Genomic DNA, 62,804 nt, shown 5'->3' with positions numbered 1-62,804 from the left:
ATTCCTGTTGTCAAAGTAACAAGTTAAGAGGAACGTGCTAAGCTAGTAAGCATTGATACACCGTTTCCCTGGCAACGGTTGGTTCGGGGGCAGCCTGAAGGCCACATGACAGCCTACTGTTCAAACTGGTTATAAAGTGTGGGCTATTTTTACATTTGGACTGTGTGTGTATGTGTGTCTCTGGATGTCTGTGTAATTTTGTGTAAATACTGACACTAACTTAGAAATATGAACCTTGTGTTACAGTCCATTATCACAAAAGAGAATGTTAAAAAGCAATATATGAAAACTGGTCTTTTTTCAGATTTATTCATTTGTCTGCCTACATTGTATTCCATTTGTGCTTTTACCTTTTCTTGTGATTATTGAAGTGCGAATGCTAAACTGCTTTCAGGTTTGTGCAACCAACACACCATCTGTTGACAAATTTATAAAATGATATACCTTTTGAAGAATGTATGAACACTACGTGATGTAACTTCTGAAATAATCACCAGTCACTAGTTATAGGTTTTCTTCACTAGATATAATGTCCATTTTGTAAAATGTGATCCTATTTTTAGGAAGTTATAAGTTAAAGCACAGATTCACTGTCACGGGCAATTGTCATTAGTGATGGCAGCAAAATGTCTAATGACAGCAGACTTTAGACGCTATTGCTATTTACACAAGTACGGACAAGCTACATTGGAATTATTCTTTCAGTGTCAGATTTTATTTAAACAGGACAGGTTTTATTGTCATTTAAGAATACATATAAGAATGCAAGTAATGACAGTGTAAACACACAGTGAGCTCTATAGATCTTTTTTGCTTCTCAAGTCAATATTGTATTTGATTAAATAATGTTTTACATCTTGCTAAGGGATTGAAGTTTGAAGTTATGACATTTGTGTTGAGTCTACCAACTATTGACATTTGTAAAAAAAAGTATTTTTTTCTCCTCAGGCTGGTAGTGAATAAGGTTGTAGTTTGACTCAAACCTCTGGAACTGAGCATTACCTCGGGGCTTTATTCAGAAGTTGTGGATTTGGAGTTTTGAAATTGATTAACTTCTCTGCAAACTGCAAACACATGCACGATAACCTCATAGTGCATGACATTTTAATGTATTTACTATGTACTGTACTATGTAACTGAATGGACCTGTACTAAAGAAAGTGCACTTGCTGAGAAAGTCTTTTTGTGGTTTGATTGACTGACTCTAGCTCTGGAGCTCTCACTAATGTTTTCAGTGTGACATACTGCTTATTTGCTGCCTGCTTTAGTCAGGCAATCACTGATAAGGCTGCAGAGCACTGCCTGTTTTGCCTTTCCTCGCTTCTCCCGTGGGATGTTAAGTGCAGGGAAATGAGCAGCCAGTGCTGTTGTGTTGATGTTCAGATGTGGAAAACATGAGGGAGCAATTTCTCCGTGATGCACTGAGAGATTAATGTTCTCCACATTCTGCTTTGTCTAACTTTGATGAATTAATGAGATGACACAATTCTAAAGAAATCATAATGAGGACGGCTGCAGGAACTTCTGATTGCAGATTGAAATCAGGCAAAACATGAATCAAGCTGTGTGGCTGTGTTTGGTAAAGGAATTTTGCCATATGTGGAAGAGGGTTCATTTATAACCAGTGACTGAGCTCACCTGTTTCCATTTAAACTGTTCACCTGTACAATGTTCCAAAGGGTGTTTCTTTCTGTAGCTCCTGTCCCGGCCTTCTTGGAACATACTGCCGATATGCAATTCCAAGAACATATATCTGTGATATCTGCAAATAATTAATAAAGTTCTTTCTTGAACATAAAACTTATCTTTGTTATGTGTTTGAGTAAATATAGCCTTTTAAGGTTTGGTAAATCATTGTATTGTATTCTTAATTGCATTAAAAAAACAATCCTTTATTCAAGTTCATCAACTGGAATTTAGGTAATTGGTAATAGCAAACTGTCTAAACAAAAAAGTCCACTCCAAACTGGGAGTTAAACGTAGAAGTGTATCTATTTCTTCAGACATGGTTTTTGTAATACCTAAAGGAACTAAAGACAGCACCAAAAACCCTGCGTATTTGTCAGTGTTGTAGGGACAGGGACAACCTGGAAAAACATGAACTTCCACAATACACAACGAGCATGCGGCAACATTTTTGACTAGTCAAAAAAATCATTGCATTAGATTTTAATCAATAATTATTTGTACTCATTTTACAACACAAAAATGACATGATGACAAATAACTCGCCACGAAAGTCAGATCACTTTGTTCTGTTTATATAATGGAGATCTGGAAAAAGCTACTGTTGGTTTGTACGATTTCTCTCAGATTTTTTTGCTTTGCTATGTCCAAATATTTATGAAATCTGTTACACTATAACAACAATTAGCTGAAATATAAAACTAACAGAAATGCACTCGTTTTCTATTTTAGGACCCTGAACAAATAGACTTTGTTTTAAATTGTTGAAATGTAAAAAAAAAAAAAAAGAAAAAATCTATGGGAAAAACTCAGATGGCTCCAATTATTCTGTCCAAGACAATTTTTTAAAATGTCAAAACAATCTTTAGAACAGGAACAACAGCGGGGACACAGAACGAGGATAGTAAAAAACAAAACAAAAAAACCCATAGAAGTCAAGCACAGCCTAATGAGAAAGGAAGTATAAAGTAAAGAAGGAAGGAAGACATTTCTCTCCACACTGAGAGGAAGCATTCCACTGCAAATTGTCAACTTAGCCGAAGAGAGTGTGAGAATTTGATCTGATAAAAAGCTCTTGACGTCACCAGCCTCAACAGATTCAGATGGATAACGACCATATCAACATCGTCAACGTTCTGATATGGTAATAGGGAAGTGGCCAAAATGAGCTTTCTTTGTTGAGGCTAACGCTGAGTGGCTCCTTTTTTGTGTTTACAGCATTTGATGCCAATCAAAACTCAGGCATCACTCCAAACATCCCGCTGCTGTTTCCTCATCTAACATGCAGTTAAATGTCAACACAAAGTCTAATCTTTCTCTGTGAGATGTAAACTCCTAAATGGCCCTAATGATGGGACACACACCGACATTTGATCAGTGAAATCATGAATGAGACAGAAAAACAACAGTTACTTAAAATGAGAAAACATAGAGTTGCCATTACAGTCAGTCAAGCCCAGTTGCTGTTAATGCTAATAGACATTTTTCAGATACTTTTCGAACTATTCTTAAAAATTGATAAAATCACACTAGAAGAGCATTAAGATTCACAACACTTTTCAATTAGTATTGTGAGGGGTTTCATCACGTACAGCACGGACATTTCTAAATTATTAATAAGATCAGATGTTTGTGCCAAATTCTACACACAGCCTGTCAGCAAGACAGAGCAATGGCATAGATGTGGAGAATCAGCTGTAAGTCAATCTTGTAATGTATAGTACATTAAGAAACCAAAGAAAACACACGGACAACATAATGAAACAGGTGACTATGACAGAAGAACTTTACAAGAACTTTCAACAGTCAATGGCAAAATAACAGTGTGCAAGAACTCATTGTTTTGGATGTACAACCTTTGTCAGTGGTTAAACTGCTTTTTTGTGGTAGTACACTTGTACTTGTACTAGTAACTTTGCTGCTAGTGCACAACAATCTAGGCTAAAAGTTAAAACAAAAACAAAAACAAAAAACAAAACTGAGAATTGCTGTCTCTGTGTTTTACTTTTTATAAAATAAAGTTAGTGATGTAATAATTAAGTCAAGCCTGACTCTTTCAGTCTTTGTCAGAGAGTGAGGCGTAGAGTACATTAATTCAACAAAGATGAATAAATAAATAAATTCAACAAGTTCATCTGTTGGTATTAGTTATATATAGCACTCAGGTATAGATGGTTTTCCAATAATCGTTATTACCCATGATGCATCGCGCTGTCTGTTATGTTGTGTGGCAAAAGACACAAATAGGTAGATGTTAATAATTGATAATGACAACAAAAGACAAGAATATTAAATCGCCGGACGTCTATCAGACGAAATTGTTGTATACAGATTCACTAGACACAATTACAAAGGCAAGATACTTGGACAAGTTGAAAATAATCGATGAAAAAGATCCATACAAAGTCAACAAAGCTGAGTGGAAGCAGGCGGACATTGAAAGTTGGCCAGACAATGTACATCAAATAACACAGCATGTTAATGTAAAAATCAGTGCCATGTACGGATGTATGTCTTTTGTGAACATCATTAGGATAACAGTTTACATGAAAAATCATGTTTTACTATTCATTAGATTACTTTTTTCCAAAATCACAAAAAAATCTGTATTTTTGTTATTCTTTTATTAAAATAAAAATAGTTCGACTGTACATGGACATAGAAAGTACTGATAATGATGTGGACTGTGGTCAGCTGAAGGCATGTGTCATGTGTGCAAAGTACATTTTGATATATTTTAATGTTAATGACATTGAACATATGAATTAAATAAAAGTATAAAGTAATTACCCAAAATAAAGTGTTTAGAACATACTTTGTAATGCCTTTTGCTTGGATCTGGGTTGAAATTATCACGGTTAATACGTAAAAGCCATAGCATCCTTCTTTCTGTCGAAATATCCTCCGTCAGCTTCCCCCGGTGACAGATCGCTTTATGTTAAAAAACGTCATCTTATGATCTCCATTCTGTATTTAATATCTATCTATACGCTCTGTTGCCACACAAGAACTATGGGTAGTAGCGTGACGTCATTGGAAAACTATCTACTCTCCCTTATATATGAAGGATATATAGTATATATATATCCTATATATATTATAAGAAGTAGCTTGTTGCTGAAAAGTAACAGGGTAGGTCAAAAGCAGACTGAAACAGCATTGCTAGGAAGCTTGTATTAGCATAGCTAGCTAGCATCATGCCACCAGTAAAAGTGATTATTTCTGAATATAATGTTAATTGAACTACTCATAAACAATGTGGGTGCACCAGTGCACTGCGGTTTAACAACTGTTTTGGGCATTTAAATTATAATAAAACAGCGCATTGGCCTTCTCTGTGCAAACTTCTTGCTGTGGCGCAATTTGTTAAGTAACATGCATTATTTATACAGTTGTAGTTTTGTTCCAGCAGGTGGCAATGAATCTATGCAAATTAAGTAGTCATTTTTATTCTTGAAGAAATGCATTGTATGCTCAATGAAATAATTATGAAATTGATTAATTTCATTTGATGAATACAATCTGATAATTAAAGAAGGAAACAAAACAAAAAATAAATTAACAAAAATAATTAGAGCCAGGGTTTAAAAGCATAAAAAGTTAGAAAAAGTAGTTGTCTTTTATAATAAAAAACACTGTACAATACTACAGTGTAAACAGATAGTAAACATATTTTCTCCTCATTAACGATCAACTACAGGTTTTTAATTATAAATAACACAATTAAAAAATAAAATAAAATTGCCTCATGGGCAAAATTCAATTAATGATAATAACTATCAAGGGGGCCTTGACCCAAGAGTTTGGAAACCGTATTTTAAAGGTCCAGTATTAGGAATATCTTCTTTTTTTTTAATCACATAATCATGTGAAATTATTCTTATGATTGAAATATATTAAATATTTTTAGGAACCACACACATCGTGCATGTGGCAGCAGATTTGCTGGTAACACAAGAATTTCCTAAGTTTGCGATCAATATAACATATATTATAATATATAATATAATATAATTTATACAATATATTAATAATAATAATTTAATTTTTTCTCAGCTATTCCAAATGAACACTGACCTGCAGCGTCCACCTCAGCTGTGTCAATTGTATGTAAAGGGGAAAGGGGAGCATAAATAAACAAGGGGATTGTGGGATAAGCACAGTGCTGAGAGGAAACATCCATCAGTATTCATACTGATGGACGCCTTGCTCCTGTTCCTGTCAGCTCTCTGGCTCAGCTGTTGTGTAATAGGTTGTTTTTGCGGCTTTCCTGAAAATGAAGAATGTCTTGTTTTAAAACATTCAAATATATGCATGCATGCATAAGCCTTCGAAAAACCACATAAGTGATGGTTGAAAAACGGCCCAGACACATTGCTGGAATAGTTTGCACTGGATTGGAAACGGTACTGTAGGAAACCCTGGAGTATAACAGGATTTTTCTTTTAAATGTTTTTTCCTGATCTCTCCAGAACAAAAAACAAAAAACAACAAACAAACAAACAAAAAAAAAAAAAAAGCAGCAGAAGAAATTTGAAGAAAAAAGAAATTGTCAAACCTAAGTTGCCTCTAGTACCTTCCAGTGGACTCACCACCTGCAGGAAGGTTTAGGTGGGTTGGTACGGTGCAATGTGATTTGGGTGGCGATTGCTGCCCCCGCGACCCAGTAACGGATAAGCGAATGAAAATGGATGGATGGATGGATGGATGGATGTTGCCTCTATACACCAGTGAGTGTTTGCCAGAAAAAGACTTTCTTTCTTTTACACTAAGACAAGTAAGTTTCAGAAATCATTACGTTCCTGTTAAATCTTTTTTTTTTTTTTTCGAATGCCTAGCAATTGTTGACTTTCCTCTGCCCAGCAGTTCAGGGTTTAGGGAGGTGTTTAATAAGAGTGAGTTTGATTTGGCAGATGGAGTAGATAAAAAAGGCAGGTGTTCCTGGTCTGGAGGCAAACCTTCAGCACTCAACTGAATAAAGCAGTCTTTGACAACTTGACCTGTGTGTCCTACATGACCAACCACAAGAGATCATCTACCTCATATTGAAGGTAGATGATCTTTACTCTCAAACTCATACACCAAACACCAGTTTGACCTCACTGGATCAGAACACTACATCTATGAAGAAAGGAAAACATGACGTTTCGAACATGACTAGATCTGTGACAAAGTTTCTGTGCCTTTGCCTTCAGATTTATTGAGCTGCTGCATATTCAGCTCACCTCTTGGTGGAAAGATCTAAGGACAGCTTTACATCAGGAGTCAAGTAGGAATAGAGCCAGTACTACTCACTATTATAATGGACTGCTTTGTTACTTCACAAAGGTGGTGAAATCAGAATGGCTTGTTTTCAGAAAAAAAAACCAACAGATTTTGTCATTTTATAAAAAAATCAACTTAGTGGTTGAAACTGGCACTTAAGGAGAAATCAGACACAAATACATTCAACAGAACTCAAAACAAGTCAAGTTTGCATAACTGAACCAAAACTCATGTTGAGGTTTCCAGGAATACTAAGGATACTGCTTCACAGAAACCCACTTCATGGTCTTTCTTAATGCTTCTAGTTTGTCTCTTAAGTTATGGAATGTGTATGTTTGACATTAATGTCCAAGGCAATAGAGGAAAAAAAAGTAAACTTTTTTTTCTACTTTAACTTGATGTTTTCATAAAGTTGCATTTGGCAGTGAGCCACTTAAAAATATCAAAAAAATCAACCAAGGCAGTGTTTGGATTCTAATGTTATGTCTTACATTCCACTTTTAAAACTCTTGGCAGATTTGAATGATCTTTTGTGAAACTTGAAAACATCAGTGGACATTCATCGGACTACTTACTATGTTGTGGTATTATTAAACAAATTCTTTCATCTTCAAAGGTTAACTGTGCATGTTTTTATTCTGTACATCCAAATCCACTATGAAATATTATCCTTTTTTCTTCTTGGGTCCCACACCCCCCAAAAATATGTCTTTTACTTTTAAATCCAATTTTACTTGCAGACAGTTAACCCACCTAAAAACATAATCTCCTTGGCAGGGCCTAGTTGTTAGTGGTGTGTAATTGCAGTTGGCTTCAATAATGGTGCTTTTATAAAATCAGAGGACCATTAAAAGCCAGACTACGATCTACGGAGAGGAACTTATTAATTCCTGGACCACCTGGAACACATTTCTCATTTTCACTCTCCACATGGCCATGTGATGCCAGCACTGTCTGTTCTCCTTCTCCTGGCTTTGGTTTATGTCTGTTTGGCAGTGACACAGTTTGCCAGGATGAAACTTGGACTAGAGACCAAAAAAAAAAAAGAGTGAATGCGCTGGGCTGGGAGAACATACAGTATTCATAGTACTCTGATGTTTAGTCGGTAGCAAGTGGAACTGTGGTTCTGATAAAACATTTCATGCCTTGTCCAAGAGGTTTTTCCGGTTCTGTCAGGAGTCGTAAGAACTGACGAAGCCTCTTGGACGAGAATGGAAATGTTTTCAACAAAACCAGTGAAGTGCACAGTAAATGAGCATATTTGCAGACATTCACGAGACGATTGTCAAGGACAGACGATGGAAATTAGTGCAGAAAGGCAGACTAGTGCTTCAGTGTGTCCTGGAGAGAATCAGGCAACACCCAGGTTATCTGGGTGGTTTGCAGAAGTGTAAACAAGTCCATGTAAAAAGCTTTCAGATGATTCTCTGATCTCATCCTGTGTTCTGATAGATTACCGGATTAGATTAGAGACTGTTAAAATAGTATACAGTGGGTACGGAAAGTATTCAGACCCCCTTAGACTTTTCACTATTATATTGCAGCCATTTGCTAAAATCATTTAAGTTCATTGTGTTTCCTCATTCAGACCCTTTGCTGTGACACACATATATTTAAGGTGCTGTCCATTTCTTCTGATCCTCCTTGAGATTCTACTCCTTCATTGGAGTCCAGCTGTGTTTGATTATACTGGTTGGACTTGGTTAGGAAAGGCACACACCTGTCTATATAAGACCTTACAGCTCACAGTGCATGTCAGAGCAAATGAGAATCATGAGGTCGAAGGAACAGAATTGTGGCAAGGCACAGATCTGGCCAGGATTACATAAAAATTCTGCAGGATGGGCCTCCATAATCCTTAAATGAAAGAAGTTTGGGACGACCAGAACTCTTCCTAGACCTGGTCGTCCAGCCAAACTGAGCAATCCTGGGAGAAGAGCCTTGGTGAGAGAGGTAAAGAAGAACCCAAAGATCACTGTGGCTGAGCTCCAGAGATGCAGTGGGGAGATGGGAGAAAGTTCCACAAAGTCAACCATCACTGCAGCCCTCCACCAGTCGGGGCTTTATGGCAGAGTGGCCCGACGGAAGCCTCTCCTCAGTGCAAGACATATGAAAGCCCGCATAGAGTTTGCCAAAAAACACATGAAGGACTCCCAGACTATGAGAAATAGGATTCTCTGGTCTGATGAGACAAAGATTGAACTTTTTGGCCTTAATTCTAAGCGGTATGTGTGGAGAAAACCAGGCACTGCTCACCACCTGCCCAATACAATCCCAACAGTGAAACATGGTGGTGTCAGCATCATGCTATGGGGGTGTTTTTCAGCTGCAGGGACAGGACGACTGGTTGCAATTGAAGGAAAGATGAATGTGGTCAAGTACAGAGATATCCTGGAAGAAAACCTCTTCCAGAGTGCTCAGGACCTCAGACTGGGTTGAAGGTTCACCTTCCAACAAGACAATGACCCTAAGCACACAGCTAAAATAACAAAGGAGTGGCTTTGGAACAACTCTGTGACCATTCTTGACTGGCCCAGCCATAGCCCTGACCTAAACCCAAATGAGCATCTCTGGAGAGACCTGAAAATGGCTGTCCACCAACATTCACCATCCAACCTGACGGAACTGGAGGGGATCCCCAAATCCAGGTGTGAAAAACTTGTTGCATCATTCCCAAGAAGACTCATGGCTGTACTAGCTAAAAGGGTGCTTCTACTCAATACTGAGCAAAGGGTCTGAATACTTATGACCATGTATATTTCAGGTTTTCTTTTTTAATACATCTGCAGAAAATGTCAACAATTGTGTTTTTCTGTCATTATGGAGTGCTTTTTCCTCTACATTAATGAGGAAAAAAAATGAACTTAAATGATTTTAGCAAATGGCTGCAATATAACATAGTGAAGAATTGAAGGGTCTAAATACTTTCTGTACCTTCTGTATGTTATCTACTGAGTCTGTGCACAAAAAGAAAACCATTGGATTACACACGTATATTATTCCAATAGGTGTAATTCAACCATCTGACCCATAGAATACAGTATGATAAAACTACACCTATATAGTCATGTTAGGTGTATTTTGCCCTTCAGAATAGCATACAGTGTATTAATCTCCTCTCAGTTTAGTGTGTCCCTTATGGGCCCCTTATGCTATTCTGATAGTGTATACTGATCTGCCAGAACACCTGTTCATGCTGCTGTGGTGACCTCTGAAGGAAACAGGTGAAGTAGCTCACTGTACTATTAGCAACATACTTTATACCATAAGGAGCGTTCTAGGAACTCTAATCAAACAACAAAGCGTACACCCTTCTAACGCAGTGTTCTGCTGCCACACTTGTGATCAACTGTGATTATGATCCAGAAATAATCAGGAAGAAACCCAATAGGAGGACGTTTAATTGAAAATCCAGAGGAAAACAGGTTTTTGAAATACTGGTGTTATAAATAACAGGAAATAATTTAAATACATTAAGGTCACTATACCTTACCAGATAACAAAAGTCATTATAGTAACATTATACAGATGGTTACATAAAGGAAGTGCATGTGGTGCTCCTTACTGACACTGCTGCTGTTGGTGTATTACTGTCTGTTTACTGTCACTACACAAAGTGACCCAGCAGACGTTCTGAGTTTATTTAACAAGTTCACTGACATTATTTTGTTTCTAAAAAAAACCCCTGTCCTTAGACTCTGCTCAAGAATGTCACTGACAGAGACCTTTATACAAATCTAAACCTCACTGATGAAGCAAGGGAAAATTATGGCCTTTCTGCAGTCTCTGCTTTTCATAAAGTATACTGTATCACACATAAATATCCATGGGTAAAAGTCTCTACTCCACTTTCTCAAAATGAATATAATGGTAATAATTAAATCACATAATTAGTTAATATTAAAGCGCTTTTACACTGGATGATCTTCCTACACGCCTCACTGGGACTGGGTAACCTACTGGGATTTACCGTGGATGGGAAATGGGGCAGGAAGAAGATTAGAATGTGGAGCCAGTCATAAACTGTTTTCATGGGCCTTCATTGCCCCCTGCATACTAGATCACAAGCCATATTTCATAAAAAAAAGTTTCTTTCTTCATAAAATGAAATTGGGGATGCTGAGGGCTTCAAGAAAAAGGGGGTAAAAAGGTAATAAAAAAAGAAAAAAAGGGATACAAAGACTGAAGGAATGTGGCTGCTGATTAATTAAATCACTTCTTTGAGAAAAATGACTTTAAAAATGAGAACAGAATGAACCAAAAATTGGCTAGACCAATTTGTTCATTATGGGAAAATTGTATTAAAATTAAATATATATTAAAAAAAGAAAAACTCGGCATAAAAAATCTTTTATCATTAAAAAAAGGAATTTAAGCAACAATCTGCTCAACAAGTGGAGTTAAAGCTGGAATACAACCAACATCCAGAGTTACAGGAAATGAAATCAACATTTAGTCTTAGCTTCAATGTCCTCTGTTGGTGAGGTGAGTCGGGGAAACCACCAAGATCACAGAAACACATTAGATGCTTCATTGTCAACAGATTTAGAAAGTTTGGAAATTCATGAAAATTGCTCACTCTCCTGTTTACCAAATTTATAGGGAAACCCAGCATTTGTATTTATTAATAGACAGGGAGTTCTAAAATTATACAGAGAGCAGTACCACAGTTTTATTGTGTATTTATGAAAGAATAACATAGAAACAGAATGTCTGCTTCTGCCTTGATCTCAAGTGGTAAAAGAATCAGCAGTGATGTGAAGAAAATAAACTGGGTTTGATGGAGGCTGCTGGTAGTTTACCAAGGTGAAGTGAAAACATTACATCAGTAGCTTAATATCAGTAGCTTATAGCCTATACATGTAGATATAGATCTGGCCTATATCAATTTTCATCAGTTAACTCCAGCTATATCAAGTTTTGCTCTGCCATTTTTTTCTGCAATCACTCACCTAAACATCAAGCCTCTGTGCATTAACCTGAAAGGCAAAAGTACAGTAGACATCACCATCCGTGTTGTGCATGTTAACACAAACACACACATACACACACACACAAAAACCCACACACACTGTCTGTCCTGAATCGTTCACAGTCATGTCAACCATCCTTATTCAAAGATCCATATGGCCAAAGCTGTCTATACACCATTACAATCATATACCTTTGTATGGAGGAACTTACAAGTCCAAAGTAAGTGGTGCTTTGTGACTGTTTTACAACTGTCCTGAGTTACAAGAAGTCAAAACACAGAAGGATACAAACACATAAAATCTCAGTCTTTGGTCACATTCACATGTGTGATGCTCCGCTAAGTCAGAGCTAGCCAAGAACGCTGGTTACGCCGCTGAGAAGTTCGACCTGATGGAGTCTTCTCGGAGCTGACGGTGCTTCCCTGTGTTGCTCTCCTCAATGCGGGAGCGACGCTCGACAGTGATCCTGTAGTTCTTTCTACAGAGGAACCAACACATTACAGGGAGGTTAGAAATCCTGTTAGCAGCTTAATTTAGCATTTATGTGTTTAAAGTGAAAACATAGTTTAAAGTTTTTATCAAATATGCGGTTCCCAAACTTTTTTGGCCTTTGACCCCATTTTGACATCACACTTTTTTTTACCAATCCCGGAAACATTTTTCTTCTAGCATTACTTTTTGATTATGTTTGTTATACTGTGTTGAAATATTTTTAACAGTAATTACTAGACAAGACCCCATTTGACTTCCAGACAACACAACCCGGCGTTGCAACCCCAAGGTAGAAAAACACCATATTAGAGAGTGACACTGTATGATAAAATACTTTTTACAACTATGTTATTAGCCCTTACCTAATCAGGACAAAAGAAATATATAAATACCTGAAAAAGTAGAATCCTATAAGCATAGCTGTTCCCAGCACAGCTCCCACTATGACTCCGGTCAGCGCTGACACTCCTAGCCCACCTGTGGGAGGCAGTCACTTGTCAAAACCTGCACATATACAGAACATGCAGTAGGTGACAGGCTCGAATGAACAGTAGTGAACTTACATGATTTGTCTGTCATCTCTGGCTGTGATATAGGTGATCCTTTCAAAGTAAAATGTTCGTCGTTGAAGGCTGGCAGCTTCACAAAAGATTTATTTTCAGCATAATAGTTGGCCACCATCTACAACATAGAAGAACACATCGATATAACTTGTTAAAGTGATTAATCAAAGGGTAACTATGGAGTAATGAAGACTAATGACTAATCATGGTTGATCCAGATAAATCAACAGCTTTTTTTCCTGTTTATTACCGGGACAGAAAGACAAATCTTGACGTCTGCTTGGTGAACATATGACAGTTGTTTTAAAAAGATCTATGATGCTGTTCCCCCTCAACAATATGAATCAATCTTTAGTTCCCCACACAATACATTATTCCAGTCAGATTGTCTTCCTGCCCAACACTTGACAAAACTGTTCTGACGCAAGCCAGGCCTGTGTCCAGAAGTTCTTAGTGTTGATGGTTAGTGTGCTTAAATTGTATCTCTAAGGTGTGCACATAACTAGTAAGATATCCCATTTACCAGTAGGGTTTGGTTAGATATCATTAAATTGTCTTTATAAATGTTGTGGTGTTGTGTTTCAAAATGTTTTCAGACCAACTTTAAATGCCATTTATTCAGCTCTTTTTTTTTGTTCTATTTCTTTTACACATCATTTTTTTACATGTTGATGTAAACACACACAGACACACTCATATGGAAATACCAATATACAGTAAGGCCTTAGAGAAGACCAGTGTGTTTGTATTCTTACTTCATAGGTTCCTGCCTCAACATCCGTCATGGACATCAGGGAGAAATCTCCGTTTCTGTCTCCATTTATATCTATGGACACTTGGCCAGCAATTCCTGTCAAACACAATGACCACATGACATAACTACTGTGTTAAAGAAATATTCAAAAAATGTACAGAGACTCCACTTCACCTTTAAAATAGGCCATTTTATTAGGATATATACACACATTACATATGTTTTTGTTTCAAACTAAAGGATTTAGTTGGTACAGAATAAATATTTTTTTCATTTAGGTTATTTGAAAAAACAAACAACCAGAAACGTTTGTCTGCATGGCAATTTATTTCGAAAAACAAACAATGTCTTTACTTTCTTTTCCCCTTTGACTCGGAATTGTTTTTTCATGCACTGGTAAGCTCGCAAACTATGTTTAGTAAAAAGCTGTAAAAAACAAAACAAAAAAACCCCAACAAAGTCTGATTTATTTTAAATAATGAGACACCAGAATACTCCAAAACTGTCTCCAAAATATAGCTGCATTTGAAAGAGTCTTGGAATTAATAATATAAAATAATGATTATATTTACATTAATAATAATAATAACTGAAGTCCCTCATTCATCCCACAATGGGGAAATTGTGAGCAATGCAAAGAAGCTGCCACAGGAGGCACCAATAAGTATGTGGTCTGGGGGCTGCTGTAATAACTGCTACACTACTGCACAACATTATATATGTAATCATTTAATTATATATGATGTGTGATCTGTATTTTGTTATGATGGATCCACGTTGGCATTAGATGCTCTACAGACACTTTCATGCAGCCCAGAATATTTCGATAGACAGTCTTCAAATGTCAGTTTCAATTTATTCCTCCAGAACCACTGAACTGTCCACTGTGGCTGACCTTTTTCCTGAATATGACACTCATGGAACAATTCATAACTACAATTCATGAGGCCAGTGGAAAGATCAATCAAACATGGCCCTCTGAGCAGCAGCAGCAGCAGCAGCAGCAGCAGCAGGGGTTAAGTCAATGTTGACATGATCACACAGAGTGTCAAAAATGTGTCCATGGTGCTATAATTGGAAGGAATCCTGTTTTTGTTGTAACTTAACTAGATTTTTGTATAAGGTCTGCAATGTTTAGAAGAACTATAGGAGGTAGAGGAGCGGGGGGTTAGGAGTTCGCCAGGTTACCACTGGGTACCCTGCTAAGGAGGCTAATGTTTGATAATAAGAAGGAAAACAAGAGAAGAAAGCGTTTTACCTTCAAATGTCCTGTTCCACATGCGAGAAGTGATCGCTGTTCCGTTCTTCTTACTGTATCCACTCTTCATGGCCTCATGTAAAGCGATGGCATACAGCAACATGGCATCATGGAATCCCTCAACAAACATGTTGACCTGCAGTAGTACATGAAGAGGATGTAGTAGTGAGGTGGCTGCAGCTACTTAGCGTCTAAAGTCTTTTACAACGTTTTTCCACATAAACACATTTGATGGCTCGCAGTTGTGTAGTTCGTCAACCAAACGGCAGAAACCTTTCAGACATAGGTGTAAAGGTGACACGCCTACATTTTAGTTTCTTAAGTTTCCTAAATTGTATTAATATATATATGTATATGTATGTATATATATATATATATAATTATATACTAATAATTAATAATAATAGTAATGGGAAGAAGAAGAAGAGAAAGAAGACTAAAAAGCTTAGTCAATCTTAGTACATCTTATTGTTATTATATATATATATATATATACAACAAAACAATGTACACTTATGAATAATTACATTATTGTTGTTGTTGTAACAATGTGTTTTACCTTATTTCATTTTAGTGATACCTGTCTTATCGCACAGAAATTAAGAAGCATAAAATGTCAGAAGGTGAGGCAAGGTCCAGAATTTAGGTTTAGGGGAAAATAATAAATATTGAGGTTTTAACTTTTTTGTTGTGCCTTGATTTTTCAGCATTTATTTTATAATACTTATCTTGTAATACCTACTCCTCCTATTCCTTCAACTACCAACAAGTTTCCTCCCTCTGCCTACAGGAGTAAATGTGTAGGAGTTGATAAACTTGGATCCTCTGCTGTGTCCTAATGTTCTGTGTTCTCTTTTGTATATTGCCTACGCCTAACAAGCTGTTTTACTGAGATGTCTTAAAATGCATACCCACCCACACGCTTTTATTCACTGCCAGGTTAAAAATAGACACACATCTAATGTTAACACTGCACTCATGGGGCATTCATATAAATTCTGAATTGAATAAATGAGTAAGAATTTTAGAAAAGGCAAGATGGAAAGTCAAGATCTGTGACAGCAGAAGAGCAGCAGTCAGTAGTGAGACCTGCTATGATGTCTGGTTTGGAGACAGTGACTCTGTCTAAGAGACAAAAGGCAGAGATGGAGATGAGAGACATGTGAGATGGAGACAGATGATCTGTTATGACCCTTGAACTGCCATTGAAAAGAAGAGGAAAGTCATACACCCTGGTTTCAGGCACAGATGTCGTACGTACACTTTCACAGTCCTTGCAGTTGCTAAGTTCTGGTTTTTCACTGGACTGTCTCATTTCCATAGTGAAGTTCTCAAACTCGGGCTTGATTGACCTGAGCAGCGTCAATGTGTTCAGGGAAGCGTAGGCCTGTCTCGCATCGTTGTCGTATTTATCTCCTCTCTTCCATGTCCCGTTTCCTGAGGTGAAAGAAAAAAAAAGATGAGGCAGGTTTTCCGAATATAAAACTCCATTAATTTATAACATGACTAGTTTCAATGGACCAACAGTAACGAACAACTGCAGCTTTATAGAGTTTGGATATTTACACTGTCCTCACAAACAAATAAAAGACCTTGGAGAATACATATTCTAGGATGCATGGAAACACACACCATTTTTGTATAATGAATATTGGTCCTTAAATCATGATAAAGGACCAATATGTAGTAAACCAAGCTATCCCACACTACTCTATAAATAATTGTAATTTCTTTTTTATAAATGTATAAAATAAAAATAATTAGATCACACATACATTCAATAAATGGTTGTATGTGACAGTGGATCCCAAAACACTACAGTACATCAGTCCTACTTCAGCATACCTTATCACTTCAAACAGATTCTGGTGAATTGTCAAGCTTTTGATACAAATTGCATACAAGTCACCACATTTAAAGCTGTTAAGTGGTTGACTTTACCGTAGGACGAGGCATTGAAGAGTTCAACATTAAAGAACATATAACTGCCATTGGTCAGGCCCCGTCTGTGTGCTGCCAGCATGACCTCTCGTATTCCGTCGGCTCCCAAACACATGATGACCACTGGGGAAAAAAAAGACACACAGATACAGTCAAGACATTACCTTTATTTTTGAGGGAGTTGTTTTTTTTTCCTTTTTTAACCAACATAACATTTACACAACATTTTCTAATTTAGAAATGGATATCTGCAATACTAATGAGAGAGAGACAAAGAATTCCCTTCTATGCCCCCTGCCCATCCTTTTTCATTGTGGTTTTATTTTTAGTGTGCTGTTGCAGCATTTGCACCATTTATGCTGTTTGAAAGACTCGATGCTAAAGGGAACCTAGTTAACAGTACTTTGTTTCTCTTTCATTGTGCTGTTTACAATTACATTTGGAAACTGATCTGGACTTCAGTCATGCCAGTCAGGAACTATTTATTTATATCAATCGACACATTTTGTCATTTGTGCAGATTGAGGTCTGGCAATGATCTGCTGACCAAAAACAAAAAACAAAAGTGTTCCTGAGCCTTCCTTGCTTACACTCCTTTGGCCTTTGGTTTACAGTGAAAAGTTAAGAAAAACTAGATATGCACACTAGTCAGAAAGTAACTGATTCATTGAGAAATCTCAAAAAGAAGGTACATTTTTTTGGTCTTTTGTCTAGATCAATGTTTCTCAAACAGTGGTACCGCAGCTATCTAGTGGTACGTGGGGAAAATTCATATTTTCACGTTTATATCTTCAATTGAATAAATCTGAAACATACCATGCACAATTAATACAACATTTAAACAAAAATATCTTTCTAAACATCTTTCTAAACCTCTCTCCTGTGTGGTGGAAGCTAACAGTGAAGGCCTATGCTGCTATATTCTATTGTTGGTCATCATGGAGGTACTCAGAGAGATCACTGTTTTCTTAGATGGTACAGAGAAGAAAAAGTTTGAGAACCACTGGTCTTAAGAAATACATTTGTCAGTTAATACTTGTTCTTTTCTTTCAAATCAATTAGTAAGAAAACAGCTAATCTACAATATTTGTAATTAATTTGATTTTTAACAGTTGCACCATTTCTTGTAGAGATTTTTATTTATAGAGTTATCAGTGAAATCCCTCACCGTTTCCACTTATAAATGTCAATTAACTATTTATGGTGAATACACCCGAACAGTGACATTGTTCAGTGTTTGCTATTTTTCCTCCTTAATGCTGCCTTGAGACAGGACAGCAGGTCATTTCAGAAGCATTAGTTCATATGTTTCCATGTGTATCTGTGAGATAAAACCAGAATGTGTGGTCTGCGTCATTCAGCCCTGACAGCCGGTGGGAGGGAAAAAAGATTTTTTTTTAATTGGCTTGGCTTGCTTCTTCTTTTTTTTTTTTTTTAAATAAAACTATTTTTAATGCATGTCCATCACATCTGTCTGTCTTAATGAGTCATAACCACTGTGTAGCACATGAGCACAGGCTCCTCTGTGGCTAATTTGCAACAGCCTGGTGTTGGTTGCACAAAATGTCACAAGTGGATGTGTATTGTGAGAGTCTGGCTTTCCAGGGAACATCACTCTGATTAGAGCTGGCAGATGGAACAGACACCTGGCAGTTTTAGTTACGGCTGAGGGACTCCATACAACAGTCTGGTTCTGTGAATCATTTCTGCATTAATTACACAATGTTTATTCCCATTTTTTTAAAGCAATTTGTGTGAAAAACATGCCATATTTCCATGAAGTGTGAACAATATATCATGTGTGTCACATGTTTGTTGCAGACCTATGGGTTGAAAGTTCAAAACTTAAAAAAAAAGATTTTTATCTTATACCTAGGCTGTTTGTGAGCAATGGACTGCCTCTTTAATTCTTATTTGAAAATCACTTGGGTCAATGGTGGCTTAGTGGTTAATGAGGCGGACTTGGGTCCAGAAGGCTTCAGGTTTGAGTCCACCAGGTTCCAAGTTACCACAGAGGTGCTCTGAGCATGGCATCATCCCCACACGCTCCCCGGGCACTTAAAGCTGCCCACTGTTCACTTTGGTGATGGGTTTAATACAGAGGTCACATTTGGTTGTGTGCAGTGGTGAGCTGTGTCACAATGACAAGGAGTTCATTTTCCTTTCCTTTTCTTCTACTTGGGAATGACATTCTGTTACACTTCCACTTCTGGCCTGCAGGGCTGGCTCCAGAAACTATGACTACCAGTCAAAGCATTAATGCAATGCACTGATTCTTTATGAGGTGGAATCACTTTGTAAATATAATAAAATAAATGACCATTTTTAATACAAACATTAAATCTTGAAAAGGAGTCACCACAGTGGATCATCTGCTTCCATCACACACTTCATCTCTCATTTCACACCAACCACCTTCACGTCCAACTACACACATTCCAAAACTCTTCTGGGGATTTTTCTCCTCTTCTTCTAGCTAGCTGAACTAGTGTCTGGTAGCGTCACAAAACTGATGCTGGTCAAACTCTCAGGGCTTTCTCATTTGACTAAATACCCTGCTGTATACAGTACAGACAGTGTATAGTGTCTGTTTAAGTAGGACTGACACAATACAATTGCAATATAATTTGAAATATTGTAATTGAAGTAAAGCTATGTTTCTGAATGAACCAGACAGGACCGCAGGGAAGGGGTGAATGAAATAACCCAAATATTCCCTCTCTTCACATTCTTGAGTTTTACAGACAGAAAACAGAAAGAGAAAGGCATGAACAGCACCAACCCTCTCCATAGTTAGAATTCCACCTTTATTTATCCATGTGCTTCCAAAGGACTCAGACAGAGAGGAAGAGGAAAGAGATGCAAGGCAATGCACAGCTCAATTCCTGCTAATGTGATTCCTACAGTAGTAACACTGACCGTAAATTATTTAAGTAAAAGTATTTAGGTAGTGTTTTTCATCCTTACTGTACTGCTCAACCTTAACCCTAACTTTATTTAGATTGTCCTGAGTACTGTTTTCTACGATTTAATCCATTTTGACAAGACCATTTGCTGAAATACAGCCCTAAACAATTACAGAAACTTCTTGTGTTTTCACTGTCATCACTCAGCTCATCAATATTTATTGAATATATATGTATATATTTAAGTCATATATATATATATATACGTTTATATGAAATATATGAATGATTGGAAATAAATAAACCAGGGTCTCCAATGAAGAAACACTGTAACCCCCAGTGTCCCTGTTAATAAGGAAGATTCAGAGTCTTGCTGGAACATTCCTCACAACTCTGTCACTTAAACACACCTCCTGAAATATCCCTTGAGTCAGTGGGACAAACTTCACCTCAGTCCTGCCAGCACTATAGCACCCTTTAATTACACTGGGCTCTACACACACTACTGGCCCTGTGTGTGCTCTGCAGGCCATTCCATGGGGCAGCATTTGCTGCCAGCAGCATTTTAAAACTACTGGATTTTCCTTTTTGCTAGGGCACTGATGGTAGTTAGACATTAACTGAGGTATGGGGCAGCACATGGTGCCCTTACACTCCACAGTGTGTTTCCAGTGCTGGTCATAATCCTAAAAAACCTAGAGCATTTATGCAAATATGTGGCTGCATAGTGCCTTAATTCCCTAATAAAGGGATTTAGGTCATCGGAGAAGAACAGGATTAGGAATCGAGAGAAAGACAAAGAAGTATCTTTTTGCAGTTTTTTACCGATATCACAGACGGAAGGATAATCTGACTGGTCAAATGATCTGAGATTGACACTATTGTCCTGGTAATGTACTCCTTCCTCAGGCTGAGTGCTAACACATTTGTGGTTGTACAGTAAGATTGAGTCTTTGCCTCACAACTGTGCAGGAGCCCAAGGGGAGTTCTCCTCCAAACACAAAGACTTCATACAGACTCAGGATGGGAGTGCATGTCTCAAGAGGATTTACATCAGAAATCGACCAATCATGAGAGAGGTGCTTCGTTTCCCCTCCTAACTGGTTCTTAGATGCTGTAATATTGTGAGGTAAATAGTTAAGAAAGAAAAGTTGAAATTGTCTACTTGTTTTGATTCTGTAGTGAGACGGAACACAATGTATTATCTTCTTGTACACTGAAAGGCTTTGTGTGCTTTTAAAGTATGGTTTTGGAAACACACTTAGACATCCATCTCTAAAGTACTGTTTTTATCTAAGTTGCTTGAACGCACAATTGCCCACCAATAAAAAGATAATCTGACTCTCGCTCTATGAAGCGGGTGATAAAACTTAAATTATAGCAGAGGTCTTTGAAGTGCACTCGAGGTTACACTGCTACAATACCCTGTTTTTATCCAAAATTCTTGAACGCACCATTGCCACCTAATCGAGAGCATATTTATAATCATTTTACCTTTACGAACCATTTAAATCTGGCTACAGACTCTGGCTGGCTAATAATACGATCTTGTGAAGGTTTAAATAGAGGTTAATAACAGCTAAAATATGATAAGATATAGGAATATATATGAAATAAAGACAGAAATACACGAGGTGACAACTCTTAGGCCGCTGTATCTGCTTCAGCCTGTTGAGCCTGCATGCTGACACAGGAAGTCCATTATTACTCTTAGACCCTGTGGTTAAAACAAAAAAGTTGGGCACTACGTTGAAGATCTGAGTGGTTGATTAGACCATAAACTGAGGACAATATAGAAACAATACTTATTTTAATTTGCACTACTCTGTTTTTCCTTTTAGTTTTCTAATATCTAATCTTGTTCTGTCTGTTGTTAATACTCTGAGGGGTCAAACCTGCTGCCCCCTGCTGTTGTTATCATGATTTACACACTTTCTTGAAGCCATGTTCAGGGAAAAGGTTTTATATTTTCTTAAAAACTGTAGTTCACAGATATATATAAAAAAATCCCTCCAGCTCTAAAAGCAATAGCCATAGCTTTAGCAGATGAAGCCGCAATACCCTCATTGCTGGTGCATTTAAAGCTACAAAATGCAGTAGCTATGATTATTTTACACATGCGAGTTTATAAACAGATTAAAAAAAAATCAGAAATGATAATAAATAGCATTTACAGTTAACATTTATTGAACAATCACGAGATCAATGTACGTGAGATGTACGAGATGTGTCTTTTGGTAAACAAATGTGAATGCACACCTGAATAGAATTGGAATTCAGGAAAGAAGAATTGTGAATCACTTGCCTTGTGCAGAATTTGACCATTTATCCATCCAGATGTGTTAACTCTTTGAAATAAACATTTATTTTAACACAACCGTATGCATGATAAGATCCTGTTGGCCACATTCGGCCTACATGCCCTGAGCCTGACATATGAGGTCTACAGTAAAACTTCATCTTGCATGATGCATTCAGGTCACATGGACTCTGTCCATGCCGCTTTAATTTATGTTAATAATAAAATTGTTTACTTGACTGTTTAAAAATCCAGGTTCTCATCATCTCCTGTCCCACCACTTGAACGCATCTGGCTCTGACGTCATGTTGTTGACAACAAACATTTATCTAAAATGTAATTACAAACGCACAGCCTGCAGCTCTTGCTTTGCCAGACCTGTTGGACAGAAGCTGTCAGTGCACCTTTGCTGACCTTGTGGTTGAGGAGAAACAGAGAGAACAGATGTAATGAAAAAGTTTATGACCTACTGCAATCTCAGGTTAAAACTGAATGTTTTCTAAGAACTGTGGCGCAAGTCTACGAGGAGTCAATGCATACATATAAGCATTTGTACAGTGATCTTGTGACTATCTAGAGTTGCATTTGCATTTTTCTATAGTCGACTTAACACAAAGATCCTCAAAAATGGAAATAAAATCAACAGTTTCACTCTCCTTAGGTACAGTATATGTCCTGAAAAATGCTTTTTAGTCCTAGGCTTTGCTAAATTGAAATCAGGACATGATAATAATAATAATAATAATGTGCTATATACGCGATACACAAGTGAGTTTATCCCTCTGTGTCATGTTTATCTTTTTACGAGTCTGTGGTTTAGAAGAAGATAAAATGTGAAGAAAAGACACTCTCTGCAAATAACTGTAGTCTTATTAGACAGGATTGGCTCAGAGTCTAACATTTTTGCTGCCACTTCAAGGAGTCGTGACGTTCCAATTTAACATTTTCGTCCATTTGTTTCATTTTGAAGGTTAGACTTCAAACGTAAACTGTAAAGAAAGACAAACGGTGTGAGGTCAATAAAAGTCGGCTCCAGAAGAAAAAGTCCATCTATCATTTGTAGAAACATTTAAAAAGCCAACGTTAAAAAGAAACATCAAGACCTGTTAGGAATTAGCGTGTCACTCGCTGCACATTTTGCGTGATACAACAATCTGGATTTGTTAAACTGAGGCCTACAAATCTCTGCCTGAATCCTTCATCTGTTCTCAGACTTTTTTATTATCTGTGTGTAAAATATTCAGGAATCTCTTCTTCCAGCCAGCAGCTCCACTTGGCCTTCACCTCTTGAGATGACGGACATCACTCGCCGCAGATTATAATGTCACACACTGGTGTGTAATGTTCCCTGAGTGAGCCAGCGTCTTTCCTCAGTCAAAGGTCATATGTGAGGTCAGGGAGCTGAGGAGTCCTGAGGAGATGTTCCAGTTAGAACATCAACATGACCGACTTGTTACGTCTATTGTATGCAAGTGCAACACAAAGGCCTAGAGCTGAAGTCATCACTCAGTCTCTACATTATATCTAAGGTGTATACACTGCAGAGAACACGGTACTTGGGAGCACGGCCAGAATGGCCATTCCTCATTGGTGCACTGTTTGCACATGTCTATTGCTGTGTTCCGTATTTCACACAGTCATGGGACAAGTTTGCCCTCGGGGGTCTCTGCCTGGAAGTCGGAGGAGAATTTTGGTGAATGACAGGGTCAAAGAAAGTACGTCAACTCCACCAGGGAGAGTGTTGCTGTAAAACGACAACCTGTCACCGAAACACTTAAAGTAGAAATAAATACTTAAAATACCATTGCAGGTGCTATACAACGTGAAGCAGCTTCTTACTTGACCACCGTCATGTGTGTGTTTAACTCACTGTAAAACACATTAAAAATATAGTCTTAGTAGTTCTAAACCTTTGCTGGCTAAACCACAGTGTTGGTCTTTTGTGGGTCACATCCTAGGGACCTACAATGAACCAGTGATTTTACAATGGTCACAGCACACATTAGCTCAGGGGTGGCCAACAGGGTAGGAGCCACACTTTTTACTTTGTTACTGCAAAGAGCCACATGACATACATGGGCACATGTGAACTGCCCCATCCCTTTAAAAAACTAGAATAAAACTCTCCCACTCTTTTAAAACTTCCTGCGTACATCTTTTCATCTGTGCGAATTGGAATTTCCCTAAGAAATTTGCGTCAACGCCCAATCAACATGTGATTCATGTAGCGTAAAAAAACGCAAACATAAAGTTTGACATGAATGTAAGAGCCGCATGAAACCGGGCAAAGAGCTGCGTGTGGCTCCCCAGCCACAGGTTGGCAATGCTGGCATTAGCTGTTAATCCACTGCTGCCTCCATCAGATTGTTAAAATGTGTTCTTTCATCATTTTGTTTTTTATTCCAATCAGTGGTTGAATCTGGTGGAGAAGTTAGAAAGCTGCGCACGAGATGTAGAAACAAAAACACATTTTTTTCTTTCTCTGTTTCTCTGATGTATCTGCTCCCGCAGCAGGGATTTGATACAGACGACATTGAAATGATCAAAACACTTTAGTATGTCTGAACCAAAGTGTGACAGAGCCACGTAAAGACCACCACACCTTCAGCTGCACTGTGTCTGCTATTGTTGAGTCACTGCAGAGACTGGGAACTATATGAACAACTGCACCAAACAGGCTTATAAGCAGCCAACATATCTGTTTCCTCCAGTGTTCTACGCACAAAAACACACACACACGCAATGTTGTTAAAAGGAAACAGCACACACCTCATTTAATTATGTGGACGTTTACAGCGCTGTTACTGTTGTTGCTGCGGGGAGAATGTGAGTTGTTTATAATTTTTACCAATATTTCTTGTTTATTCCTTTATTTTTTTTACCTCTGTCACTTCCCCATGTTGTCAAATATGACTAAGGAGTCTGAGGTTTTGAGGAACCCGCAGCTGTTGTCTGCATGTTCAAGTTAATACTGAGGATAAAACCCAGTGTCTTTTCTGCGACTTGACCAAACAAACTGGTGTAGATCAAGTCAATTTATTATGACTTCCTTGACTTTTAACAGGGACTATTTAACTGATGGTCAGCACAGCAACATGAGAGTCAACCTGTGTGATCTGTGCCATTATCACAATTTGTTAGTGATTATTATCAGTCTGGCTTGTAAACAAAATGATGAATGATGAATTGAAAATATATAGGGGTCCTAAACTAACCTCGGATGTCCGTTCTTATGGAGGGACGTAACATAGTTCATAAGTACATAAGTAATTGCATCACTCACCTATGCTAACAGTGGTAACATCGTTATCTAGGACATAAAAACACTTGGGAGCCATAATGAAGTTCGCAAAAAATAACACAAAAAAAGTGAATGTATCCAGCCTTGTAGGGCAAACAACTCCGCCTTCACTGCATAGTGCTGCATGATGATGTAGTTGTCCACTCTGCTAGCCAACCAGTTCCCGTGCATCGGAAAAATAGTACAAGACTATCTTAAGAAATGTATTGAAGATGACGACGTAACCATGAAACCGTGAAAAGACAAAGCGATGTTTACATTTTATACATGAAAGTCAACTTGTGCTAGTTTGCAATACTTACTAGTACAAAAAATGGTACGAGACAACTTGACAAGTAATAGAAAGATAAACAAAAAATTGGGCAACACACGTCAGACGTAAATATGCTTTGCTATGTCAATAAGAACACTATTGGTGTGACGACCCCTAAGAAAAAAACAGGCCTTAAGTGATTCCTTACCCGTCACCCTGTGTGCATTCTTCAATGGCACCTATTTTTCAAACTAAAACTACAAGCCCTGGATCAACATGGTGAGCAACTCTAAGTACACTGATTGTGAATACCCAGGCGGAGTACATGCACAACAAGTGGTTTGCAGAAACACTGACAACAAAGAAAAAGACAGTGGAAGGACTGATGCCACAGCTCTGACATACAGCGGTCGGTCCCTAACACAGTGATGCATGACAACAGAAGTTCACCAGATAAATGGATTTGTTCAGGAATTTATCTCTGTCATCTGGACACAGCAGACAGAGTGGCATGACGTGACTGCAGCAGGTGCTGTGACAGTAATTAAGTTTTCCACTTATTGCATAACAAACAAAAGCTCTCTCTAACTACCTGCGCATTGTACTGTTAACTGTTAAGTGCTCAAACAAATGCTTAGTCACAAGGTGGTCATTAACCTCAACAGTGAAGATTTCATCTTATTTTTATCCCTAACAGACCGACAGTTGAGACCAGTGAGACTATGTTTTTTCCTGTTAAAAATTCTTTCATGTGGATTAGTCACAGATTTAGAAAAAAGGTGCGAAACAACTGTATTTTGCCTTTTTTTCCCCAGCAATATACGGCAAAACAGTTTGTTTTTCATATAATGTTAATTTATCTTAGTTAACCATGACTAATTTGGATAAGTCTAAAGATACGATCTATGATTGATCCTATTAAAATCAATAATCTTTGACAGCCTTAGCCATAACTGATCAAAATAAATCTGTGCTGTGTAGGTCTGCCCCCAGTGGAAAGGTAAGATGATCCAAAACACAAAATAACATTGTTGCATATATATTTATTTTTGCACATGTTGCACGTGTACTTTTTCTTGTTCCACCATTTATTACATAATTGGCGCACGATTCTTTGGATTAAAAAATTGTAAAACTCCTCACATTACCATTTTCTCGGCATTGAGCCAGGTGTTGGAATATACTCTATGACAGAAATATGAATATTTGGTTTTTAATTTCAGGACACCATTATTCCATTATTCGGTGTTGGAAATTATTAAAATTTTTAAATGTATTTTGTGGAAATGTTATCGTCCAAATAACTACTGCATGGCAAACAAAAATGGTGATAAAAATAAGCATTATTTGCAGTCCTGCTAACATTAGACAAAATGATAGTTGTACTTCATTGATACTGTAAAGCAAGGTATTTGTTGGAGAGCAGATCTGGATCTGTCTGTCTGTACACCGTGGCCTGGGACTGCGACAGTGACAGCTATGATTGCTGACAGTGTGCTGCACAGTTACATCTAATCTGAGGGCCAAAGTGCTGAAAGTCGCCTGTATAATTAATGTTGGCAAAGGCCGAGAAATGCGTCACTGTCAAATATGAAATCTTTCACTGGAGACTTTTAAAGAAAATGCTGTTGCATTCGTGTGACTTCATTAACATATTTACTCATGCGACTCAGGTGCTGATACAACGATGCTGTAGTAGAAGAGCTGACGCCTGCCCTCGCCTCTAACACTCACTCTGTTGTGCTGAGGAGTTGCACGACGTCTGCTCCGGCCCTTCAAATATCTCACTGAAGCACCTGACATGCAGTGAATACTAATTCCACACCATCAGGTGCTTTTCGTTGCTACGCAGCCTTTTACATGTATGTAATGTATGCAAATGTATGCAACACCTAAGATCTAAAGTGACGCAACATGGATGGGTTATGACCAGAGGACTGCAGTCCACAAGCTGCTCCTCACATCAGCAGCGTGGAGCTCAGCTGAAAACAACCTCAACATTCAGTTCTTCAGTGGTTTTCACATGTGAACTCTGAGGCTAAACTCTTGGTTTAAACCATGAAGTTCTGAACCTTTTTGACCTTGAGTAGTACGAAGTGCTCCACTATATAGGTTTAATTGACCTGACTCACAGTTCGATTTGTATTAAATAATAAACCATTTCCACCTCATCCAATGACTTGCTTAAAAGTACTTCCATTTACAAAGCTGTGTTTGATGAAGTCGGAATTACACCTAACACCACACGTTGTTCATCTTCATTTTTAGTGTTTAAAAAAAACTTCTCCATACTTTTAGCTGCAGCTAACGCAGAGAAAAAGACGGTCTTCTTCTCTCTATATTGGAGCTTGTTAAACTGACTGATGCATTACCACCACCGCATGGTCAAAAGATGCATTGTAACTGAGCCTCTTGTGGATAACATATCTCTGATGTCTTTAGTCGATAACAGTCCCCAGACCTTTGAGGACCACAGTTGCAAAAATGTGTAACTATATGGTATACCTTATATTAATGGCTTTCTTGTAGATTAGATAGTGGATCAACAGTTTGTTCTGTTGCTTCACATCGAAAAGGTCATGGGTTTATGTCCAAGTTCAGCAGACGGGCTTTTAAGTTTTACACAGTTTCAACACAATTCATTTAAACAACTGATACTACTTTATATAATTTTTTAGGGGAGTTTGTAGATGCGTGGTTAATTATCAGAATTTCTTAACTGTAATATTCAACAATATTAAAAGTATGAATAAATCAGGGAGGCGGGGTGTCCTCCTATTTGTTCACTTTATTTTCTTTCTCTGTCTCCTGAAGAATTTCAAGCAGCCAACACCATGTGGCTCATCTGTGGAGTCTGAAGAGATGACTTGATGTTCCATGGCAATAGCACGCAGTGTGTTATGTAAGTGCGTCTCGGTGCTGAAGGGTGCGAAAGCTCATCAATCAGTTTTCTTCTCAGCGTCAGTTCCTGCTACATGTGGCTTCACTGTTTATTCAGTACATGCTTGACTTGGCTCTGCGTGGTAACAGAGACTGAACAGGAGACCAGGCAGGACAGCAGCTCAGGATTGTAATTAGTTCATTTCAATCACTAATTCAGCCATGAGACTAACCTAGTTAATACCACTTGTTAAATTGAAGTTACATAGTGCTTTAGACACACTCAAAATATTATTTCAAGTACATTGCAACATCAAGTGGTTATTTAATGGACACCACTGAACATTTCTGATTTCAACAAATCCCCTTTCAACATTGTTTCAACTTGACTATTAAATGTGAATAAGGTGTTCTATTGTAGAGAGATGCTTCCCGCTGCTTGTATTTTCTATCTTTTTTTCTCTCCTTTATTTGGCAGTAGATGGTGAAAAAAATGCCCTATTGCAGCCCAAAGAAGAAAAAGTTAAAGTTCTAGGGTGGTGTTGGATCAGGTAATGGAAGAGGAGTCATTATGTGAAGGTAAAAATCTGTAAAATAGTTTCGTGTAATTAAATATAAAAACTTGTTTAAGACCATTAACCTAGAATAACACACTTTAAAATCCAGTCATTAAAGATGCATGTGAAAAAATGATGTCTGATGAACGTGATAAACACTCCGACACCTTTAGATACATCACATTTTTCATTTGTGACTTGTGTCTCCTTCACTTTGACTCTTTCCTCCTCTCACTCTCTAAGACATACAGTAATGCAGCATGAAAGGAGAACAAAGTTTACAGTAATAAATGAGTAGCAGATATCCACTGGCCTAAATGCAGTCGCTTTCATGGAAATTCATCTGGAAGTCACTTAAAATTGTATGTATGCATTTTACTTACTGTAATTAGAACCAGACTACTCGGATCTTTCCAGCCTCCCTTTTGCCAAACTTTGAGGAAATAACCTGTAGAATAAAGGCTTTTTTGCAGGATTTGCTGTTCATTTCATCAACTACATCTAAGGATGTCGAAGGACATCTAGGAACATGGGAATTTCTTTTTTTTCCTCTTTGTTTCCAGAGCTCAATGGCAAAAGAAACTTTTGGCAGGTGAGTGAAACCTGTGAGTGGTTGTAGAGTACTAGAGTAATATACTGTCATCAGTTACTGTAAGTCCTGTGAATGTTCCACTGGACTCTGGGTTGTATGACAGGAGTTCTTGACAATTAAAAAATACTTAATTCGGTCAATTTCTTTCATTTTATACTTAATAATAAAGGATGTGAGCTGTTTTGTAGTACTTCAAATAAACAAACGGAATACTAGATATATTGACACTTGCTCAATATACCGTTCTAATGACTCACATACCGTCCGAAACACTTTTATCCGGGGTTTTTCTCTAGATCAGATTAGATTAGATGGGATTAGATTGTGAGTTTTTAAATTGTAGGACTGGCAGCTTGACTCACAGCACTTATTGCCGTCTTCACTCTGCTCCACCAGAATGCTGCTTTGGTTGAACACCAATCACAAACACTTTAGTCTAATACAATATGTCTTTCAAAACAGAAGTAAATCAGTAGTATGGAGGTGTGTTCACCTTCAGGTGTGCTTACAAACAAATCTACTTTCATTTATTTAAAATTAATATATATTTCACTTAAAATATTTAAGTTAAGACAATTTTATTTTCCGAGGATTATTGACTGCTTTTGATTATATTTTGTCAAAGAAATTAAAAATGCACATCGTTTATCTACACTGGTACAGTACATGGAAAAACAGACAGCTGGGGGTTTTCAATTAATCAATTTACAGGAAATAAGAATCATTAAATTATTTACCTTCAATGTCGTTCATGCTCTCCAGGATGCTCTCAGTGTCCAGGTGCTCCTCCACGGAAAAGGAGTAGGTCCTGATATTAAAGTGGCCAAACAGGTTGAAGACCCCCTCAATGGTAAAGTAGCAGTTGCGCTCCGCTTTGTCGTCTTCGTAGAGCAGCAGCGCGCTCCCCCAGGCGAAGTGCTCGAACATCGCCACGAAGGTCTCTGCCATCTTCTCGTAGGACGGAGCGATGCGCGTCAGGTGAGAGAACTCTCCCTTTTTGGCGTGGAAGCCGAGGGCCAGAGCACCTGCCGAGATGACGGGGATGTTCCAGTGAGACGCCAGCCTGACCACCGGCGCCGCCTCGTACTCGCACACCGGCCCCAGGATCAGGTCTGGCTTGTGGCCGCACGACCTGTCCACCAGCTTCAACACCGCCCCGTTGACACAGTCGGAGTTCTCAAAGTGGATGTTGAAGTGGAAGCCGGAGTAAGGTCCGGCGTCTGCAGCGAGAGCCCGCTGTGCGTAAAAGATCGCCGGAGCGACTCTGGCGCGTGAAAACAGATAGGAGTTGTTTTGGGGCAAAAACACCAACACGTCTATGTCTTCAGCGGTGCCGCCGCTGCCGCTTCTCACCGCAGGGATAAGGAGCGTCAGAAAGTACAAGCACAGTGCGCCGAAGTGTGCCATGCCTGCGCCTTCACCACAAGTTCGTATTATTGAGAAGCAGCGTGGAGAGAGGTGTTGCTTCTACTGTTGCTTCTCACTACAGAGGTGCGTTCACTGGACAAAGCCGCGCACGCAGTCACCAGAATGGCTGGATGGTAAATCAGCGTGTGAGTCTGGCTGAGTGCGCTTGGAGCTTCTCTCCTGAGCTCGGCAACTGCTGCGTCTCTGGCCGCTCTCACGCTTAGTAGCAGACTGGTCCTTCAGACTGAGCCAACAGCAGAAGCAGACACTGCAGCGCAGACACACTCGCTCACTCTCAGTCTCACTCACACACACGCTCACATTGGCTCCGGCCTGGAGTTTTGAAGCATCTTCTCAGGATCATTCCTGCGTCATCAGAGCGCAGCCCACCTCCTTCTTAAAGTGACACGGCCCCCAGGGCAGAGCTGGGCTCACAATGAACCTTCACAGCTCACTCACTTCACCGCTCCACGGAGCAGTAACGTGCGTTTCAGTGGCTTCAGAGAAAAAGTTCATTTACAGTTTGGATTCGTCGCCTCAAGGACACTTTCCTTATATTTAGTTTCATTTAAAGAGTAAGAATAGCATTTCTGACAACAATGACTTGAGGCCGATTGTCCATTACTGTATTTGACTTTGAATTTATGCACCCCCCACTAACTGATTAACTAACTAGCTAACTAACTAAATAATTAAACCACCTTTAAATCCATAGCCCAGTAAGGACTGACCTCTTCATTTAGCCATAGCACAAACCAGTGATGATGAACGCATTTATATATATTTTGTTTTTAAGTAAGGAAATGAAGTTACAGATTAGCATTTGACCTGCTCAGTGTAAAGACCAAACCATGATAACAAACCTCATTAAAACATTACTAGTGAGAGTTGTTGATGGTGCTCACAAAGTAAGAGGACACACCTGGAACATAAATATGGATTGATATGGATGGATATGCAAAAACATTACTAATGAGTTAACAAAGATACAAGTGGAAGGAAACATTTTTTAAGAGATTAAAAAGAAAACCTTCCGTACACATGAGCTAGCTCAGAACAGCTAATTTGGAGGAGCAGCCTTTTTGTTAAACACTGCCGCAACACGTGGCCTGAGTATGGAGGCTAGAGAATTGTCTTAAATGGACAATGTCCTGTCCTGTTATCTATTGATTAGATGATTAATAAATGTTCTGCGCAACAACAGACCATCAACTGGTGCATTCTGGGAGAGTAACAAATTTGAGTCAGTGTGACAAAGTCGGCTAAATGTGAAGGAGCCTCGAGGAAAAAGGATCTATACAAAGAATGGCTACTTGATTAGGTACAGCTTGGCAGAGCCAGGCTAGAACTATATTCTCCATCCAAACTGTCTTCATTTCTCATGGTTTACGTTAAACAAATGCTGGAAACATTGGTCAAGATTTTTATCAATTTTGACATTATGGCAGTTGAACCGTTGCTGCAGATTTGTCTATTTCAGGACATCTTAAACCTCTGGCATGCACAAAGAACTGATGCACACATGTTAACTGTTTTTTTAACAACAGAGTGAAATTAATACATAGCTACACACGTTATGCTGTTGTGCTTTGGTGAGCACTTTAATATGCAGAAAACAGTCTTTTTTTCCATTTAGTTTTACTTTGAAGCTGGGCTGCATTCATAAAAATAAGATTAAATGTGACAACTCACATTGTGTTGGACCAAATGTTCATATTTTCATTCCACTGACAGGACTGAACAATGTGATCAAACAGCAGCACAAAGTATAAAAAAGAATTTATTTCTTTAGAAACACACAATATGAAGAACATGGGGAAAAACACGTGATGCTTTGACTCAACAACTAAGGCATTGGACGAGGCATGATAAGTGATGCCTGAAGTATGACTCAGACATTATAAATAAAAAAAAAAGTATACATTTTGTGAGCGTTTGCCCCCACAACTGGCCATGAGAGGTACCATTAAGTATGTGGTTCCTCAGGGGCTTGAACCCAGGACCGTCTGCGTGTAAAGCATACATAAGGCAGGTGTGATAACATTAACACAATGGAACTGTGTGACAATGTGACTGAGAGTGGCATAAAACTATATATAAAACTGAGAGGTATGCAAGATAAGAAAAGTGCCATGTGAATATGGACCATTAATTTCTTCTGGGTTTTGTCTTGGTGTTTGAAAAAGGTAGAAATAGAGATTTGATTCTATAGTTTTTTTTTATTCTTCAATCCACCATTACCGTAAACACAAAGATTTTTTGCAGCATGACTGACGTTTGTGCAGCTCAAAAAAAGATTAAAAAAACAAACAAACAAACAAACCATCTCCCTTAGCTTAATTAGCAGCCTTGCACTTATCATGGCACATTAACATGTGTCACTAATGACTCACCTCACCAGGTCTCTCAGAAGACACATTTTGTTTGCTGGCAAGTGGAGTGGAATTTTCTGACGTGAGTGCCAATGTTTTCCACAGCTCTCGTTCCACTTAAAACCATTACATTCATTACATGGTTACATGAAAAGGTAAGGTATTATACTGGATGTTAGGCACAATTCTGTGCTGTCTTTATCTGAAATTACAGAAGCGAGTGCGACTGGCAGAATATTTCACAATTACGGTCATTAAACCTGAAGTCAACACCTTGTCATGTAATGACATCTTTCAGCTGTGGACGCAGTGAAGTGTGAGTCTGTGGGAACTGTAGGCCTGAGTGTAATTATTGTGCCATTTTAATCTGCATTGATGGGTGTGAGTGTTCTAGATGGATATCTAGTCACTGCAGTGCACTGTCTATAGATGTTTGGCCAGGAATGGCAAGAAAATGACACTTTTACTTTGCTGTAAAGCGTGACAAATGTCAAATGAATCATCTGTGTAATGTTACATTTTGGGAAATTGTTTCCTATCAACATTTTGATCTACGCTTTTGTAAGGCTGTAAAACACAGATGGAATCTCCCTATTTCAAAGCCTCACCGTTTGTAATCACGAACACCAGGTTCAGATTCCCCGACGAATAACACGCCGTAAGGTTAAAATATCCATCGAGGTTTCTGAAGTACATGAGTTCAGCAGTGGGTCATATTAGAAAATGAGGATCCAGAATTCTGCTGCTGTTCAAGGACATTTTTGCCCATTCACTCAACATACTGTAAAAGACTGGAAATGCTCAGTCAGATCTGACAGGTCAGGGATGTCCATGTATAGTATGCATACAAAGGCACAACCATTTTATAATTTCGATTCTGTTCGTGTAGAAAGTCCGAGCTCTTGTTGAATTCTTATTTTATTCTGTACCACTTAAGAAACATCCATAAATGTTACTCATGTTTTCATTTTCACTGTTATTTTGCCTTTGTCCCTATTACTTCCAATGTACTGTAGGATATACAGTATTTCAAGTTTGCAAATGTACCTGTTAATTAATAAAAGGACAATTTATTAAGCAAAATATATTATTATACACTAAAATTGTTATACACTATAATATTAATTTAAATAAAGAGTTAAAGATATAATTTATTTTGGCTGTATAACAACTACTGTATAACAAAAAAGAATGTTCTCATCGCAGCACATTGGTGGTGACATCATGGACAAGAATGTACACCAGCTTCCACTGTAATGGCTTCATGGATTTTTCCACTACAGTTTAGAATCATTCATTCCAGTGATAAGACCGTGCTGGCAGCCAGCATTCCAGGTCACTCCTCAGAAAGTCTGGTGTCCTTTGTGGGACAGCAGTTCTTGTCCAACGAGTGTCCAGTGTCGTGTGTGTGCATTTGAAGAATACACTGTTTAAAGCCAGGTGTGGGAATGAGAGTGATGTTGCTTGGTGTTTATAAAACTTTTGAATATAAACATACCTTTCCCAATCTCCAGGTAGCCACCAGGAGGTGACTGTTGTTTGCGAGAATAATTTTGAATAGGCCAGTATCATGAGAAGTTCTCAATCACAGATTTTATTTTTCTTTAACATGACACAGTGTCTAAAAATGTTCATTCTGTAACACGCCGTCAATTTTTAGTTATTTTATTTGGACAAAATTAAATAAAACTCTGGACTGTGGAATTTCTGATTTTAATGACACTAAACCAAAGCAAAAAGGAAAAAGAAAATGTAGTGGTTTGCAAACTTTTTACACCATGTACCGCCTCTGGAAATATGTGTGTCTGAGTAGCAGAAAAAGGAGAATTTAAACCTAATAAGATTTATCGTCAAAAGCCAGAAAACCAAATCAACCAAATTTTGAAACTACACACATACATGTAAACATACTGGCTTTTGATGGCAATATTTTCCACACTTTTTCCACGTTTTTTTTTTTTATCTACAACCTCTAGTTTGTCAATGCAGTTAAAACATTCCCAAAGTACCACCAATGCCTACCACAGGTTTAGAACCACTGAAATTAACCATTTTAAACTTTATTGCAATCAAATTATGGGGTTAGCACTGAATAATTCAAAAGTTGATACCATAAGAATGAGCATATGTAAAGAGAAACCATGTTTATTATTATTTTTTGTCTATTTGTAGATGATTTTGAATGACTTTTAATCAAACCATTAATGGATCTCATTAAAGATGGAAGCAAAGGTTAAAAACAATATCTAGATGACGTTCCTTTACATCCACTGTACATAAAGTTAATAATTACAATTATTTAATAATTTTTAATAATAAAAAACATGTCCCAAATGTCATATTTCTTAGTTTAAACGCTGTGTGTATAAAGAACACCATTGAGCAGTTTATTAAGACAAAGATTCACAATAATAAATTAGTTCCAAATTCGGGCACAGTCGTTTGTATGTGCATTTCTACTGACATCTAGTGGTCATTTGTGACACACACAAACGCACGCATCCTCGCCACATACACAGAAAAACACAATAACATATTCCATAACGTTGACCTCGGAAGTTCACACAAATTCAACTTTACACAAAAATCACACACACCAGGCAATACAACTAAATACTCACTCGATCACAGGTATTATTTCCAAGAGAAATCTAAATATTAACTGTGACAAATCATGATGTGGACACCGCGGTGGTGATCCTGGCTGAAAAGCTGAAAAGTTGTTGGAGTGTTCTATATAAGTCATCCAGGTCTGAATTCTGTGTCTTTTTATTACTGAAACCACAATGTTTACTTAAGTATTCTTAAGTAAATCTACTGTAAACACGCTGCACATAATTCAGTCAGACTCAGATTGATAGTGACATTGAATAGTGGTGCTTCTACTGTGAACTACATAAAAGAAAACAAGTCAGTTATATAATCACATATTATTTCATGTCAGGTCCAGCCAAGGCTTTAAATTACAAAGTTACGATAACGTTCCCACCGCAGCTGTTTGTCCATGATCTATTTCACATTCTGTTTTCTGAGAGCTTCTCCATTGTCTTTATAGATTCTCACAGGTCTCTAAACACTCAAGATGATTCACTCTCTTTAGGATTAAGGAGTTTTTTTCTGAATGGGAACTTCAATGTCTTCAACATATTTACAAATCCAACTGCTACCGACTTCATCGACGAACAGCTGACGGAGTTTTTGTCCATGTGTTTACTAAAGTCTGGTGCTTTGCCTGTCGATAAGGAGCTGTTTGGGTCCTTCATCATCCCGGTGCATTAGGCCCTGCAGAGAACACCCATTGCCAGAAAGGACCTCGTCTCCAACTTGAATAAGACCTGAGAAATCTGCAGCGCCCCCTGTTGCACAGAAGTAAGCAAGTCAGCCCCTTTTTAGTAGACAAGTACATTTACTTAATCTGAAATCTGTAAACAGCATGTTTACAGATTGAAAGAAATGGTTAAGGCCCCTGTTTATTATGCAGCTGATTTTTCTCGTGTGCTCAAAATGTTGTTACAAGGAGTCTGCAACATGACCCCCCCCTTTTTTTACATAGAAGCTGTTGTACCAGTGTGCATGTCAAACAGTTAATGTAAAAGAGCAGTATACATTAGAGGATAGTACAGGAGACCAAACAACTGTTTCCATTGTTTCGTACCGTCTGTTGTTCTGTCATTTTCCACATAATGAGTTAATTCTAAGAAGATAGCCTCTGCTTTCACAGTACTGTTAGTGTAGGAGGTTTTTTTCATTTGCTCTCAGGCATTGCATTATCCGGTTTTATTATCAGAGGAAAAAACAATAACGATTCTTACAGATATTATATAATTATGCTAATATCGGCTTTACATCCCTACTTTATTGTCGTTGTATAACTGTGGATTACACAACAGTGTCTCAATCTCTCCCTACTGCACACTGAAAGTCAACGCTGCACAACACTGTTTCAACTGAAGTCAGTATCACACATAAATAAGAAGAGACCTTAAAGTAAATAAAAAACACACCTAATAACATGCAGGTGTACAGAGGTAGCAGTACTATAAGGCATGGTATACTAGGCAGTGTCTGAAGGGGAGAACCAGTTTTTAAATGATTTGTTTTGCTTTTTATTCTCTTTAGTCTCCTGCCAGAATGCAGGAAGATAAAGAGACTCAGACCAGGGTGTGAGACGTCTGACTGGATTTTCCTTGTTCCGGTAAGACGCCAGGAGATGGTGGCGTCTTGCAGGGAGGGCAGAGGAGGCGCTGATGATTTCTTTATCACCCCCTGCAGGGCTTTCCTGTCTGCTGCTGTGCAGCCAGGGTCTCCCACTGTGATGCCCTACGTCTGAACACTCTCTACTGTTGTTCTATTATTGATGGAGGCAGCACTTTGACCTCCAAGTGGTTTTTCAGTAACCTTAGAAAGTTCAGCTGTTTTGAACCACTGCTGATGTGTTAGTGGACACCCCAGATACCTCATGCAGGAGACTCTCCACACAGTCCCTGTTAATAAGAAGTGGAGCGAGAGCCCCCTCATGTGGAGAGCTGTTGGAACTCCATGATGTTCTCCAGAGTTTTTGGTCAACTTTCAAAAACGCAGTGTGAAAATACAACAGACCTAATGAAAAACTTCAATCGTATCTCCTGGTGTGACAGTGCTATGTGAGCTATGACAGTGTCAGTGTCTCATTTAATCAAAACAAAAGGCAAAGGAAAGATATTCATCTCATATTCACAATGTAAACCTCGGGCTTTGTACACATGGGATGTAAATAACACACAACAACGTAACAGGATGTGATTCCATAGACGAGCATTTACCTCTAATATCTACTTTCTGACAGACTTATGGAGAACAGGTCACCTTTGAAGATGCGGTTCACCAGCAGAGGCCTATCTCCATGTCTTGAAGACTTTCCTCCTTCTAGACTGAAGCCCACACCTGAGGACCCTTTAGAAAGCTCTGCCATTTTAGCTCTGTCTGAAGAAACATCTGCAACTGAGAAACAGTGAACACCAACAAGAAAAGCGTGGATTTTACTGAAATGGAATACAATCAAGATCACAGTAATGTCTTTGGTTTTTGTGGGATGTCGTAAGTTAGGCTTATGCTGTGTTAGCTTTATTAAGCTTTGGCTAATGATCTTGGCTGACACTAGCTTTTGAGATAACAGAAATTCTAAACCTTTTGTAATTGTAATTTAATTATATTTTTAAATTGATGTATAGCAGAGAACATTTAAGAACTCTGGATGAATCTGTTGTGATCCCATTCCATAAAGAAAAACATGGTTGATTAAGGGTTTAAAGTAGGATCTACCTGCTGCAGTTTCCAAAGATGTCTTTCTGGTATGATATTCACTTTGTGAATGGCTGACTGAGTCTCCTCTGTCTGAAGACTTCAGTTCACTGTCGTTGCTTCTCTTAATGACAACCAAGGCTTGACTGCAGAGCCGCGCTTGATGTAGACCGGACACAGCCTCTCCGTGGGTTTTACCCTCCAGACTTGTACCATTTATAGACACGACAATGTCACCTCTCTGAATTGTTCCCTCCAGACCTGCTGCACCTTTGGAGAAGACTCGATGGACCTGGACAAAAGAGTTTTCTTATAGTAAGAGATCAATAAAAACACAAACAGTCTTGTGCAGCCTGTGGGTTAGGTTTCTGAAAATTCCCACACAGTAGACTTACAGTCACGGCCTTCTGCTCAAGGTCAACTCCTCCTGTGACACTGAAGCCCAGACCTGAGCCTTCGTCTTTACTCAGGACCACAAGATGAGTATCGCCAATTTGCTGAAGGAAGTTCAAACACAAAATGAATGTAAAAACACAGTAAACAGTCAGGGTAAGACCACAGAGTCAGTCATAGTGTTACCTCAGATAGGACTTTGACCTTTTGAATCAAGGTCATGACATATGACCTCATTGTGAGGGAAAGCAGGAGATTCTGCAGTTCATGTTGGCTCTCAGGAGACGTCACCAACTCTTTTAAACTGTGGACAGAGAAGTCACCATTAAATACATTATATGTTGTTTACATAGAATATATTGGAAACATAGATTTCAGATGACATAGCTTCAGTCTTGCAGAAATAATTTATTCTACAAACAATGTGAGTACCAGTATTTTCATACGTGTACTTGCCAATACCAAGTATTGTTGCCAGTACTTTTTAAATATTATATTAATATTTAATATTAATAGCATTAAAATTAAAATTAAAATTAAAAATTACAAAAACAATACAATGATTGTGAAACTTGTTTTTCACAGATACTAGACAGAACAACATGGGCCATTTAGGAAATGTACTAGTTCCTGCAGTGAAACCATGATATTAAGTCCTGTCTCGTTTTTGTACATGTACAAATTGTGCCACCATGTGGTCTACAATGTTCTGTGCACCACTGTGAGAATGCAGTCGCAGAAATCACAGCATAAAAACCAGATGTTGGATAAATTCATTTTTTTAAATCATCAACTCACCTGATTGACCATCCAGCCTTGGTATCTGGGGTTTTTTGAGGCTCGTTCTCCATGGATTCAGGTTGGCCTTGGCTCAGTCTGTTTGAATCCACCTGCGTCACAGTCTCAAAGGATGGAGCACTTCCTGTCTCTGCTGCTTTTGTTAGACTGTCAGTGTTTGTTTCATTCACAGCTGTATCATTCCCAACTGGAAAGTCCCCTGTGCATAGTTTCTCTAGTTCAGGCATACTGAGGGCCCTGAGCTGCTGTGACCTGCTGCGCGAGAGCCGACCATGTTTCCTCCGTAACACTGGAGGGGTCTGTGGAACCTCCACTCCTGGGCTGCTCATCAATGGAGTGGCTGTGCTAGAGCCCTTCTGTGAATAGTCAAGGCCCAGGTCTGTAATGCTGAATGAAGGTTTAGCGAGAAGAGACGAAGAGGTTGCTACAGAGTTTCTGTTCTCCACATGAGAGCTGAAACTTCTTTGTCGGGTCCTAGAACCAGAACCAGAAGAATTGACTATACCCATGTAACCAGCAATCCTCTGGTTCAACGAAGCTCTGTAGGTCAAAGCAAAAGACTGAATGTCACTGCTTTTAGCAACAGGTTTGTCAAAGTGGGCCAGGTTTTCAAAAGACTTGATTTTATGTCGGACAGAGAAGGGATTGTAGTCTGCAGACAAGGCAGCTTTGGTGGATAAGCTCCGTCTTTCTGACGCCTTCACGTACAGTCTGGACAAGCCGGACTTTAGAGGAGTCAATTGATTTGAGCCATTTGAGCTCATGACTGTGGTTGGGTTAGTGTCTTTAGTAGAACACAGAGTGTTGCACATCGTGAGTTTTGTTCTTTCCTCAGAAGGAGAGTCAAGTGAAGGCACTGGTGTTTCATTCAAATCTGCAGTTTGATTGGATTTTGAAAAAAATTCAGATTGATTGTGAGGCAGGATTGATGAGGACAAAGAAGACAAAGGCAGCAGTTGAACTTCGATGAAGGTTCTCTGAGTTGAAGGTGGGAGTGATTGTGCTTGATTGGGTGTTGGTTTTAAACCTAAACTGATTCCCTTGTTGTTGTCTGCCTGCAGCATTTCTAAGGTACAGCCCACCATCATGTTTTCTGATGCATCTTGTCCTTCATCACATACTTTGGGAAAATCAATGTCACTGTTCACATTGTGGTCCTTGGAGACATCTACCAATGTTGGAGTTGTGGTTTCCAGACTTAAGGTCACAACAGTGTTGGAAGTGAGTGGACTCTCAGTCTGGGAAGTTTTTTGTACGAGCTCCTCCTTTGTTTGTTTGTTCTCAATATTTTCACAGATGCTGCTGAAATCAGGAGCAGCTGGGTTCACTTTACCTTGAGGTTTGTTCTGAAAATGGAGGGCAGAACTTTGTTGAGGACTGTTATGATCATCAAGGACGAAGGTCTCCATGAGTGTAGACCTTACATGGGAGGTTGAAGTAGTTTTGGCAACAGAAGCTGAGGATAACATGTCATCTGATCTTTTGACTTGTGTACATTCCATGTCAGTGGAAGGTGAGAAAAGCCTATTCAAATTTTGTGAAGAATCTGAAGGTAAATCAGCTGATGGACTGTGAATGACTGAGTCACCGTAGGCTGGGGAAGTGTTCCTGTTGATGCTGAAAGGTATCGGTGAAACTGGTTCTTTAGATGGTTGTAATGATTCAATGGCACTGTCATCACCAGGATGTGTAGAAGACACAAGTGTGGTACAGGTGAGAGGTTGACCTATGACCTCTTCAGTGACATGATTCACCTCAGAGGTCTGAGCCAGTACTGATGGTGACATCCTGTAAGGGGCCTGGTTTGAATCCATGGGTCCAGCACTAGCAGCATGTTTCTGCTCCTCATCACGTGAACAAATCTCCACCTCCTCCTCATCTGAGGATGAATATTGGTGTGGTGAATACCATTCACCACTCTTTGTGCTCTTGGTCTTACTGACCCTCAGCGAGCCCTCAGAGTCACTTTCCTCATCGCTGTCGTCTTCTAAGGGGTACATACTTTTACAGTTAGTGTTTTCTGCTGGTTTCGTCACATGCGTGGTTTCCACAGGAAGAACGTCCACTACAACGTCCTCTATATGGGTGACGGGGAACTGAAGGTCAGACTCTGTTTGTGGTGTGTAGGTGCAATTATCCGCACTGCCTTCTAAATCTACTCTTTGATCAGATATCCCCTGTGAACATCTGGGAGTGTTCAGTCTGATGTTTCCATCACTGCTCCCTGATGACATCATCAAACTGGAAAGATGATCTACAGCTGGAGCCACAAATAAACAGTGGGAAGATTAGTTAAGGAAATAATGTAGACATTAATTCTCTATCTGTAAATATCTGTACTGGCATAAAATTTCACAACTCAAGTGGTTCTGCAACAACATCAAGACTGTAAAACCTAACAATCTGATATGTCAATCATTCATATTGGTTATTATGGTGGATCATATAATCATTATCTGCCTTTTATTAACATCCAATCTGCATAAAAAATCAGATCTTACTTCTTGGTACTAAGTGCAAATGTGCAGATTTGTACAAAATTTGTCAGATAGAACATAAACATAACCCCCACAAAAATATTTTAAATCCAGGATATAATAGAAAGTGATCCACAGCAGTGTTTTTTCTACACTACAACACTATGATCTACTTTATGACACATTAACATGGGTTAGTACTACCTGCATACAGGGAGATTAACTACAAGCTAAATCTAGAATGAGGTGAAAGATACTGTGTAACATAGTCACCATGGATAAATAGCCAGATGTCTGCAGGCTGTTTTGGGGAAGTTAGTGAGGGAGGGTGGCTCCTATATCTTAAAGTTGCAGCAAAGGGAAAGAAACATTTAAGGACGGAATCTACATATTTTCACGCAAGAGTTGTTTTTGACACCTAGTTCAGTGTTTCCCATGGTGCACCACCAAATAAAAATGTCTCAAAAAGTGTATTTAATATGATATGATCATCTTCTAGTGTCAATTTACTTACAATTTACTCACTTAATGTATGGAACCTGGATCTGTTTAGTTGAAAACAACACATGTATAATCACAGGGAATAAAGAAAGATTTTCTTTAAAATAAGTTTTTTAACAGATCAGGGGCAAAGCTTTTAGTTTTTCAGCTATCTGCTGCCACCTAGTGGAGTAGTATTTAATTGTTCTGCCTGTCGCTGTTGCAATAGATTAAGATGAATGAAGACAAATTATTAGCAGTAAATTAGAAGTAAACTTCTCCTCTAATTTTTGACAAATGAAGTCTGGTTGTTACAAGAAAAATCTTTAGGTTTAGATTATTGTTTCTGTCTCTTGTGCTTAAAATATCATTACTTGTCCTATGTAACATTAATACGGTAATGGTCTAAAAGAGACCATGTTACCTGTTTTAAAACTAAAAAATATTTAACCTTAATCTTAAAAAAAACTTAATATTTTTTATTTGAATTGTTATATATAATTATAACTGCCTAATAACAATAAATGCCTGACTTTTACCTGATACTGGTCTCTTGACCTCCAGGGTCAGTGTCAAAGGAAGGTTGTACATCATGTCACAGATTTCCTGATAAGTAGAAGAGCAAACCAACCTCTCCCCAAGTTTGACAATCTCATCTCCAGGATAGAGCTGTGAAGAAAACCCCTGTAGCACAGAGGGAGAAAGACGAGATTAAAATGTAATCCACTGCACCAAGTCTGAAGAAACCATTCAGTCTTACTTTACATACTCGTTCTGCTGCACCTCCGGGCTTTAACCCAGTGATGATAACTTTCAGAGGGGACGACAGGATCTCCAGGTCAAGCCCAAAGGACTCATCTGTGCTTCTTATTAGGGTCACAGTGTCGATGGTGCAGATGCCTGCCAGCTCGCTTACGTCTCCCTTCTTGCAGTGTTGATGAGGCATCGAACCACTGACCACTGTTGGCTTCCTTCCAGACTGAGTGGAAGACGCTAGCTCCTGAGACGGAGCAGGCTCCTCACCTTTGGACTTCTGCTGCAGGCAGAGGTTTGGTGCTTCAATGCTCATCATACTCTTCACCCGTGTCACTGCTTTATGCTCCAGTTTGGGAGAGCGCTTTGATTCCACCTGTGCGTCATCTTGGTTGGTTTGGTTGTTGTTACAGATGGTTAGGTTGGTGGACACAGGGCCTGCACTAATCACCACTCTTGCTTTTTCTTCAAACGGGCAGTGAATAGGCATGAAGGGTGACTCAGAACCAGGTGATTTAATGCTTCCACCATCTGCCCGCCTTGAGGGACGGTCACTGAGCGGCGAAGAGGCCTCATTGCTTTCACACCTCTGCAGATCTCTACCATCCTCGCTGTCTCCATCCACGTCTAAAGATGATGTAGTCGAGGTAGGAACCCCAACTATGTGATCCGCTTTGGAGATGTCGTCTTTTTGAGCTTCACTTGCTTCAATAGTGACAGATTTTACTCTTGTGCTTGAGTGTACTGTATTTCCAGTCATTTCCGACTCATCGTTATCACTCAGCTCGTCGTCGAAGCACATCACCCTCCTCTGACGGAGGAGAGGGCTACGCACTGACGAAGGGCTGGAGGCAACGGTGGTGGGTGGCAGAGGCTTTTCTTTATGATGGTTGAGGGAAAGTTCTCTGTTGACTGGTTGTACCCAGGACTGCTTTCTGCTTCTGTTGTGAAGGGACTAGATGCTGGAAATGTAAAGGGAGGAATAAATAAAAAAAACTTTTGAAAAACTAATGGATATGCCTGTTTATTACAAGGTGACAAAAAATATAATTTACAAGACAAAGAGGTGAGTTTATTCTCAAAAAAGCCAAAATTGTTTTAGGCCAAAGATAGGGGCTGACATTTAAAACCCAGTCAAAATGGCAGGACAAAATGTTCACATTTATTGACTAGTGTCCTGACAGGTTTGACCAGACTGCTTTTTCCACAGTAACATAAATAAGAAATTTGATTTAAAATAACGAGTTGTGAATTACTTGTCATTTAATGTTTGGAATTTGACCACTGCTTTTAATCCATCCAGTAAACATAGTATAGACTCTATACTAGAGGTTTATTTTAAGTAACCATAGGAACTGACCTTATTATACATATGCCACATATTATACATATTTAACTGTAGGCTAAAATTAGTAAAAAGGAATCATGTTGTTCAAGCCAGTTTTCTAAGTCTAACATTCTGGGCCATTCTATAACTGTTAAAGACTTATTTCGGCATCACAGTTGCAAACTCTTTAAATTGCATTGAGTGTAAAGAGGTACAATGTAATGTAAATGAATTCTGGACCAAGAATAGGTCATCAATTACAAATATACCATGTGCGCGTGTCGTGTTGTCGTCCATAGAGGTCCGGCAGCTCTGCTGGTGGACACCATTGTCGTTGTTCATGCTCATCAGCATAGAGTCGGACATGAAAGAGTGATTGGACATGTCCTGGGAGAAGTACTGAGACAACTCTGCCTCTGAGCTCAGGGAGCCCTGCTTCAGATATGTAAAAAAATAAAATTGAGTCGAAGACATTTTAAAGAAAAGAAAAAAACACAGACAGACTCTGTAAGTGTCAATCTTGTGTTTACGGAAGACTTACTCTGCTGGCAGGCTCCAGGAATCTCTTCATGGTCCAGCTGAGAGCAGGGGAACCACTTCCTTGTCTATCCTTCATGGACAGACAGGGACTTTTACAGGACTGACCTGCAGCAGAGGAAACACATTTCTATTACCGTGATATTGTGCGCAAGTGGAAAAGTGAAAATCAGGGTCTAACAATTTGTCTACACAGTGTTGCCAAGAACAAAACACTCTGTTGTTGTTTTATTTTTTTCAGAGAAAAAATAACATTTCAGCTTAAAGCTGTTTGTACAAAGAATAGCATTGTATGTCGCTTTATTTATTCTGGAAGTGTCTTCTTGCACATACAGCAAAAACACGTCAAGCTGTTTGCAGAGAAGCTAAAACATGACCAAACTTGGGCCAATATATAGACGATATGATATTCTTCACCAGACAGGAAAATAAAATAAAAAGTGGAAAAAAAAATGAAAATGTCAGTCAACCTTGAGAGTTTCTGTTTCGGCTCATTTTGTCCCTGTGAGTTGACCGAGCTATAATCAGATCCATCTCCTGCTCTGACACCTGAAAACCAAACAGACAGAATGGTCCTTATTATCAAACTGTTTGTAACATTAACAAAGCAGTAACAGATTAGCTTTAATATATTTAAACAACTGATTAAGAAACGCATGTCTTAACCGACTCTACAGCTGAGTTTTTTTTTATTTATGTTTATGACAAGTAATAAATTACACAGTTACACAAAATATATGGGTCAGAGACAACAGATAACAGCTAATGTGCCATAACGCTATGTTCAATAACATGAGCCAGTGACACTGATCTATGAATTATACAGGCTGGATTAAAAACATTTTGCGCACTGCTATGCTCCGACCTTGGGATTGGGATGCCTGCTGATAATGAGACTGACTGGACCTGGTCCACATTCACTGAGGATGGCGTAGGCCTCACTGAGTGCAGCGTGACGAAGACTGACCGAGTTCACCTCCAAGATCTGGTCACCACGACTGCAAAGGAGAAAAGTGTAGGAGTGACAATTACTTCAACATAGAAATACCTTGTATATTTTCTACCTCAAGTGTAAACATGTAAATATATTAACCTGAGTCTGCTGTCTAACTTGGCCACAGATCCCAGAGCCAGGCTGTGGATGTAGATGCCAGGAGCACAATTGTCCAGGGTCAGACAGCAGACTCCAATGCCCAGACCGACACCAGGTTCTAGGAGAGTCAACGTAACAGAGCAATTTAACTATATTGGATTTGAGTGAGAACTGATACTCCAACATAATATCCCTAATTTGAATTTGAAGGGTGGAATGGTCAGACTCACTCGATCCCTAATGCTTATTGTCATTAGTTGTGACCAGAACCACTGGGATTCCTTAGTGACCTGACCTTTAGTTAGTGTGACCTCCATGATGATGCAGTCTTTCGGACCTGGGCCTTTACGTCCATCAGGTTCCTCTGACCCTGAGGGCACGGGCGTACCCCCACTGGTGTTAGAGTTGGGTGAGCTGGAGCGGCTCAGGAGGGTTGGAGTGGGACAAGGGGTGAGGCTGGGACTACGCAGACGTGTTCGGATTGTCAGGGTCACGACGCCTTTCTTCAATTGCTGTCAAAACAACAAATGTGAGGTTTAATGATGGAGAGAAGGAGAAACTATAATAGAATATACACAGAGTCATATGTGAAGTCCACCTTAAATGTCTGGATGGCCTGTTGATGAGTGAGACCTTGGAGAGATTCTCCATTCACTTCTAGAATCTCATCTCCTACACATAAAAATAGCACAGGTCTGGTTTAAAAAGTTCACATTTTCAGAAGAAATGTATTGAAATATACGTTTTTCTACCTTCTTTCAGTCGCCCATCAGCTGCTGCTGCTCCATGAGGAAAGATGGTTTTGACAAAAATCCCCATCTGACCCCGAGCGGAGTCCTGTCCACCAACAATGCTAAATCCCAAACCCTGGAGAAATGGTTTCACAGAAAATGAAGTCGAGTAAAAAGTATAAACCCCTCACACACACTGAATAAAAATAAAATGTGGTTACATAATATGTTCCTAATTCCATTTATTATTAATATATGAAATATTACATTTTAACATAAAAAAAGTCATGTCATGTGATCTGTCACGTCAGAAAAGTTTTGACTATTTTCTGTCACATTATCCTTTTTAAATTATTTTTATTTTATTATTAATATTTTTATTTTTTTTTTAGCAAAATTGGCATTTCTTGAATAATTGTTACTTTTATAATAAAGCATAGTCTAGGTTCAAAATAACAGTCACTAGAGAGAGCCCAGACCAATGCATTTTTAAGGTTGTGTAAGGAAGAACATCAAAATAAGCAGCTCAGATATTGGATTGCCACACTGGTTAGTCACAGCCTGGATTGATTAACCGGGGTGAGACAGGGTTTAAATTAAAAATAACAGTTGACGTCAACCAACTGAAACCAACATTAATATCAGCACATCAAATGTATAACTGAAATGTAAATGTGTGGTTAATAATATGTTTGTGCATGTGTTGGTCTGTGTCTATGTGTTATTGTGAGGTGACCCACATAGAGCCTTATTCAGACACACATGTCAAAGGAGTGCACTCACCTTGCCCTGGCCTTTCATCAGCACTATACTGGAGATAATGGATGGCTGTGCCAGGCGCCATGGAGACTCCACTTGAACAGTGCTCAGGGAGCGAGCTGATTTCTTAATGATCTGATAATCCTGGGAAAATGAAAAGAGGGAGATAAGCAACAAAGAAGATGAAGAAACAGTAATTGCCTTCTTCTTTCCCAAAAACAATATGCGAATTTATACACATCAGAGTTTGATGCTTTCTGTAGGGTTCACAGACACCAAACTTCAAAAACAAAGACACAAAGACAATGACGTCCTCTGCATTTTATTTCACTTACTTAATTGGGCAATTACTGTGTCATGACGGTGAGTGAGGAGGCTTTGGTCTGTGTGTTCTTATATTTGTTATCTACTAAATAATTCAGATAAATTATGGAACCCCACTAGAATGTGTAGCATCTTAAAAAAACGTCTGTTTTGATTAATCTGATTTATTCAGTAGAAAAGTACAATTAGATGTGGATCAGAATATAAGATACATGGGAAGAGAAACAGGTGAGGCATTTACTGACCTGTCTCACTCCAGTTGTATCTAGTTGTTGAGGTAGAGAGTGTTTACGTCGACCAGGCGGAGGTTTGTCTGCTTTTTCGCAGCTGCTCACACCGTTCGCTACAAAGAGCTCGTCGTCTTCGCCCACAGACTCCAAACGACTGCTCCCGCCTGATCCAGGAAAAAGAAAAAGAAAACAAAAATATTCCTAACAGACTTTCTATACATTTTCCACATACTTGTGGTTAAAAAAAATCAGTGGAAAAATTGCCAAGCTTATGGTGTGCAGTGTTGATTAAACTGGTGCAAGTGAACTGTCTGAGTAAAAAAATAAACCTGCTCCAGGGTTCCACACCAGGGTCCTGTTTTAAAACATATTCTTTAAGTGACCACCAGGGGGCAACGTCACTTGTCTGTGTAAAAAAGAATGAGCTCGTTGTACTTTTCCTGAAGAGTTTATGGTTCTCAAGTTTAGATTTTCTTCCACACACATTAACATCTACACTGGCACAGATTACAGGAGAGTGATTGGATGGATTTACAGTGGGTGTGTACATGAGGTCAAGACTGGACAGAGAATTGCCTCCACGTTAATTCACCCCAAAAATTAATTAAACTAAAGGCTGGTGGCTGTAGGTTGAGATACCAGACCTTGGGACCGACCGCTGAGCTTGGTGGGTACGGGGCTGCTGCAGGATCCTTTTGGAGCCTCCGCTGGACTTTGCTCTTCTAGTTTCTCCAGGTTTGTCACCTTCAAGGAGGGAACCATGAACAATGGTTCAGTTCAATCTGAACACTGCTGAATAATCTCACACCATCGAATACACCTGAGTCTTTATGTATCTGTGTGTACCGGGAAAATGTTGTGAAGACTTGTGCTGCTGCTGGAGGTCTGGGGTGGGTGAGGGAAAGAAGAGTGAGAGAGTGCTGACGAGCAACCGCAGGTGCTGACCAGGTCTGGCAGACTGGTGGAGGGGAAGCGATCGAATCCAACGTCTGACTCCTCCTATAGGACACAAGTAGAGCAGAGCAGAAGGTCGTGATAAATTAGCAGAAAATGTAATTAAAAAAGTGACACTTAAACTTCTTCAAGAATCTCAGACCAATATTTTATCATGAAACTTTCATCAAGAATTTCCACACTATTTCACCTTAGCCTACCTTAACTCATGTGTCATCATCTCCACATTTCACAATCTCCTCTCTTATCTGGATCTGAAGTCGATTGATCTAAACTCCTCTTCACGTCCTCCTTCATAGTGTCCATAAATCTTTTTTTCATTCCTTTCTTCTATTTGTCCAGCATTTCTATCTCTGACTTTTTTGTACAGCCACCATTGGCATCAATGTTCAGTAAAAACTGTTCCAATACTGAACGTTCTGGACACTTGAATCATCCTCCAATCATTACAGTTATTTTATAGAGGTTGCAGCATTAAAAAATAAAGCTTTAAAACTTTCTGTTTTCTATTTTATTGTATGTTTCTTTATCCTCCACCACTGTTCAAGTTTTTAATGTCTAGAAAACATTTTTCATTATAATTATTTTATTTCTTATTTTTTTCTTTTCTTAAATTGTAACTTGTGAACAAAAAATAACCTCAAAAAGGACTTCCATGTGTAAACAGCACCAAAGATGGCTCCTTACACTGAGACTCTGACCTAAATCCATTCCAATCCTAAAACTCCATTTGCTCATTTACTTTCAGTTGACCCTCAAGAAGGACCTGAAGCAGAGGAGTGAAAAAAGACTATGATGTTAGAGCAAAACAGGAAGTCGACCCAAACAGGAGGCCGCTCTGCTACTGTTTCCTCTGATGATCTAATACCTACTTTAGTCTGTCCTGTGTCTTTTGTCTATTGTTGTTCTACAGCCTCTGTGTGTGTGTGTGTGCGCGCATGTGTGTCTGTGTGTGTGTGCGTGCCTGTGAACTTACCCTGCTGGCCACCACCAGCTGGACCAGACCGGTGGTGGAGCGGAGGATAGCTACAGCCTCCTGATGAGTGAGACCCACGAGAGACTGACCATTGATCATCAGCAACTCATCACCTGCATGGAGACGGCCATCCCTGACACACACACATGCACACAAAAAATAAAGTTGAACTATTTACCACCAAAACACTGCAGTAAAAAGCCGCTCCATGTTTAAACTACAAAAAACTACGTGTCATGATACATGACAGGAAAACCATCAGTAACCTGTGTCTATCTCCTCTCTGTATGGTCTTGTATTTCCTTTGCTGAGAAGCAGCAGCAGATAAGCACAGGATCAATAAAACATTAGCTGCCAGTTGGAAAATCAGATCAGTTTTCTATTCTACCATCCCAGCTGGGTGTCAGCTGATCAATAACACAATCATCGTCCCATAATGCATCACTCAGTAGGATATTTTAGAGAATCATGACAGTTGAATGTGATACTTTGGGGGTTTTAGAAGTGTGAAGGAATGCATTTAACTATTTTAAATTTTAATTTGTATAAACACACTAGAGGTAGTGTAGAAAAAAAGATGTAAATAAGGCATGTTGGGTTATACATGTGGTGGTTCTACCTGTGAATGGATCCACCCTCTTCTATGTGAGCTATAATGATGCCATGAGGAGAGCGCCTGGAGCCTCGACCCCCTGTGATCTGTATACCCAGGCCCTCTTGACCTTTCACCATGTGCATCTTCCAGATGTAGCTGCCTTCTCTGGGCTACAAAAGAAATAAAAAGTACAAAGTACAAAACACAATGAAAATGTATCTCACCATTAAAAGTACAGTCAATTCTCGGTTCTCATACACATTTCATCTTGATGTAATGATCTGTCCAGTGTGATCCAAACACATTTGTAGTATATACCTTTATGGGTCTTCCATTTAAATGCTGAGATGGTATTTGTGCTAAGTACTGTATTTTCAGCAGCTTAGACTCATGGAAGCAAAAAGCAGGACATAACTACTGCGCCTCCGCGTGTACAAAAGAGGCATTGCAGTCATGTTACATTGAACTTGTAATAACATTTTGATCAAATTAAAGGTTCTACTATCTGTAAGGAGGCTGCATTTGGAAAATATATTTAACAACAAAAACTGTCTATGTTGTCCAAATGTTCTTATTCTTTACTTACTGACAGTACCCACTGAGTTCAAACAACAGTCCTTAACGGTGTGAAATACAATTTCTTTTTTTGAAACGTTGCCTAAACAGAGACAAATCACAACCTGTTAATGGGGGCTAGAAATGTGGTTGTTGATCCAGAGTAAGCAGTTCAATCCTCTGGACCACTCACTCAGCTTCCATCACAGCAGTTATTTGGGCACTGTAATACTCTTAGTGCTTTCAGATGTCTGATCCCAGATCGTTTTTTCAGACAGAACGGGTTGGTTTGGATCCATTAACAGGACGTCCACTCAGTATTAACTCTCCCTCACTGATCCGGAGTATGACGTAACTAAAAGTCCACTAATCTATCCTGTCAGATTATTTAAATGTCAATGCCTAGCATTTATGTAGAACTTTACCACTCTTTCTGGTAACTAACACCAATTCAGTTACACATTCACAGAGTGCATCTTCACATTCTGCACTATTTTCCATCAAGCATCTGTCTTTTTCATTCACATTAGCCCCAAACACAAGCAGCCAAAATCAGGTTTTAAATGTTTATTGCAGCTGCAGCAAATGAAAATGTTAGGCAGCAGTAGCAAATTATTTTAACATTTTCGTTTGATGAAAATAGGCCTTAGTCTCGTCACTCCCTGTAGATTAAACGCATCAGAAATAAGAGTGAAGGAGCGCATAATCCTGAACCACCCACAGCCTGCAGGGGGACGCTAATGGTGGCAGTACCATTCACCTTGTTTTTCCCATTCTTTTTGATTATAAACTATAGAATACATAGAATATTATATATATGTAAAAATGGTGGCACTTTGGTCCAGAGGCAATGTCTCTGACATTGGTGTGGAACCCCAGGGTTCACCTCCTGGGCAAGGTCAAATCCCGGTTAGGGTGGTTGGTACCTTCCAGTGGACTCACCACCCGCAGAATGGTTCAGGGGGGATGGTACAGTGCAGTGTGAGTTGGGTGGCAACTGCTGCGCCCTTGAGCCGGTAGGGGATAAGCGGATGAAAATGGATGGATGGATGGATGTAAAAAATTCTAATCAAAACCAAAAATCTAATCTAAAATAACCAAACTTTCACAACAACCATACAGTTTCTTGCAAACCCTAGTGGAGTGATCATCAGCTGGCAGCCTGTGGGGCAAATCTGGCCCACCAAACCATCCCAATCCTGCCCAAGACTGAGTGTTGCAGTGGGTGGAATGGCAGGATTTAACTGGATGGGTTTCCAGTATGTCACTAAGCCACATGAATTGACATAAAAACTATTGACATTCAAATGTAAATGCCTATTTAACCTGATCTATGTTACGTAATTTTGACTTAAAAACAGACTTTACAGAAAAACCTCATAAACATCTGGGAAGAACACACAGAAAGAACATCTGAATGAGCCGGGAAGTAAGCCAGTTTTCTTCTTGTTGTACTAATCACCACACCAACAGGTGGCATTGGATCACGTAGTACAAGGAAAACCATGAAACCTGAAATTTGAGCATCGACAATGCCCAATAAATCCAAATCCTTATTTCAACCACAAAGTTCACAGAAAAATGGTCTGTAAAGAGTCGTGGACTCTGGGATGGTCAGTGTACCAGCATGAAACGATTTACAGAATCTGGGCTAGAGTTTCCTAAAAGTGAGCAAACCCAAGTCTATTAGTCCTATGTTTGCAGCAGGTCATAACCAAAACTATAACATGCTTTGCAGATACTTTAATATCATTAAGGATTTAATATTTTTAAAACCGTAAAGATAGGCAAAAAGATTTTAAATTGGAGAAACTGCTAGTGAATTTGTTCTGATGAGCTGTTGACAACAACGCTCTCTCCCTCTCTCGCTACTCTTTTACTGGTCCTCAAAGAAGAGACTCATAAGTCACAGACATAGCAATAAAACCAGAAGGAAATGTAAGAATGGGATTTTATTTTGGTGGCTCTATACGAAGGAAACCTCATCAAATGAAAAATGACATTTATACACACCAAGAGAACATTACCAGATATGTTTGTGGGAAACGTAAGGCATAAGGCCTGTGTGCAGTAGCCTATATTTTTCTGCCATATCTGTTCCTGGTAACTGGAGTCTGATTTATGGTTTGAGGGTTGGGTTAGGACAACTCTCAGCACCAAAACCACAATCCTTTTCTGAACCTCAGCCAAGTAAAAAGAACCAAAACCCAGTACTACAGGCTTGATCTGGTTCTCACCAAGGAATCTAAATATATCTGTAGCCATGCAATACAGTGACACAAAGTCAGTCACAGTCCTTTTGGGTTAGAGTGTGTGTACAAACACTGTGTCCCCTTTTGTCTATAAGTAAGGAGTGTAAAAAAGAGAAAAGTGTTTTAACTCAAGGAGTATTGTGTTGGTGGATGCTCCATTTAATCAACCATATAGTTATAAAAAAAACTCAGTGGTGTAGTACTTACCCTTTTTGCACCAGACTGATTTTATGTTAGACAAGGATTGTTAATGGAAAAAGAAGATTTTCAATTTCGTTAATCAATTGTTTTGTGTACAGCTGCCCCAGCCTTTTTTGTACAAAGGACCAGTAGGCCAGTATTGGCTGAACCCTGATGCAACCCCACCCCTACCTTGAATCCATCCGTCACTCTGGCAGCACACCTTACTACTGTCTCACTAGTCCATGTCCTGCATGACCTTCACATACTTCTCTGCCACTCCTGAGTGTCTCATACAGTACCACAGTTCCTAGTTTACAGTTCATCACTTGGCCTCACTCATACACCTAAATGATAAATTTGCATAAGTCTGTTCAAATCCAGTGGAGAATACCAAAACCAATAGGGTTTAATAATAAGGACGAATGTCATTTGTTGACTCATTGCATTTAAAAATGTTTGTAGATTGGTTTTCCTACTCCCCGCCTGCCCGTCCTGGGTGAGGATCCCCTCCTCTGTCTCTCACCATGAGGTTTCTTCCTCTTTTTTTACCCTATAAAGGGTTTTTCTTGGGAGTTGTTCAGCCGATGCGAGGGTCTGTAAGGGCAGGGGGTGTTTGTCATTGTTTTTTCTTTTTATATTTAACTGTTTGAACCACTGTAAAGCACATTAGGTTTGCTTTGTGCATGAAATGCGCTCTAGAAATAAAATTGAATTGAACAGAGGAACAGAGTGAGTAGTAAAACAAAGAGCCACACTTTTCACTTGACCATGGTCTTAGTTTGGGGAAATCCCTGGGTTTGACCAACATTCTGCTACGTCTTTTGTTTGCTTCATCACAAAACTAATTTTCTACATTTTGTTTCCTTTGTCTTGATATATTTATACAGTATGTGGTTAGAGTGTACTATAATACCTTACTTTGTGATATCCCATTTAATTGTTGTAGTCTAATTAAGCCAATGTCTTTAAGACCATCACAGACCCACAAAACATTTCTTTCTTATACAAGCTTTTTGAAAATATTTACCAGAAATGCAGTTTACAAACTACAAACAAAAACTGCAATATTCACATGCAGTTGATGAACTGACTTATTTTGGTACATATACCAAACTAAATGTCGTTGGAGACCACAACTGGAAAAGACGCTGCATGTTTGTAATTATAAATCCAGGTAAATACATATGACATCATAGTTGGTATCTATTGTAAAACTAAATGATCTTGTTACCCACGCTTATAGCCAACTCCAATAATAATCTATGGCCTCTTCTATGGCTCTGGTCATACCAAACAATAAACCAGAAGAATTGGTTTCGTTTTGGCTAAGACACTGGGAAAAATGTGATTTTCCCACAAATGTTACATAATGAGTTTTTAAGATCCCTTGTAAAATATTTGCCTGTAAAATATGCCTGACTTTATTTGTCATAACAAAAAGTGTCCTGTCAGGCTTCTTTGCACACAGGAATTAAGGAGCTAATCAAGGTGTGATTAAAAATGTTACCTAGCCTGTTACCAAGTGGTTAGTATCAGGGTTGTAAACAAAGGATTATGGTTTGAATCCTGGCCTGGAGTGTTACACACAGGTGGTAAATGCAGAAAACAATTTCTCTGTTAATAATAAAAATGAAAAAAAAAAAAAACAAGCAAACAAAAAAAAAACCCAACAACTTCATTCTAGAGTATGTAAATCAACATTATGGTAATCTTAGTCCACAACCCACCTCCGATACTACATCTGAACTCCCCTCTTCTACCCACTCCTTTTCCTCCTTTCTGCTCCCCTCTACCTCAGAAATCTCTGATCTCATCTACAAGTCTAAGGGTTTAGGTCATGAATGTCATCTTTGTGTCTCACCTGGGTCGAAGGTTCACTGCTGAATGAATCCATTTTGCTTTCCAACAGCTGACTGTGACACCTGACAGGCAGGGTGCCAGTTCCTCTACTGTGCTGACGGTGAAACACCGTTGTCACCTGAGGAAAGTTGTCAGGACTTTCATTTATTGATGTCCGGGTTGAGGGGATACAGCTGGAGTCATAGCCCTGAGTGCTGACCTCCGGGTCAGTGGAAACAGATGAGCTGTAACCATTGTAGCAGCCCTGGACCTCCGAGTCTGTGCTGTCCCTGTTGTCCCGAGTAAAAGACGACCGAGATATGACGCCAAACTTTCGCGTTCGTTTGCCGTTCACTGAAGCCTCACAGGGCCCAGGTACAGCTCTAACTGGTAGCTGGCGCTCACTGCTGTCACAGCCCATGGGGGTAAAGCCACTGCCATTTAGGACTTCACAAGGAGGAAGAGGAGCCTTTCGTTTAACTCGCCGCAGCAGGACTATGTAGATACAACCTCCATTCCAACACTGGTCAGCCAGGTAGCTGAAAAAGAACAATAACAAACAATGTTGACTTTAAGTAGGAAAACCTATTTGTGGCCACTATATTAGGTACACTTGGTGAACTGCATTAGAACAAAAAAACTGTTTTGAAAACATTTAACAGGGTCAAAATTATGAATTGAAATTTACAGAGACAATCAGAATGCGGGACAAAAAGAACAGTGATTCAAGTTGCTTAAAACATGGCGTAGTTGTTGGTGCCAGACAGGCTGGTCTTAGATTTTTTCAAGAAATGCTGATCTACTGGGATTTCCCCACACAACCATCTCTTTTGTTTACATAGAATGGATAGAAAAAAAATAGTAAAACAGTACAGTGAGCAGCAGTTTCCTGGACAAAATAAACCTTTGTGTGTGAGAGGTCATAGGACAAAATCTGGACTGCAGGCAGATGATAAAAGGCAACATCAATTACAATAACCAATCTTAAGAAGTATGGCAGGAAGAAGAGCGAAACATGTCAAACATCTTCAAAAATGTTACTTCAAAAACTGCCATTCTGAGTGCACCTCAAGAGCACCATGGCAGCTGGCAGACTTAAACCTGAAACCTTTGAGACCCACAGCTGCTTCCTTAAACACCAACCCACCACTGCCCACCTGCACGCAAGCTTTTATTGACCAAGGCATGTTCAAAGGCACCAGAACTTTTGTGTAGCCCAATGTGTCATTTTTAGGAACTTAGTAACTTGAAGTAATGGCACTGTTTCACTTGGTGGCTTACAATAAATAGGAATAGTGGAATAGTAGGGAGAATCCAATGTAATGAGATCAGGAGCAGGAATATGGAAAGAATAATGGAATAAGCTTAAAGAACTGAATCAGTGATACAACATAATGAATGCCAACAACCTTTGTCTTTGCAGCACACTTCAACGTCAACCAAAGTCAACTTTATACAAATGAAATTTAACGTATTTTCTCTGAAGCGGTGGAAAGACTCTTAAGCATACGTACTTGAAAAGGTGCTCTTTCTGTGCAATAATCATGTTTGTCAAGCGTCTGGTTTGTTTAAGACAGATGGGAAAGATGAGCATCAACACCCAGGAGGGCACACTAACTGGAATGAGATCTTAGGCTTTTTGTTGAACTTGAGGGATCACGTGGTTTCAACCACCAGGAGCATGAAAGGCTCTCCAAACAGACTCTCAGTACTCTAGCAGACACTGGAAGCAGTCCAGTCTGGAGCAGGTCCACAGAACTGCTTTCCATGCAGTACCACACTGGTCAGGAAGGACGGAAACATTACAGAGGGAGAACGTGGCCTGCGTTAATGCTGTTTGACTTGCTTTTAACCACCCTGACACAGAAACCTGCAGGGACTAAGGGCAGGAAGTCCAGTAGCATTGATTCATTAGTGACATCTCAGCCAGCAGCTGCCCACTCAAACAGGACAGAGGTGAACAGGGCCACTTTGAGAGGAACCGCATGATGACAGATGCCATTTTTAAGCAAACCTTGATGAAGAAATCGAGGAGTTTGTAGATTTACAGAAATTGGGGGTGTTTCAAGAGACAGGACATGGAAAGCTGAATAGACTGTTTAGAGCTTTTTCACTGCACTCTAAAAAGCTGTTTATAGGACATGAGGGTGTCTGTCTTCCACATATGGAGAACACCAGATATATTGTATATGTGTCCTGGCTATCACTGCAAAAATAAACCTTTGGAAAAAAATGCTGTCTTTTTGGAAGTAACTCAGTTTACATTTAAGACTAAGGGAATAAAGAATCTCATTCATTCATATACAGCTTAAATCATTTTTGTGACTGTCTTTTGGGAGTAGGTAGATGTCTCAATCAGAAGAATAAAGTACAATGACTAATGACTTAATGTGGGCATATTATACATATTATATACATATATTTTATGTATAAAGTTGCAATTCTGGGGGTCTTACCTATTACTTTAGTGCCTACTTTCATAACTAAAATAAAGTTAAAAAAAGAAAAAGTCTTAGGGTTTTGGAAGTCATTCAACAGTGAGCCTAAATCCCCCAATAGCAGACTGGCCACATAAAAAAAGATGCATCACTGGCAAACCAATAGATTTTTGTTTATTTCTTGGTTTAAGTCTGTAAAGGTGATTTTCAAACCACAAAACCAACATAATTTTCTATTCATATTCATAAACTAAGCAAAAGTATTCAGCAAAGGCATGTGGCTGCATTGAAGGCATTCAACAGTTCTTCTATAGAGTCCATAGCCCTGTTAGAAGGTAGGTTTTCATTGTAGACTCCTGTATAGAATTTCAAGTAAAACTTAAGGGTGTTGTCACATAATTGTTAACACCAGCTCTTACTTGGCCTTCACTTAACTGCAGGGTCTGGGGAATTAATCGGAATTGTTTCGTCATAGCACTTTACATAAGCAGAGACATCAGGATGGAATTGACTAATTGTGGTGAGCAATAACAAATTTTCAGTAAGAAAGGAAAAATGTTTCTCCTAAGAAACTGAAGCTTCAATAAGTAATACTTTAAGGAGATTATCAAAAGATATGATACCCATACAAATTTTGTAATTATATTATGTGTATATATTTTAAAATACTTTATAAATAGTTATTTACATAAATATCTATACTTTGAAGTACATTTGTATGACCAAGAAAGTCTGGTTTGGTCTTAATACTTGACATTTATACTGAAACTGTAAATTCTTCTCTGCTCTTTTCTTACCTTGCCCCATTGACATCTACCCCCACCATGAGCTGCCCGTTCAGTGACAGCACTTCATCTCTCAGTTTGATATTCCCACATCTGGAGGCTGGGCTTTTCTTCTTCACCTCAGTCACCCAGATGCAGCCCACGTCCATGATAGGACCCTGGTCCCGTCTCCTCCTTGGTCCACCCTTCTTTCTCCCATCAGGGTCTCCAAAAATCGGAATATTCCCAAAGCTGAGGCCGAACTCGGAGGTGTCCCCCTCATCTTTGTTAAGGCATAAGGCACGTACCTCCAGATCTAAGTTCTCTCTGCAGGAGGATGGGCTGGCTGATGGGCTGACTGACAGGGTGACGTCATCCTCCATGAAGTTGAACCTAATGTATGCCACCAACTTCTGAATAGCAGCCAGACACAGTGACATGTCCTCTGTGTTGAGACTGACAGCACTGCTGCTGCTGCACACACTGTCCCTTTCTCCATTTTGGTTGGAGTCTTGATCCACATGCTAGAGGAAGAGCAGGAGAGAGCAGTGATTTTTTTTCAGTGATTATAATAGCAATAAATAATATGAATAGGTCATTAATCTCCTGAGTATTTTAGTCAACTAGGCATTTGGTCACAAAATGTAGAACATGATGAAGTTGTTTTATTACATGAGATGTGTCCAAGCTTCTTTGGCTTGAGAGCTACTATTCAAAATGACCATGCTAAAGTGATCTCCCTTCATTGGAAATGTTTAATATATATCTACGCATATAAACTGAAAATACTTTAAATATACATTATTATGTTGGGATGCTGATTAAATTGTGTAATTACTACAGCCATATGTAATGATCTACCCTGTGACAGGACACGACCTGGATCAGGTTGCACTCCTGTTGTGATCTTGTGCTCTGTTCCCCCTGCCAGTCCTCCAGCAAAGGTAGGATGCTGAGGGCGTTGTCCTGAGTGATGGGCATCCTGGCATCCTGGGCCTTTTGATGGGACTCTCACCAGCAGCTACACTGATGCTTCTTCCAAAAGTCAGTGCAGGCAAAGGGGGCAGCGTAAAATGATGGTTCCAAATCCATCTTTGGGGAGAGCCGTAAAAGTAGCTGAGCAAACACTAACCAGTGGGTTCCAGATGTGCCGCAGTAAAAAGTGTTGAATTACTGACAGAGGACATGTGTGCTGTGGTGTCTGCAGCACTGGTTCACGACCTGCAAAGAACAAAACAACATGTTACATGTAGTCATAGCACACACATTGTCCAACTAGTCTTAAAACTAGTCATCAACTATGCATCGCCGTTAACATGCTCAAACTATTATTACTTGGAACTTTGACTAGCTCTTTAAAAGGCACGTTTACTTATTGACTGCAAACTATGACCAAAAGACTTGTAGAGGACAAAGAAATTACCAAAATAATTTGACAATGAAGCATAATACCTGCCTGAAGTGTCAACAATGTTGAATTGTTTCCTGTGTATACATGTTACAGAGATGCAGGATGATGGAAACCCATCAAATTATTTCTAGCTGAAGCTGTTTATGATGAGGAAGTGGAATACTGGTCTGCCAGACTTCAGACTGAGTTAAATGGCTTTTCCATAATTGATGTTTTGTATCTTTTACACAGAGTAAATACTTCGAATCTCCTGAAGGTGACTCTCTACTTTTGGCCGTAAATATCTAAAAAAAGAAAAGAAATATTAGCATCAAGGCAGGCTCACATCCATCTGATTTACAGACATTTTTGTCAAAAATAAATATCAAAATCTGTACTTAAAGTGTATAAATTGGAAAAATCCCATAATCATTTCATCTCCTGAAACTGTTGTGGTCCAAATGTTTTAAAAATAAGGAAAACAGGTGTCGTTGGCAGACAGTATGAGAGTGTGATGTGTTTTCCAGCTTTGAGTTAACTGCTAGGAATGGAAAGCATTCACCAAACATCCAGGAAAATGTCACCAAAAAATCCAAATGCAAGTCCTTTACACACCTCAATAGAGATGTTTTCGTACATTATACAGTTTGTACGTATTTTTCCTCAATTCCAAAAAGTGGTACCCACACATGCATGCAGATAGGCAGCACAGTCACACCAAGAAAATGAAAAAAAAATCTGTTTATTCCTACATGTTTATTAACTGTTTTGTAGGAATGCAAGGAAGGCAGTTGGGAAACGTGTGTGGGAGGCGTTTGAAAGTTCATGCAAAAATCAACATTCAGTGATCCTGTTAAAGATATGAGGCAGCAGATAAAAAAAAACTATAAAATTTCAGTTTTCTGCTTCTTTGTCTGCCTAAAAAAATGAAAGCACAACTAACACGCACCAAATTCTATGATGAAACTTAACATTTGAAATAACAACCCCGCCGCCCCCCCAAAAAAAACCACCACGTTTTGGGGTATTTTCTAATTTCATTCAATTTCAATTTCAATGTTCCTGAGTATTAGATTGAGCCATATTTTGTAACGTGCAATAATCAGATATAAATCTGTATAAACTCAGCCCATACGTTTACTGTATCAGTGTCAGTGAAGTTAGTGCTTTTTTCCTGCTAGTGTCTGTGACACTAATGACCTCAAAATACGCAGGCTGGGGTAAATGCTGTGTCAGTAAATGGGCTACTGATGATTCCTTTTTAAAATGGAGTAAAAATGTATATTTAGAGGCTGAAAAACATGTTTTTGCCTTTTCAAGATTATATCCGTTTGAGTCAACAAGAGCAGGTTACACAAGTCTGTGGAAAAATGTGAAGAGTGGGACTTTTGGTCTTAAAGACACAATGTGGCAATTCTAGTGCTTTTTATAAGCATTTGTAGTCAGAAAAGGTTGTACACAAACCCTGAAGAGAACTGATTAACTTACATTGTTCATTTCTGTGTCAAATGATACACTGTCTGTCTGGATAAAAGAAAGAACCAAAATAAAAGGCCTTGATTAGCAGAATTATGAAACGCTACCTTCTGAGTGTTCATGTTGTTCTTAATGGTCTTAAGCCCAGCTATAGCTGCAGTCCTTCAGGGGCCCCATTCATAACAAAGTGCTTATATGCTGAAGTGAGGAATCTGGGTTGACCCTGCTTCTACATGCTTAACTACAGACAGAGAGTGGAGCAGAGCCACATCTGTGGCAGATATAGACAAAAACATAGGCTACCATCAGACCACACTTAAATGACTATGCAGAGCCCGGGCTTCAAATAAACTGTTGGGCTTTGTGGTACCATCTGTCTCTACTATTCCTGTATGCTGAAACTGAAGGCAAACAGGCCTGAGCGCAGCACTGGACTGGAAGGTGTAGGTTTGCAGGAAAATAGTAGAGATGAGGAGCTTTAATATCGTAGGATCAGGTGACAAATAATGCAATTAACATCCCATAATTATCACGGGACACCGAGCAGGAGGTAGATAAAAGCCTTTCAGTTCACCACTCTGAAAGTGATAGTTTAGGTTACTTAAATTGCAGTACACCTTCCCATGTACAGAGTCACAGCTATGACTTCAAAGCTCTTCCACTGATCTTTATTTAGAAGAGGCTCATTCCTATAAAACTGC

At 39.1% G+C, this 62,804-nt stretch overlaps 2 protein-coding genes across 2 annotated transcripts; both read right to left on the bottom strand.

The window, feature by feature from the left end:
* Positions 1–10,334: 10,334 nt before the first annotated feature.
* On the bottom strand, positions 10,335–31,457 carry LOC103397486 (atrial natriuretic peptide receptor 3-like). Its single transcript, XM_008335754.3, has 8 exons — positions 30,458–31,457; positions 16,933–17,055; positions 16,253–16,428; positions 14,992–15,127; positions 13,735–13,829; positions 12,980–13,097; positions 12,809–12,893; positions 10,335–12,402 (listed from the first exon to the last, which is right to left on the bottom strand). Exons 1-8 carry the CDS (start codon positions 31,125–31,127, stop codon positions 12,291–12,293), a joined length of 1,515 nt encoding a protein of 504 aa, XP_008333976.1. The 5' UTR covers positions 31,128–31,457; the 3' UTR covers positions 10,335–12,290.
* Positions 31,458–35,070: 3,613 nt separating this feature from the next.
* On the bottom strand, positions 35,071–60,702 carry pdzd2 (PDZ domain containing 2). The gene is made up of 25 exons (XM_017030615.2): positions 60,099–60,702; positions 59,271–59,761; positions 56,058–56,574; positions 51,231–51,376; positions 50,612–50,744; positions 49,528–49,680; positions 49,326–49,425; positions 48,697–48,845; positions 48,152–48,271; positions 47,390–47,504; positions 47,236–47,309; positions 46,933–47,149; positions 46,638–46,755; positions 46,410–46,542; positions 46,015–46,093; positions 45,549–45,652; positions 45,277–45,439; positions 43,697–44,592; positions 43,467–43,611; positions 39,971–42,230; positions 39,359–39,476; positions 39,175–39,276; positions 38,801–39,071; positions 38,345–38,479; positions 35,071–36,855 (listed from the first exon to the last, which is right to left on the bottom strand). Exons 1-25 carry the CDS (start codon positions 60,216–60,218, stop codon positions 36,713–36,715), a joined length of 7,002 nt encoding a protein of 2,333 aa, XP_016886104.1. The 5' UTR covers positions 60,219–60,702; the 3' UTR covers positions 35,071–36,712.
* Positions 60,703–62,804: the final 2,102 nt, after the last annotated feature.

This window comes from Cynoglossus semilaevis, chromosome Z (genome assembly GCF_000523025.1).
Source record: "Cynoglossus semilaevis isolate Cse_v1.0 chromosome Z, Cse_v1.0, whole genome shotgun sequence".
NCBI lineage: Eukaryota > Metazoa > Chordata > Actinopteri > Pleuronectiformes > Cynoglossidae > Cynoglossus > Cynoglossus semilaevis.
This window is presented reverse-complemented; position numbering and strand designations above follow the sequence as displayed.

What these genes read in the sequence shown, in the direction of transcription:
- LOC103397486 (XM_008335754.3), bottom strand. Translation starts at nt 31,127, where the DNA reads ATGGCACACTTCGGCGCACTGTGCTTGTACTTTCTGACGCTCCTTATC. An exon ending in GAGCATGAACGACATTGAAG is followed by an intron (nt 17,056 to 30,457) that starts GTAAATAATTTA and finishes TTTTTTCCCCAG; the next exon opens with TGGTCATCATGTGTTTGGGA. An exon ending in ATAGGATTCTACTTTTTCAG is followed by an intron (nt 12,403 to 12,808) that starts GTATTTATATAT and finishes GTTCCTCTGTAG; the next exon opens with AAAGAACTACAGGATCACTG.
- pdzd2 (XM_017030615.2), bottom strand. Translation starts at nt 60,218, where the DNA reads ATGCCCATCACTCAGGACAACGCCCTCAGCATCCTACCTTTGCTGGAG. An exon ending in GCTCAGCGGTCGGTCCCAAG is followed by an intron (nt 48,846 to 49,325) that starts GTCTGGTATCTC and finishes TTCCTGGATCAG; the next exon opens with GCGGGAGCAGTCGTTTGGAG. An exon ending in ATCTTTGGAAACTGCAGCAG is followed by an intron (nt 38,480 to 38,800) that starts GTAGATCCTACT and finishes ACTGTTTCTCAG; the next exon opens with TTGCAGATGTTTCTTCAGAC.